The sequence below is a fragment of the Ranitomeya variabilis genome, chromosome 5, assembly GCF_051348905.1.
Source record: "Ranitomeya variabilis isolate aRanVar5 chromosome 5, aRanVar5.hap1, whole genome shotgun sequence".
NCBI classification, from domain to species: domain Eukaryota; kingdom Metazoa; phylum Chordata; class Amphibia; order Anura; family Dendrobatidae; genus Ranitomeya; species Ranitomeya variabilis.
Genome location: NC_135236.1, coordinates 392,744,793 through 392,816,881, shown reverse-complemented (window position 1 = coordinate 392,816,881; position 72,089 = coordinate 392,744,793). Strand labels below are relative to the sequence as shown.

General features: G+C 44.1%; 1 protein-coding gene across 2 annotated transcripts; it reads right to left on the bottom strand.

The window, feature by feature from the left end:
• Positions 1 to 38,787: 38,787 nt before the first annotated feature.
• SMIM30 (small integral membrane protein 30) lies at positions 38,788 to 46,538 on the bottom strand. Of its 2 annotated transcripts, XM_077261066.1 has the most exons (3): positions 46,381 to 46,466; positions 46,231 to 46,285; positions 38,788 to 39,141 (listed from the first exon to the last, which is right to left on the bottom strand). In XM_077261066.1, exon 3 carries the CDS (start codon positions 39,114 to 39,116, stop codon positions 38,931 to 38,933), a length of 186 nt encoding a protein of 61 aa, XP_077117181.1. In that variant the 5' UTR covers positions 39,117 to 39,141; positions 46,231 to 46,285; positions 46,381 to 46,466; the 3' UTR covers positions 38,788 to 38,930. The 2 variants fall into 2 exon arrangements, with proteins under 2 accessions (XP_077117181.1, XP_077117180.1); XM_077261065.1 differs by lacking the exon at positions 46,231 to 46,285 and having other exon boundaries at positions 46,381 to 46,538.
• Between the last annotated feature and the right edge of the window lie 25,551 nt (positions 46,539 to 72,089).

Sequence of the window (72,089 nt, the reverse complement as noted above, 5' to 3'; positions counted from 1 at the left end):
GTGGCACTGAAATACGTGGCACTGAAATACGTGGCACTGAAATACGTGATACGTGGCACTTAAATACGTGGCACTGAAACACGTGGCACTGAAATACGTGGCACTGAAATACGTGGCACTGAAATACGTGGCACTGAAATACGTGGCACTGAAATACGTGATACGTGGCACTTAAATACGTGGCACTGAAACACGTGGCACTGAAATACGTGGCACTGAAATACGTGGCACTGAAATACGTGGCACTTAAATAAGTGGCACTGAAATATGTGATATGTGGCACTTAAATACGTGGCACTGAAATACGTGGCACTGAAATACGTGGCACTGAAATACGTGGCACTGAAATACGTGGCACTGAAATATGTGATACGTGGCACTTAAATACGTGGCACTGAAACACGTGGCACTGAAATACGTGATACGTGGCACTGAAATACGTGGCACTGAAATACGTGGCACTGAAATACGTGCAACTGAAATACGTGGTACTAAAATATGTGGCACTGAAATACGTGATACGTGGCACTGAAATACGTGGCACTGAAACATGTGGCACTGAAATACGTGATACGTGGCACTGAAATACATGGCACTGAAATACGTGGCACTGAAATACGTGGCACTGAAATACGTGGCACTGAAATACGTGGCACTGAAATACGTGGCACTATGACTGTCAGAAAATGTTCATTAAACGGTTAGGGGTGAGGTTAGGGGTAGAGTTAGGGTTAGGGTTTGGATCCCTTTATCACCTTGATGGTGGTGGGTGGCTTTTCAGTGTGTTTTCTGTTTTTTTCGATAAAAATGCATGCGTTTTTAACGCAAACAAACGCATGTGCTTAAAAACGCAAGAAAATACTGCAGGTTGTATTTCTGAAAATGAACGCATGCAGAAAAAAACCGCATGCGTTTGAAAACGCGACCAAACGCGTACAAAAAAACCGCATGCGTTTTCAATGTTAAATATAGGGAAGAAACGCATGCGTTTTTTTGTGCAAAAAACGCTGCAGACAAAAACGCAAGTGTGAAACCAGCGACGCTTTTTATAGCAAAAAAGTTTTTGCGTCTCCACATTTTGAGACCTATAATTTTTCCACATTTGCTCCACAGAGTCATGTGAGGTCTTGTTTTTTGCGGGACGAGTTGATGTTTTTATTGGTAACATTTTCGGACACGTGACCGTTTTTGATCGCTTTTTATTCCGATTTTTGTGAGGCAGAATGACCAAAAACCTGCTATTCATGAATTTCTTTTGGGAGAGGCGTTTATACCGTTCCGGGTTTGGTAAAATTGATAAAGCAGTTTTATTCGTCGGGTCAGTATGATTACAGCGATATCTCATTTATATCATTTTTTTTATGTTTTGGCGCTTTTATATGATAAAAACTATTTTATAGAAAAAATAATTATTTTGGTATCGCTTTATTCTCAGGACTATAACTTTTTTATTTTTTTGCTGATGATGCTGTATGGCGGCTTGTTTTTTGCGGGACAAGATGACATTTTCAGCGGTACCATGGATATTTATATCAGTCTTTTTGATCGCGTGTTATTCCACTTTTTGTTCGGCGGTATGGTAATAAAGCGTTGTTTTTTGCCTCGTTTTTTTTTTTTTTTTCTTACGGTGTTTACTGAAGGGGTTAACTAGTGTGGCAGTTTTATAGGTTGGGTCGTTACGGACGTGGCGATACTAAATATGTGTACTTTTATTGTTTTTTTTTTTTAAATTTAGATAAAGAAATGTATTTATGGGAATAATATTTTTTTTTTTTTCATTATTTTGGAATATTTTTTTTTATTTTTTTTTACACATTTGGAAATTTTTTTTTTAACTTTTTTACTTTGCCCCAGGGGGGGACAATACAGATCGGTGATCTGCCAGTTTGCATAGCACTCTGACAGATCACCGATCTGCGAGAAGTACAGGCTGCTTCACAGTGCCTGCTCTGAGCAGGCGTCTGTGAAGCCACCTCCCTCCCTGCAGGACCCGGATCCGCGGCCATCTTGGATCCGGGTCTGGAGCAGGCAGGGAGGGAGGTAAGACCCTCGCAGCAATGCGATCACATCGCGTTGCTGCGGGGGGCTCAGGGAAGCCCGCAGGGAGCCCTCTCCCTGCGCGATGCTTCCCTGCATCGCCGGCACATCGCGATCATGTTTGATCGCGGTGTGCCGGGGGTTAATGTGCCGGGGGCGGTCCGTGACCGCTCCTGGCACATAGTGCCGGATGTCAGCTGCGATATGCAGCCGACACCCGGCCGCGATCGGCCGCGCTCCCCCCGTGAGCGCGGCCGATCGGCTATGACGTACTATCCCGTCGGCGGTCATACGGGCCCACCCCACCTCGACGGGATAGTACGTCGGATGTCAGGAAGGGGTTAAATTTAAAAAATTTATTTATTTCCATTTTCCCATTAGGGTTAGGATTGGGGCTAAAGTTAGGGTTAGGGTTGGGGCTAAAGTTAGGGTTTGGATTATACTTACGGTTGGGATTAGGGTTATGGTTGGGATTAGGGTTGGGATTAGGAGTGTGTTGGGGTTAGGGGTGTGGTTGGGATTAGGGTTAGGGGCATGTTCGGGTTAGGGGTGTGGTTAGGGTTGGTTTTAGGGTTAGGGGTGTGTTTGGGTTAGGGTTTCAGTTAGAATTGAGGGGTTTCCATTGTTTAGGCACATCAGGGGATCTCCAAACGCGACATGGCGTCCGATCTCAATTTCAGCCAATTCTGCATTGAAAAAGTAAAACAGTGCTCCTTCCCTTCCGAGCTCTCCCATGCGCTAAAACAGGGGTTTACCCCAACATATTGGGTATCAGCGTACTCAGGACAAATTGGAAAACAACTTTTGCGGTCCAATTTCTCTGGTTACCCTGGGAAAAATAAAAATTTTGGAGGGGCTAAAAAATCTTTTTTGTGGGAAAAAATGATTTTTAATTTTCACGGCTCTGCGTTATAAACTGTAGTGAAACACTTGGGGATTCAAAGTTCTCACAACACATCTAGATAAGTTACTTGGGGGTCTAGTTTCCAACATGGGGTCACTTGTGGGGGGTTTCTACTGTTTAGGTACATCAGGGGCTCTGCAAATGCAATGTGACGCCTGCAGACCATTCCACCTAAGTCTGCATTCCATATGGCGCTCCTTCCCTTCCGAGCTCTGCCATGCACCCAAACAGTGGTTTACCCCCACATATGGGGTACCAGCGTACACAGGACAAATCACACAACTTTTGGGGTCCAATTTCTCCTGTTGCCCTTGGTAAAATAAAACAAATTGGAGCTAAATTAAATTTTTTGTGAAAAAAAGTTACATTTTCATTTTTTTAAACATTCCAAAAATTCCTCTGAAATACCTGAAGGGTTAATAAGCTTCTTGAATGTGGTGTTGAGCACCTTGAGGGGTGCAGTTTTTAGAATGGTGTCACACTTGGGTATTTTCTATCATATAGACCCCTCAAAGTGACTTCAAATGTGATGTAGTCCCTAAAAAAAAAAATGGTGTTGTAAAAATGAGAAATTGCTGGTCAACTTTTAACCCTTATAAATCCCTAACAAAAAAACATTTTGGTTCTAAAATTGTGCTGATGTGAAGTAGACTTGTGGGAAATGTTACTTATTAAGTATTTTGTGTGACATATCTCTGTGATTTAAGGGCATAAAAAGTCAAATATGGAAAATTGCAAAATTTTCGCCAAATTTCCGTTTTTTTCACAAATAAACGCAGGTAATATCAAATAAATGTTACCACTAACATGAAGTACAATATGTCACGAGAAAACAATGTCAGAATCACTGGGATCCGTTGAAGCATTCCAGAGTTATAACCTCATAAAGGGACAGTGGTCAGAATTGTAAAAATTGGCCCGGTCATTAACGTGCAAACCACCCTTGGGGTAAAGGGGTTAATTAATCCAAACTTTATATGTAGTGGAGGAAGAAAGATTTTTGTTGGAGAAACTAAAGGATTATGCTGAATATTGTCTCTACCTGGAGCATAGATGTTTCTCTGTCCCCAATCACGACGAACATAATGCTCTACTGTATTTCTACTGTTCCATAAACACAAGAAGCCACATTTTGTGAAACCTCCTTGCATTCCCATTAGCAGATGAATCACTTTCAAATTTCCACAGCTATTCCATTGATGATGCTTACAGGTGCATCTCACAAAATTAGATCATCAAAAAGTTAATTTATTTCAGTTCTTCAAAACAAAAAGTTAAACCCATATTATATAGAGTTATTACAAACAGTGTGATCTATTTCAAGTATTTATTTCTTGTTAATGTTGATGATTATGGCTTACAGCCGATGAAAACCCAAAAGTCATTATCTCAGAAAATTAGAATACTTTATAACACCAGCTTGAGAAGATGATTTTAAAATTTGAAATGTTGGCCTACTGAAATGTATATTCAGTAAATGCACTCAATACTTGGTCGTGGATCCTTTTGCATCAATGTGATGTGGCATAAAGGCGATCAGCCTGTGGCACTGCTGAGGTGTTATGGAAGCCCAGGTTGCTTTGATAGCAGCATTCAGCTCATCTGCATTGCCGGGTCTGGTGTCTCTCATCTTCCTCTTTACAATACCCCACAGATGCTCTATGGGGTTAAGGTCAGGCGAGTTTGCTGGCCAATCAAGCACAGTGATACTGTTGTTTGTAAACCAAGTATTGGTACTTTTGGCAGTGTGGACAGGTACCATGTCCTGCTGGAGAATTAAATTTCCACCTCCAAAAAGCTTGTCGGCAGAGGGAAGCATGAAGTGTTCTAAAGTTTCCTGGTAGACGGCTGTGCTGACTTTGGTCTTGATAAAACACAGTGTATCTATACCAGCAGATGGCATGGCTCCCCAAACCATTACTGATTGTGGATACTTTACACTAGAACTCAAGCAGCTTGGATTGCCTGTATCTCCATTCTTCCATTACACTCTGGGACTTCGATTTCCAAGGCCTAGTGTGAAGTATCCACAATCAATTATGGATTCAGAAGTCATGTTATCTGCTGGTGTAGGTCCACTGTGTTAAATCAAGACAAAAGTCAGCACAGCCGTCTACCAGGAAATTTTAGAGCACTTCATGCTTCTCTCTGCCAACAAGCTTATTGGAGATGGAAATTTAATTCTCCAGCAGGAATTGGCACCTGTCCACGCTACCAAAAGTACCAATACCTGGTTTAAAAACAACAGTATCACTGTGCTTAATTGGCCAGAAAACTTGTCTGACCTTACCCCATTGGGAATCTATGGGGTATTGTCAAAAGGAAGATGCAGACTAGCTGAAGGCTGATATCAAAGCAACGTGGGCTTCCATAACACCTCAGCAGTGCCACCGGCTGATCAACTCCATGCCACGTCGCATTGATGCAGTAATTATTGACAAAGGAGTCCCGACCAAGTATTGATTGCATTTACTGAATATACATTTCAGTAGGCCAACATTTCAAATTTTAAAATCATTTTCTCAAGCTGGTGTTATAAAGTATTCTAATTTTCTGAGATAATGACTTTTGGGTTTTCATTGGCTGTAAGCCATAATCATTATTATTATTATTTATTGTTATAGCGCCATTTATTCCATGGCGCTTTACATGTGAGGAGGGGTATACATAATAAAAACAAGTACAATAATCTTAAACAATACAAGTCATAACTGGCACAGGAGGAGAGAGGACCCTGCCCGCGAAGGCTCACAATCTACAAGGGATAGGTGAGAATACAGTAGGTGAGGATAGAGCTGGTCATGCAGCGGTTTTGTTGATCGGTGGTTACTGCAGGTTGTAGGCTTGTCGGAAGAGGTGGGTCTTCAGGCTCTTTTTGAAGGTTTCGATGGTAGGTGAGAGTCTGATGTGTTGTGGTAGAGGGTTCCAGAGTAGGGGTGATACGCGAGAGAAATCTTGTATACGATTGTGGGAAGAGGAGATAAGAGGGGAGTAGAGAAGGAGATCTTGTGAGGATCAGAGGTTGCGTGTAGGTAAGTACTGGGAGACGAGGTCACAGATGTATGGAGGAGACAGGTTGTGGATGGCTTTGTATGTCATGGTTAGGGTTTTGTACTGGAGTCTCTGGGCAATGGGGAGCCAGTGAAGGGATTAACAGAGGGAAGAGGCTGGGGAATAGCGGGGGGACAGGTGGATTAGTCGGGCAGCAGTGTTTAGAATAGATTTAGAATAGATTGGAGGGGTGCGAGAGTGTTAGAGGGGAGGCCACAGAGCAGGAGGTTGCAGTAGTCAAGGCGAGAGATGACGGCATGGACTAGGGTTTTTGCAGATTCTTGGTTGAGGAATGTACGGATTCGTGAAATATTTTTGAGTTGAAGTCGGCAGGAAGTGGAAAGGGCTTGGATATGTGGTTTGAAGGAGAGATCAGAGTCAAGGATTACCCCGAGGCAGTGAGCTTGTGGGACTGGGGAGAGTGGGCAGCCATGCACTGTAATGGATAGGTTCGTTGGGGGGGTCGCGTGAGATGGGGGAAAGATGATGAATTCTGTTTGTTCATGTTAAGTTTCAGAAATCTAGCGGAGAAGAAGGATGAAATAGTGGACAGACATTGAGGGATTCTGGTTAGTAGGGAGGTGATATCTGGTCCAGAGGTGTAGATCTGTGTTCATCGGCATAGAGGTGATACTGGAAGCCATGAGATTCTATGAGCTGTCCCAGGCCAAAGGTGTAAATGGAGAAGAGCAGGGGCCCAAGGACTGAACCTTGTGGGACTCCGACAGATAGGGGGCGAGGTGAGGAGGTGGTGTGAGAGTGGGAGACGCTGAATGTCCAGTCTGTTAGGTATGATGAGATCCAGGATAGGGCCAAGTCTGTGATGCCAAGGGATGAGAGGGTCTGTAATAATAGGGAATGGTCCACTGTGTCAAAGGCAGCCGACAGGTCGAGGAGGAGGAGGACAGAGTAGTGTCGCTTGCTCTTGGCGGTTTAGAGGTCATTGGTGACCTTAGTTAGGGCAGTTTCCGTGGAGTAGTGTGACCGGAAGCCAGATTGTAAGCAGTTAAAGAGGGAGCAAGAAGAGAGATGGGAGGACAGTTCAAGGTAGACGTGTTGTTCCAGTAGTTTGGAGGCATAGGGGAGAAGTGACATAGGGCGATAGCTAAATACAGAGGATGGGTCAAGAGAGGGCTTTTTGAGGATAGGTGTGATTGAGGCATGTTTAAAGCTTGAGGGGAAAACACCAGTTGTTAGTGATAGGTTGAATGGGTTAGGGTTGGGATGAAGACTTTGGTGAGGTTTGGGATGAAGTGGGATGGGAGCGGGTCAAGTGCACAGGTGGTGAGATGTGATCTTGAGAGTAGAGTGGAGAGTTGATCTTCTGTAATGGTGGAGAAGTTGGAATTGAAGGTGGAGGGCTGGGAAGTCGGGAGGAAGGGCTCTGGGGGTTGTTGACCAAAACTGTCTCTGATGTTATCAATCTTCTGCTTGAAAAATGAGGCAAAGTCTTCAGTTGAGATAAGTGGGGAGGGACGAGTGTTGTGGATTCTGTTTGTGGGCTCCCTCTGGTGGTTACTGCTGGTACTGGGTGACTTTGGTGGGTTGCGGCCTTTGGTTTCCACCTGTCCATCAGAGGCTGGGTGTTTCCTATTTTACCTGGCCTTTCTGTCATTCCCTTGCCGGCTATCAATGTATTCAGATGTGCTCTGTTTGGTTCCTGCCTACCTGCTCCCAGATCTTTCAGGATAAGCTAAGTGCTGATTTTCAGTTGTTTGGTTTTTTCGTCCAGCTTGCTTATTATGTCTCTATGCTAGCTGGTAGCTCTAGTGGACTGAGGTTCTCCCCATGTGCCATGAGTTGGCACATGGGTTCTTGTAATCTCAGGATGGTTTTTTGATTAGGGTTTTTTGCTGACCGCTCAGACCCCTTTTGTATCGTTCTGCTTTCTAGTTTACAGTGGGCCTCAATTTGCTGAACCTATATATATCATCTCTATGTGTGTGCCTTCCTCTCATTTCACCGTCAATACATGTGGGGGGCAACTATACCTTTTGGGGTTCATTCCTCTGGAGGCAAGTGAGGTCTTATTTTCTCTGCAGTACTAGTTAGCTCTTAGGCTGGTGCGTGGCGTCTAGAACCAACGTAGGCACGCTCCCTGGCTATCTCTAGTTGCGTTTGTCAGGCGTAGGGCAGCGGGCAGCCCAGGTTCCATCACCCTAGAGCTCGTCCGATATTTTGTATTACTTTGCTTGTCCCTTGCTATCCCTAGCCATTGGGATTCATGACAGTATAGCCGGCCCACAAAGTGTTAATTGTTTGGGCTGAAGCAGGAGAAAAAGAAGTGTTTAAGGGAAATTTTTTTTTTTTTTTTTTTTCCTTCAGAGTTTTGCTGCCTAGCCCTTAATTGCTGTCTAGCTGCTTCTTACCTCCTCTTAACCCTTGAATGGCTCTGATATTAGCTGTTTAACATGGATGTCCAGAGTTTGGCTTCCAGCCTGAGTAATCTCGCGGCAAAAGTTCAAAACATACAGGATTTTGTTGTTCACACTCCCATGTCTGAACCTAGAATTCCTATTCCAGAGTTCTTTTCTGGAGATAGATCTACCTTCCTGAATTTCAGGAACAATTGTAAATTGTTTCTTTCTTTAAAATCTCGCTCCTCTGGAGACCCTGCTCAACAGGTCAAGATTGTAATATCTTTCCTGCGGGGCGACCCTCAGAATTGGGCATTTGCATTGGCACCAGGGGATCCTGCATTGCTCAATGTGGATGCGTTTTTTCTGGCATTGGGATTGCTCTATGAGGAACCCAACCTGGAGATTCAGGCTGAAAAGGCTTTATTAGCCCTCTCTCAGGGGCATGATGAAGCGGAAATATATTGTCAAAAATTTCGGAAATGGTCGGTGCTTACTCAGTGGAATGAGTGCGCCCTGGCTGCTAACTTCAGAAATGGTCTTTCCGAGGCCATTAAGGATATTATGGTGGGGTTCCCTACGCCTACAGGTCTGAATGAGTCGATGGCTATGGCCATTCAGATTGATCGGCGTTTACGGGAGCGCAAACCCGTGCACCACTTGGCGGTGTCTTCTGAACAGGCACCTGAGACTATGCAATGTGATAGAATTCAGTCCAGAAGTGAACGGCAAAATTATAGGCGGAAAAATGGATTGTGTTTTTATTGTGGTGATTCAGCTCATGTTATATCAGCATGCTCTAAACGCACAAAAAGGGTTGATAAATCTTTTGCCATTGGTACTCTGCAGCCTAAGTTCATTTTGTCTGTGACTCTGATTTTTTCACTGTCTTCCATTTCCGTCGATGCCTATGTGGATTCAGGCGCTGCCCTGAGTCTTATGGATTGGTCATTTGCTAAATGCTGCGGTTTTAGTCTGGAGCCTCTGGAAGTTCCTATCCCTCTGAAGGGAATTGACTCTACACCATTGGCTATGAATAAGCCGCAGTATTGGACACAAGTGACCATGCGCATGACTCCCGTTCATCAGGAGGTGATTCGCTTCCTTGTACTGTATAATTTACATGATGTACTAGTGCTTGGTCTGCCATGGTTACAAACTCATAATCCTGTCCTGGACTGGAAAACAATGTCTGTGTTAAGCTGGGGATGTCAGGGGGTTCATGATTATGCACCTCCGATTTCAATCGCTTCATCTACTCCTTCTGAGATCCCTGCGTTTTTGTCTGACTATAGGGATGTTTTTGAGGAGCCTAAGCTCAATTCGCTCCCTCCTCATAGAGATTGTGACTGTGCTATAGAATTGATTCCTGGCAGTAAGTTCCCTAAGGGTCGTTTATTTAATCTGTCACTGCCAGAGCATACTGCTATGCGGAATTATATTAAGGAGTCCTTGGAAAAGGGACATATTCGTCCATCTTCGTCCCCTCTGGGAGCAGGTTTTTTTTTCATGACAAAAAAAGATGGTTCCCTGAGGCCTTGTATAGATTATCGCCTTCTGAATAAGATTACAGTCAAATATCAGTATCCACTGCCATTATTGACTGATTTGTTTGCTCGCATTAAGGGGGCTAGGTGGTTCACTAAGATAGATCTTCGCGGTGCGTATAATCTGGTGCGGATAAAACAGGGTGACGAGTGGAAAACCGCATTTAATACGCCTGAGGGCCATTTTGAGTATTTGGTAATGCCTTTTGGACTCTCCAATGCTCCGTCAGTCTTTCAGTCCTTTATGCACAATATTTTCTGTGAATATCTGGATAAGTTTATGATTGTGTATTTGGATGATATTTTGGTGTTTTCTGATGACTGGGAGTCTCATGTTTTACAGGTCACGAAGGTGTTTCAGGTTCTGCGGGCCAATTCTCTGTTTGTGAAGGGCTCAAAGTGTCTCTTCGGAGTCCAGAAGATTTCTTTTTTGGGGTACATTTTTTCTCCTTCTACTATTGAGATGGATCCCGTCAAGGTTCAGGCGATTTGTGACTGGACACAACCTACATCTGTTAAGAGCCTTCAGAAGTTCTTGGGGTTTGCTAATTTTTATCGTCGGTTCATTGCTAATTTTTCCAGTATTGTTAAACCTTTGACTGATTTGACTAAAAAGGGTGCTGATGTTGCTGATTGGTCTCCTGCGGCCGTGGAGGCCTTTCAGGAACTTAAGCGCCGGTTTTCTTCTGCTCCTGTGTTGTGTCAACCAGATGTTTCACTTCCTTTTCAGGTTGAGGTTGATGCTTCCGAGATTGGAGCGGGGGCGGTTTTGTCACAGAGAAGTTCTAATGGCTCGGTGATGAAGCCATGTGCATTCTTCTCTAGAAAATTGTCGCCCGCCGAGTGCAATTATGATGTGGGTAATCGGGAGCTTTTGGCCATGAAGTGGGCATTTGAGGAGTGGCGTCATTGGCTTGAGGGTGCTAAACATCGTGTGGTGGTCCTGACTGATCACAAGAATCTCATTTACCTTGAGTCTGCCAGGCGTTTGAATCCTAGACAGGCTCGTTGGTCGTTGTTTTTTTCTCGTTTCAATTTCGTGGTTTCATACCTGCCAGGTTCAAAGAATGTGAAGGCAGATGCTCTTTCCAGGAGTTTTGTGCCTGACTCTCCTGGAGACTCTGGGCCTACTGGTATCCTTAGGGATGGGGTAATATTGTCCGCCGTATCCCCAGACTTGCGACGTGCATTGCAGGAGTTTCAGGTGGATAAACCGGATCGTTGTCCACCAGAAAGACTGTTTGTTCCAGATGATTGGACCAGTAGAGTCATCTCCGAGGTCCATTCTTCTGTGTTGGCTGGTCATCCTGGAATATTTGGTACTAGAGACTTGGTGGCCAGGTCTTTTTGGTGGCCTTCCTTGTCTAGGGATGTGCGTACCTTTGTGCAGTCTTGTGAAGTGTGTGCTCGAGCTAAGCCTTGCTGTTCTCGGGCCAGTGGGTTGTTGTTATCCTTGCCCATCCCGAAGAGGCCTTGGACGCACATTTCCATGGATTTTATTTCTGATCTCCCGGTTTCACAGAAAATGTCCGTTATCTGGGTGGTGTGTGACCGCTTTTCTAAGATGGTTCATTTGGTGCCCTTGCCTAAGTTGCCTTCCTCCTCTGAGTTGGTCCCTTTATTTTTTCAGAACGTGGTTCGTTTGCATGGGATTCCGGAGAATATCGTTTCTGACAGGGGATCCCAGTTTGTGTCTAGATTTTGGCGGACGTTTTGTGCCAAGATGGGCATTGATTTGTCTTTCTCGTCTGCATTCCATCCTCAGACGAATGGCCAGACGGAGCGAACTAATCAGACCTTGGAAACTTATTTGAGGTGTTTTGTTTCTGCTGATCAAGATGACTGGGTTGCTTTTTTGCCGCTGGCCGAATTTGCTCTTAATAATCTGGCTAGTTCTGCCACGTTGGTCTCTCCTTTTTTTTGTAATTCGGGGTTTCATCCTCGTTTTTCCTCTGGTCAGGTGGAGTCTTCGGATTGTCCTGGAGTGGACGTGGTGGTGGACAGGCTACATCAGATTTGGAATCAGGTGGTGGACAATTTGAAGTTATCTCAGGAGAAGACTCAGCAGTTTGCTAATCGCCGTCGCCGCGTGGGTCCCCGACTTCTTGTTGGGGATTTGGTGTGGTTGTCTTCTCGTTTTGTCCCTATGAAGGTCTCTTCTCCTAAGTTCAAGCCTCGGTTCATCGGTCCTTATAGGATCTCGGAGATTCTTAACCCTGTATCTTTTCGTTTGGATCTCCCAGCATCGTTTGCTATTCATAATGTGTTCCATCGGTCGTTGTTGCGGAGGTATGAGGTGCCCGTTGTTCCTTCGGTTGAGCCTCCTGCTCCGGTGCTGGTGGAGGGAGAATTGGAGTATGTTGTTGAGAAGATCTTGGATTCTCGTGTTTCCAGACGCAAACTCCAGTATTTGGTTAAGTGGAAGGGTTATGGTCAGGAGAATAATTCCTGGGTGGTCGCCTCCGATGTTCATGCGACTGATTTGGTCCGCGCCTTCCATAGAGCTCACCCTGATCACCCTGGGGGTTCTCGTGAGGGTTCGGTGACCCCTCCTCAAGGGGGGGGTACTGTTGTGGATTCTGTTTGTGGGCTCCCTCTGGTGGTTACTGCTGGTACTGGGTGACTTTGGTGGGTTGCGGCCTTTGGTTTCCACCTGTCCATCAGAGGCTGGGTGTTTCCTATTTTACCTGGCCTTTCTGTCATTCCCTTGCCGGCTATCAATGTATTCAGATGTGCTCTGTTTGGTTCCTGCCTACCTGCTCCCAGATCTTTCAGGATAAGCTAAGTGCTGATTTTCAGTTGTTTGGTTTTTTCGTCCAGCTTGCTTATTATGTCTCTATGCTAGCTGGTAGCTCTAGTGGACTGAGGTTCTCCCCATGTGCCATGAGTTGGCACATGGGTTCTTGTAATCTCAGGATGGTTTTTTGATTAGGGTTTTTTGCTGACCGCTCAGACCCCTTTTGTATCGTTCTGCTTTCTAGTTTACAGCGGGCCTCAATTTGCTGAACCTATATATATCATCTCTATGTGTGTGCCTTCCTCTCATTTCACCGTCAATACATGTGGGGGGCAACTATACCTTTTGGGGTTCATTCCTCTGGAGGCAAGTGAGGTCTTATTTTCTCTGCAGTACTAGTTAGCTCTTAGGCTGGTGCGTGGCGTCTAGAACCAACGTAGGCACGCTCCCTGGCTATCTCTAGTTGCGTTTGTCAGGCGTAGGGCAGCGGTCAGCCCAGGTTCCATCACCCTAGAGCTCGTCCGATATTTTGTATTACTTTGCTTGTCCCTTGCTATCCCTAGCCATTGGGATTCATGACAGACGAGGTGCTGGGGGACGGAGGAGAGAATTGAAGGTGTTGAATAACTGTTTAGGGTTGTGAGACAGGGAGGATATGAGAGATGAGAAGTAGGTTTGTTTAGCTGTGGCGAGTGTGGTCTTGAAAGTAGTGAGGGACTGTTTGAATGTGATGAAGTGCTCATTGGAGTGGGATCTTTTCCATCTGCGCTCAGCAGCCCTGGAAGCTCGCCTCAGTTCTTTGGTCAGGCTGGTGTGCCAGGGCTGTCTGTTGATTTTGCGAGCTTTGGTATGTGTAAGTGGGGCAGCAGATTCCAAAGCTACAGCTATTGTGGTGTTATATAGAGCGGCAGCGTCATCCGCATTGTGTAAAGAACTTATGTCTGTGAGAGGGAGGAGGGATTCAGAGAATGAATGTAGGTCAAGATGTTTAAGATTTCTGCGAGGGTGTGAAAGTTTGTGGGGTGGGGATTGTAGACATGGAGTGGAGAGGGAAGAGAATGTGAGAAGGTTGTGGTCAGAGAGAGGAAGAGGTGAGTTAGAGAGGTTAGATAGGGAGCACAGGCGGGTACAGATGAGGTCCAGTGTGTGACCATCTTTGTGAGTGGCTGCAGAAGACCATTGAGTGAGGCCGAAGGAGGAAGTGAGAGATAGAAGTTTAGTGGCAGCTGAGAGGGAAGTGTCAATGGGGATGTTGAAGTCGCCCATGATGATAGTGGGGATGTCCGCGGAAAGGAAATTAAGTAGCCAGGTGGTGAAGTGGTCAAAGAAGGTGGTGGCTGGCCCTGGGGGGCGGTAAATGACAGCCAGTTGGAGGTGCACAGAGTGCACCTCAAAGGAAGGGAGGGTAACAGAGGGTGAAAGTGGGATTGGGGTGAAGGAGCAGGTGTCTGACAGGAGAAAACCAACTCCTCCGCCATGTTTGCTGCTGCAGCGGGGGGTGTGAGAAAGGTGGAAGCCACCGTAAGAGAGTGCAGCAGGGGAGGCTGTGTCGGAAGGGGTGAGCCAGGTTTCGGTGATGGCGAGGAAGGAAAGTTTGGTAGTAACAAAGAGATCATGGATGTAGGAAAGCTTGTTGCAGACAGAGCTCCTGTTAGTGGGACTGGGGAAGTGGGGGCTGGGCGAATGGGTATATGGTTAGAGAGGTTACGGAAATTTGTGATAGAGCGTGGATGGGAGGTAGAAATGACTGTGGGAATGTGGTGAGGAGGACCAGGATTTGGAGAGATATCACCAGCAGTGAGAAGGAGCAGAGAAAGTGTTAGCAGGTGGGAGCAGGAGAGGGCATTAGGGGGCTGTCTGTACTTGGAGACAGAGGATTGTATGTTGAGGAACAGTTCAGAGGTAGAGGTGAGATGGATGGGGAGGATTGAAGCAGAGATAAACAGTTCCTTACTTGGTGTAGGGATTAGGGGAGGTAGCATAAAGTGAAGGATTATAGGGGTGAGAGTGAAAATAAACAGAAACATTGTTTACAGTGACTGGCCAGTTACCTTCAGTTCCCTTCAGGTTCAATTCAGGTTTTAATTCTCCTGTTATCTTCACACTTTTAGAACACACTTCTAGAAATCACACTGCAGGCTAAAGTCACGCAGACTTTAGCTATGCAATATATGTTCAACTAAGTGCATTCAGGTGTGAAGCAGAGAGGAGTGGTCTCTCTCATCTTGGTCAGAGAATTAAGGGTGGACCAGATGCATACAATCAAGCCTGAGTAAACAAGGTCATAAATAACACAGGGTAAGCTGGGGTGAGCTGAAATGCATACCATGAGAATGCTAGGAGCAGAGGGAAATCTGTGTGCAAAGCTGGGTGATGTAATATGTGCACTTCATAGACAGACAGCAGGAGAGCAGGAGAGCTGGGTGGATGAACATACCATGAGAATGCTAGGAGCAGAGGGAAATCTGTGTGCAAAGCTGGGTGATGTAATATGTGCACTTCATAGACAGACAGCAGGAGAGCAGGGTGGATGAACATACCTGTCGGAAGAATAGAGATGCTTGTTATAGTGCGATGGTGGCAGGTAGCAAGGCACAGTCTGTATGCATCTTTCAGGTTTTAATTCTGTTATCTTCACACTTTTAGAACACACTTCTAGAAATCACACTGCAGACAATCATCAACATTAACAGAAATAAACACTTGGAATACATCACTCTGTTTGTAATGACTCTATATAATATACGAGTTTCACTTTTCGTATTGAAGAACTGAAATAAATTAACTTTTTGATGATAATCTAATATTGTGAGATGCACCTGTATACTGTATAGCATCCAAATTAACTGACAGATTTTCATATCTTTCCTTTAGATGACAAGTGAGCAATAGGGATTGATGATTTCATATTTCCATTGTGAAGCAACACTGCTTTAAATTTCTCTGGGATGAGTCAATAAACAATCACCAATCTGCAACAAAATACTCTTGATTCATTTCTTCAAAGAGGCCATTCAGATTGTTACAGGAAACCATTGGTCCATCAACTGTGAAAAATGGGTATTCGACCTACCGGTAATTCGGTTTCCAGGAGTCCATCCTGACAGCACTCTGGAGGAAGTCCTTCCTCCTCCTTGCAGGGACAGGAAAAACAACACGAGAGGTTAAAAGGTCCCACTCCACCCCCTTTCCTTCAGTGTTTTGACAAGTACCACACCATGGATTGATACAATTTGAATTCTTTATTAACCAAAACATATTACAGCATATGAAATAGTATACATAGGGGGGGAAGTATTGGTGCTGTCAGGATGGACTCCTGGAAAACGAATTACTGGTAGGTCTAATACCCATTTTCCAGGGCGTCCCCCTGACAGCACTCTGGAGAATACCAAAGAAACCTCCTTTAGGGTGGGACAACTGCCTGGAGAACCTTTCTCCCAAATGATGTTTGCTGGGCTGCTAACACGTCTAGTTTATAATGTTTGCAAAATGTGTTCACCCTGGCCCAAGTTGCGGCTTTACAAATTTGTTCTAATGACTCCCCTGCTCGTTCAGCCTGGGCTTTAATTCCTACTGGACAATCTACCCCTTCTGATGAGTAGGCTTTAGCAATTACTGTTGTGATCCACTAGCTATAGAGGTTTTGGAAGCTTTTTTACCCCTATTTTTCCCCCAAAATAGGATGAATAGATTGGGATCTTTTCTCCAGGTACTAGTAGCTTCTAGATAGTCTAGCACTGCTTGTCTGACATCAAGAGAATGTAAAGATTGCTCTTTTGCATTAGAGGGGTTTTCGCAAAAGGAGGGTAAAATTATTTCCTGGTTTCTGTTTTGTACTGAAGCTATTTTAGGGATAAATGATGGATCTAATTTTAAGATTATATGGTCGTCACGAATCTGAAGGTATGGATCCCTAATAGACAGGGCTTGAATTTCTCTCACTCTTTTGGCCGTTGTAATCGCTACCAAAAAGTCTGTTTTCCATGTACGAACCACAATAGGCATGTCTTCCTCAAGGGTAAAAGGGTTCTTACATAGAGCCCTGAGAACTAGATTTAAGTCCCAAGTGGGAGTCAACTGTCTAAAAGTGGGACGCAATCTCTGGATGGCTTTTACAAACCTAACTATCCACGGGTGCGAGGCCAAAGGATAATCTAGGAAAGTGTTGAGGGCTGATATCTGTACCTTAAGGGTACTAGGTCTAAGTCCCATATTGAAACCGGATTGGAGAAAATCCAGAACTCTGGGAACATCCGGGGTCTCCGGCATCACGGCCGACCTGCCACCCTCCATACAGAATATCTTCCAGATTTTGTAGTAAATGGCTGAAGTTACTGGTTTCCGACTAGCCTGAATGGTTGAAATGACTTCATCGGATAAACCTCTGGCTTTCAACATGTCCCTCTCAGGATCCATGCTGAAAGGTGTAATCGTTCCGGGTTTTGATGTAAAACAGGATCTTGATAAATGATGTCCTTCCATAGAGGAAGTTTGATTGGGTTCTCTGTTGTCATGGATCCCAGCAACGGAAACCAGCTTCTTTTTGGCCAGAATGGTACGATCATCAGAACTGTTGCCTGGTCTTCCTGAATTTTCCTGAGAACCATCGGAATGAGTGCTAGTGGAGGAAACGCATAAGAGAGTGGTTCGTCCCATGTTTGACCTGAGGCGTCGACTGCTTCCGGCATGTCCCCAGGGTTTAAGGAATAGAATCTGGCCACCTTCAAATTTTTTCTTGTGGCAAATAAATCTATTTTGGGAGTCCCCCAACGGTGACATAATAGTTGGAAGATCTCTTGATTTAGTTCCCATTCTGTTGGACAGACTTTCTTCCTGCTCAGGTAATCGGCCAGGACATTCTGAGATCCTTCTAAGTGCACTGCTGTAATTGACAGAACTGTGTTCTCTGCCCAAACAAATATATTTGTGCTAATTCTTGAAGCGGTTTGTGTCTGGGACCTCCCTGGTGTTTTATGAAGAATACAGCTGTCATGTTGTCTGTTAGTATCTTTACATGCTTGTTCTTTAGGCGAGAATGATTTCTTCTTAGGGCCTCCCAAACTGCGTAAAGCTCTCTGTAGTTTGATGATTTGTGGCTGATGTCTTCGGGCCACCTGCCCTGGATGAAAGTTCCTTCTAGATGCGCTCCCCATCCCCACTGACTGGCGTCTGTGGTGATCACCACACAAGGGGTCAAAGTCCATGGAACACCTATTCTTAGGTTGTTGCATTGTGTCCACCACCGCAATGATCTCTTTACTGTCGTTGATAGTTGAATTATCCTGTCCAGAGACGACTGACGATGATCCCGTACCGAGAGAACCTGACTTTGTAATAATCTTGAGTGAGCTTGGGCCCATCTTACACAAGTGATACAAGCCGTCATTTTTCCCAAGATCTTCATGGCTGATCTTATAGTAACCTGATGCCTCAGGAATTCTATGATCAGCTTTCTCATTGACTCCTGCTTTTCTCTTGGCAGAAAGGATTGTCTTGAGGTAGCATCCAGAAGAACTCCCAGGAATACCTTCCGAGACTCGGGCTTTAGGTGTGACTTCTTTCGATTTACGACCCAACCCAGGTGTTCCAACACTGATATAACTCAATCTCTGTGTAGGAGTAAAGCGTCTTTTGCCCTGGCTACCAGGAGAAAATCGTCCAAATAAGGAATTATTGTAATTCCTTAGTTTCTTAAGTATGCCACTACCTCTGCTACCAGCTTCGTAAATATTCTTGGCGCTGAGGCAAGGCCGAACGGGAGGCACTGAAACTGGAGGTGGCAGGTTTGGTCCGGAAATCTTACCGAAAACCTCAGAAGTTCCTGAGAAGTTGAATGGATTGGAACCTGATAATACGCACTCTTCAGGTCGAGAGTACACATTACAGAATTTTTGTCTATAAGGTGGATGGTTGATCTTATTGATTCCATTCGCAACCTCTTGTATTTGATGCACACATTTAATGGTTTTAGGTTTATTATCGTGCGTGTGTCTCCTGACGGTTTTGGGATTGAGAATAGGGAAGAGTAGTGACCTCTGCCTATTTCTGCTGTGGGAACCCGTACTATGACCTGAGAGCTGAACAGTTTCTGAAGGTCTGCTAACATTGGAGAATTGTTTGCCACCATTGTCGGTGAGATACACCTCTGTGGTGTGTGAGATATAAGTTCTATCTTGTAACCCTTGGATATTATATTGAGGACATATGCGTTCTTTGTGATCCGCCTCCAGTTGTTCAGAAAGAGACTGAGCCTGCCACCTATACCTATGGCGTCATTGTCTCCTAGATCTAGAACTTGACCCAAAAAGGGAATTTCTTCCCCTTCTGCTCTGAGCATAGGATCCTCTATATGCCCCTCTGCTGGATCTCCACTGTTCTCTATAGTCAGGTTGTTTGCCTCTATAGGTACCTCGAGGTGGGGGTCTTTTCCGAAAGGGCTGAAATTTCTTAGTTTTATCCTCAGGAAAACCTTTTTTATTATCCAACGCAAACTCTAAAATGTCATCTAATGCCTGTCCAAATACCCTTGAACCTGAAAAGGGAATGGCACATAACTTATTTTTAGAGGCATTATCTCCTGACCAAGATTTAAGCCATATCGCCCTACGGGTTGCATTAGATAAGGAACTATTTCTGGCTGCAAATCTTACTGATTCCGCTGACATATCAGCCATGAAGGCTGTGGCAGATTTTATGATGGGTAGGGAAGAAATTATATCAGCCCGCGGGGTCTTATTAACCAAATGTTCCTCTAACTGTCCCATCCATAAATACATGGACCTGGCCACAGACGTGGCAGCTATGTTAGCCTTTATCAGAGCTGCCGATGCTTCCCAAGCTCTACGCAAGAGAATATCTGCCTTGCGGTCCATGGCATCTCTGAGGCTTGACGAATCCTCAGAGGGAATAGTTGTTTTCTTTGTAACCTTGGCCACAGGCACGTCGACTTTCGGGATCTCCTCCCATGTTTTGATATCCTCTGGGTCAAAACGATAGACAGCCTTTAAATTCTCGGGACATCACCAGTCTACGTTCAGCATCCTTCCATTCTTGCAGTATCATAAGTCTGATGTGTTTGCTCACTGGGAAGAGAGATAATCTTTATAATAATAATCTTTATTTTTATATAGCGCTAACATATTCCGCAGCGCTTTACAGTTATCTTTGCTGTCCCCCGATGGGGCTCACAATCTAAATTCCCTATTAGTATGTCTTTGTAATGTGGGAGGAAACCGGAGTACCCGGAGGAAAGCCACGCAAACACGGAGAGAACATACAAACTCTTTGCAGATGTTGTCCTGGGTGGGATTAGAACCCAGGACTCCAGCGCTGCAAGGCTGCAGTGCTAACCGCTGCGCCACCGTGCTGCACCGTGCTGAGGTGTTTGAGATATAAGACCCCCAAACATCAAATCCTGCCTGGACTTTGGACGCGGGTCTTCCTTTATCTGCATCGTATTTCTTATTGCTTGAACTAATTCTTCTGTGTCTTCCACCGAAAAGGAGATTTTTGTTTACTTACCGTAAAATCTTTTTCTCCGAGCCACTCATTGAGGGACACAGGACCATGGGTGTTATGCTGCTGCCACTAGGAGGACACTAAGTAGACAGAAAGATTAACTCCTCCTCTGCAGTATACACCCCTTCACTGGATACAATTTCAACCAGTTCGGTAATAAAGCAGTAGGAGCATGAACAAAGACAACTATGTCAAAACCAAAGAAGTAACAACAAGCCAAAACAGGCTAACAGGGTGGGTGCTGTGTCCCCCAATGAGTGGCTCGGAGAAAAAGATTTTACGGTAAGTAAACAAAAATCTCCTTTTCTCTTACGCCTCATTGGGGGACACAGGACCATGGGACGTACAAAAGCAGTCCCTGGGTGGGGAACAATATGCTAATACCCCATGTACCACTGGCTTACGGCTTAAGGAACTGCCGCTTGCAGAATGCGCCTGCCAAGGGCGGCGTCTGCAGAAGAGATAGAATGAATGTGGTAATGCTTGGTAAAAGTGTGCAAACTTGACCACGTCGCAGCCTTGCAGACCTGCTGTGCTGACGCCTGGTGCCGAATGGCCCACGAGGTGCCTACCGACCGAGTAGAATGAGCCTTGATCCCAGCTGGGATAGGAACACCTTTGACACGATAGGATTCCTGAATGGCTGACCGAATCCATTTTGCCAGAGTGGCTTTTGAAGCAGGAGAACCCTTCCTGGGCCCCTCTGGAAGTACGAACAGGACGTCTGACGTGCGGAAGGGAGCCGTCCTTGAGACGTACCGACGAAGAGCCCTCACCACATCAAGGGTGTGTAGAGCCTTTTCGATGCGATGGACCGGTGCCGGGCAGAACGAAGGCAGAACAATTTCCTCATTGAGGTGGAAAGAGGAGACGACCTTGGGCAAAAAGGTGGGAGAGGTCCTCAATACCGCCTTGTCCGGATGAAAAATTAGAAAGGGAGGACGGCAGGAGAGCGCAGCCAACTCCGAGACCCGTCTGATGGACGTGACGGCTACTAGGAAGACTACCTTCCAAGAAAGGAAGGTCAAGGAAACGTCCTGTAGCGGTTCGAAGGGAGTCTCCTGAAGAGCTCCGAGAACTAAGTTGAGATCCCACGGATCCAAGGGTGACCTGTAGGGAGGCGCCACACGGGAAACTCCCTGGAAGAAAGTTTTCACCGGCAACCTATTGGCAATCTTCCGCTGGAAAAAAACTGACAATGCCGAAACCTGACCCTTTAGGGAGCTAAGGGCAAGTCCCGACTCTAGTCCGGACTGAAGAAACTCCAGTATGGAAGGAATAGAAAATACTAGAGGAGATCGTCCCTGTGCATCGCACCATGAGAAAAAAATTTGCCAGGTACGGTGGTAACTACGCATGGAAACAGGTTTCCTAGCTCTGATCATGGTGGAGGACACCCTGGGAGAGAAACCCGCTTGGCCTAGAATCCAGGACTCAACGGCCAGGCCGTCAAAGACAGGGCCCTTGAGTTCTGGTGGTAAATCGGGCCTTGTGAAAGAAGATCCGCGTGATCTGGAAGACGCCAGGGGACGTCGGCTACCAGCTGAACCAGTTCGGCGTACCACGCCCGACGCGGCCAGTCCGGCGCGACGAGAATCACTGGTACCCCCTCTGCCCTGATCTTTTTGATGTCCCTCGGTAGTAGGGGAAGAGGAGGAAAAATGTACGGGAGGCGGAATTGGCGCCAAGGCAGGACCAGGGCGTATTGAGAGAACAATAAATTATTACAACAACCGCTGTGTTTATTTCATTAAAATACTTTTAAATCATGTGTGTGTGTGTTTTTTAACCCTTTCAAACAATTGGATTAATAATGGATAGGTGTCATAATTGACGCCTCTCCATTATTAATCTGGCTTAATGTCACCTTACAATAGCAAGGTGGCATTAACCCTTCATTACCCCATGTCCCACCGCTACAGGGAGTGGGAAGAGAGTGGCCAAGTGCCAGAATAGGCGCATCTTCCAGATGTGCCTTTTCTGGGGTGGCTGGGGGCAGATGTTTGTAGCCACGGGGGGCCAATAACCATGGACCTTCTCCTGGCTATTAATATCTGCCCTCAGTCACTGGCTTTACCATTCTGGCGGAGAAAATTGCGCGGGAGCTCACGCCAATTTTTTCCGCCATTTAACCCTTTATTTCAGCAGCTACAGCGCTGAAATTTTGCACATACACACTACTAACATTAGTAGTGTGGAATATGCAAAAAAAAAGGGGATGTGAGATCGTTTACTGTATGAAAACCATGTCTCATATCCTGTCGGGTTTGTGCAGGAGAAATGAGAAGCCGGCAATTGAATTACCGGCTTTTCACAGAGATCGCGCTGAATGAAATCTAAATACAGAATATATATATATGTGTCTCAATGACATATATATATATATACATACTGTATATACGTTTTCCCGAACATTTGAGCACATAAATCCATTAGATGTCAGTTTTGCAAGCCTGCGAGAAAATCTCGCAGTACGGATGCCATACGGATTACATACGGAGGATGCCATGCGCAAAATATGCTGACACACCCTGCCTACGGATCAATATTTTGGGGACATTTCTCCGTATTAGGGCCGTAGTACGGACGTATAATACGTGGCGTATTGTCTTACGCCAAGTGTGAGGCCGGCCTTAGAGATACAGGATGTGCAAAGATCTTTTTTATATGCTTCTGGCAGTTTTACATGACATATGGCCTTGCCTGACTTTTTTGTCGTTGGGAGTGGTGTCTGCGGGACCTCCTTATCCTAAGCATAAGAATAGGTACTGCTTAGTGTCTAGGAATATGTGAGTAGGTGCATCTGCGCTATGCGCACTTACCCCCGCCTCCTCACTCCTGAGTTCCATATCGTCTGTTAAAAAAACAGCCATCAGGCCTGGGTAAATGTGACATCCCCTGACAAGAGGATATAGCAGCACCGCTGCACTCACCCTTTGTCTCCGGCATTGTAGAACCTCTGCTCCAGCCCCTGCGCCCCCTCGTGACTCTGGACTGAGTTACCACAAATCCCTGTGGTCGGAAGTCTGCACGACCTAATTCAAATTTGGCGCCCGCCGCTCCTCCTGTGGAACGCTGGACGACTATGCGCTGCTAACGCACGGATCAGCGCTCAATTATTATGGCTATTTCTGTGCTCCACACCATGGAACGCCTGCTAGGTCGCCACCGTCCCCGGAAATTACGTCTGCTGATGTCACCGGAAATGATGCTACGGCCATTCTAATCACTTACTTCCGCGTTCCACGCAGTGGAACACACGCTGGTTGGCTGCCTCCGGAGGTTCTGCTGACCTCTCCATGCTCATTGAGCATGTGGGTTCCCGTCCCTGCTCCTTCCTGGCGCCGGCGCCTCTTCTCCCACATGGCACCTGAGCAGAGAGCCATGCAGGGACAGGAAAAACACTGAAGGAGGGACCTTTTAACCTCTCCTGTTGTTTTTCCTGTCCCTGCAAGGAGGAGGAAGGACGTCCTCCAGAGTGCTGTCAGGGGGACGTCCTGGAAAATTGTGTTAAAGTGTTACTTCTGTTTCGGCAATAACACTCTTTGACACCATCATGACGAAGGTTCTTCTGTTTCAACCTAGATGCAAGAAGTTCAGCTTTATCTTTTGACAATGAAAGGTCTCTGATGAGATCATTTCATTCATGTTGAGTAAAGCGTTTAGGACCTTCGATGACGTCGCGGCTTGTGATTGGTCGCGTGACCGCTCATGTGACCGCTCACGCGACCAATCACAAGCCGCGAAGTCATCGCAGGTCCTAAACTCCTCATTCTTTGGAACGGAGGCTGCCGGTTACATCGGTAAGGTCCAGGGGCCGCCGGAGGGGTGAGTATATCCATATTTTTTATTTTAATTCTTTATTTTTTACATGAATATGGATCCCAGGGCCTGAAGGAGAGTCTCCTCTCCTCCAGACCCTGGGAACCATACACTGGGAACTTCCGATTCTGATTTCCGATACCACAAAAATATCGGAACTCGGTATCGGAATTCCGATACAGCAAATATCGTCCGATACCCGATACTTGCGGTATCGGAATGCTCAACACTAGTCATCACTATGATTTTTGGGTTCTCTCCAAATTATGGGAACAGCAAATTGCATAGCCACTTTCCTCATATTCAACCAGTCACGAAGACCATAAGCTGACCATGTCACTTAAGGGGCCCAACTTTTGTCTTGATCACCAAGTGGACACTTAAAGTACATCTGGTACATCTTTTTAATATCATAAGTGATTGAACATACTTGGCCTATTGGTGTAAAAGAACCACACACATAGCAAAATCTGTTTGGATGATTGTTACACTGTTGGGGCATTTTCCTCCTTTAAATCTGATCACACAGGGTAAGTTCAGTTCAATGGTGGAGAGAAACTAAAAACAAATGCGATGAGCCGACCGACTATATGTAGATATTTTCCCAGAGATGACAGAGGCAGCTTGTATTTAGAACTGATTTTACTGGAGGCACTCTGGTAGATAACTATATACACTCACCGGCCACTTTATTAGGTACACCATGCTAGTAACGGGTTGGACCCCCTTTTGCCTTCAGAACTGCCTCAATTCTTCGTGGCATAGATTCAACAAGGTGCTGGAAGCATTCCTCAGAGATTTTGGTCCATATTGACATGATGGCATCACACAGTTGCCGCAGATTTGTCGGCTGCACATCCCAAAGATGCTCCATACAAGGCAGGATGGATCCATGCTTTCATGTTGTTTACGCCAAATTCTGACCCTACCATCCGAATGTCGCAGCAGAAATCGAGACTCATCAGACCAAGCAACGTTTTTCCAATCTTCTACTGTCCAATTTCGATGAGCTTGTACAAATTGTAGCCTCAGTTTCCTGTTCTTAGCTGAAAGGAGTGGTACCCGGTGTGGTCTTCTGCTGCTGTAGCCCATCTGCCTCAAAGTTCGACGCACTGTGCATTCAGAGATGCTCTTAGGCCTACCTTGGTTGTAACGGGTGGCGATTTGAGTCACTGTTGCCTTTCTATCAGCTCGAACCAGTCTGCCCATTCTCCTCTGACCTCTGGCATCAACAAGGCATTTCCACCCACTGAACTGCCGCTCACTGGATTTTTTTTCTTTTTCGGACCATTCTCTGTAAACCCTAGAGATGGTTGTGCGTGAAAATCCCAGTAGATCAGCAGTTTCTGAAATACTCAGACCAGCCCTTCTGGCACCAACAACCATGCCACGTTCAAAGGCACTCAAATCACCTTTCTTCCCCATACTGATGCTCGGTTTGAACTGCAGGAGATTGTCTTGACCATGTCTACATGCCTAAATGCACTGAGTTGCCGCCATGTGATTGGCTGATTAGAAATTAAGTGTTAACAAGAAGTTGGACAGGTGTACCTAATAAAGTGGCCGGTGAGTGTACAGTTGTGAGGTAAACGGGTCAGCCTATTCCCTACAGGTGAACATTTGCAGACAAGCAGTTTCTCAGTGCGATATTGGCCGCTTTCAGGTTCTTTCTCTGTGGAGACCCTCACTCAGTTACACCTCAGTGGCTGAGCTGTTTTCTTCCCGGTGAGGCAACTTGCCCTACCTGAAATGCAGTGAAAATCCTGTCACAATGGCGGCTGTCCGCTGCCTTCCAGTATCTCCATGTGGCAGGGCTCAGATCACTGTAGAGACCTGTCTCCTGTAAGAGTCTCACATACCAGTCCTTGCCGCCATCACCATCCTTTTCTGACTAACTCAAATCTTACCGCCTCATAACAGCTCCTCACCATAACATGTGACTTTCCAAGAAGCAGTCATTGGTTGACTGCACAGTCAATACTCCTTTCCATAAAAAACTCACTAAAACCTTTACTGATGTCCCTGTACGAAAATTCACAATTAAGACAGGTAAACAAATGGGAATAACATAGGAAAAACTATACATTGAAAATGCAGAAATAAAGTAATAACAAAAATACTTCTATCTCTGAAACTTTATGTGATAGGGCAAAACTAAGCATATTTTTGGAATAAGCACTAGTGATGAGCGAGTACACTCATTGCTCGAGATTTCCCGAGCATGCTCGGGGGGGGGGGGTCTCCGAGTATTTGTAAGTGCTCGGAGATTTAGTTTTTGTTGACGCAGCTGCATGATTTACAGCTGCTAGCCAGCGGGAATCCCCACTTGTAATCAAGCTGGCTAACAGATGTAAATCATTCATCTGCGGCGATGAAAACTAAATCTCCGAGCACTAAAAAAATACTCTGAGGACACCCGAGCGTGCTCGGGAAATCTCGAGTAACGAGTATACTCGCTCATCAATAATCAGCACATCAAACTCCATAAAACAGACATATTACGTTTGTCGATTTTTTTTGTGTTGACCAGTGTAATGGTTTCTTTTTATTCCTGGACATTTTATTGCCAGATTGTATACATTTTCTACAGGATTTTAGTAGTATTTTCCTAAACATGCCCCTATTATGTTCAGTATCTCCAGTTACCATAACATGGTCTCAGTCTACGCAATTAAGCTCATCCCTTAATTTGTTGAAGTCAGCTTTCCTAAAGTTCCAGGTTTTTGCATTTCCTCTTTTGAATGTATGATTGAAAATTACATTGAAACTTACCATATTATGGTTACTGCATCCCAAATGCTCCTTGACCTCTAGATCTGAAATTATAACGGGTGTATTTGACATAATCAGTTCCAGTAGATTATCTCCCCTGGTTGGTTCACCTACCAGCTGAGAGAAGTAATTGTCTTGAATTGCGGAAAAGAACTTACAGCTTTTAGCACAACCAGAATATTCTATGTCCCATTGAATGTCTAGATAGCTAAAATCTCCCATAATAAAAAGGACCCTATTATTATTTCATCCTCTACCTCCTCTACCTGTTCAGCTATATTAGGAGGCTTGTAGCAACTCCAATTAGCAGCTTTCCATTATTGCAATCCCCATGTACATTAACCTATATAATGACTCTACATTGTCACAGCTACCCCCAAAGTCATCATTGGGCACAGGTCTTAAATTGGATTTAACGTTTGTCACCCAGTCATGGCTTTCGTCAAGCCAGATTTCTGTAGTGCCCACCACATCGTATTCTGTAGCATAAGAGACTGCAATTCATTCATTTTGTTTGAAAGACTTCTTGCATTTGCCAGCAGACATTTAATGCCATTAGTACATTTATCACTCCTCAACTTTATGTTCCTTGCTTATCCCAGCCCCCCTAAATACTCATTAACCCCCACTGTTTCACTCTGTCTACTCTATCCCTTTTTAAACATATCTACCCTCTATCCCCACAAATCCTAGTTTAAAGGGAATCTGTCACCTGAATTTGGCGGGACCAGTTTTGGGTCATATGGGCGGGGTTTTCGGGTGTTTGATTCACCCTTTCCTTACCCGCTGGCTGCATGCTGGCTGCAATATTGGATTGAAGTTCATTCTCTGTCCTCCGGAGTACACGCCTGCGCAAGGCAATGTTGCAAGCTGCACACTTAGATCTATTATCTGGGCTTCCAAACATGTGACTCACTGACATCGAGAAGAGATTTACTCACCCTCAAACGGCTGTTCAAAACATGCATATATCTCACAAGATGTACACCTGGTAGCATTGTCAATGGAACACATACTTCATGGAAATAAACAATACAGATAAAAGCAGAAAACACTAAACAATGCTCTTGTGTTTAACTAGAAGTGTTTAACTATGCGCTTACCTGCACCCTGCACTTAAAATGCAGCACTCGCTCTGCCCAACAGTCTCGCTTAGCGTATATAGCATTTGTAGCCTTCCAAACAGCAAGCACAGAGGCATGGGAGTCCACTTCTGAAGCCACACCAGTGCGAACAGGTGGTCAGCTGGATAGCAGATAATACTTCTAGCATGCTTGCTAGCACGTCCCAGTCTTCTACACGGTTCAGGCTCACCACCCAAGACTCTGGATCACTTATTCCTCACCCTGATCCTCCTGTCATGTCAAGTTCCACGAAACCAGTGATCCTACACTAGGATACTTTGAGAAGCTCTTTACATTATCATTTCTTGATTGTGACCTCTTAGGGTACACATTTCAAGAGGGACAGAAGGACATGCTCTTTGGTGGAAAAAGTTTAGAGCAACCACGGTCACAAGATGATGGTGGGGAACAACAAATTTTGTCTAAGCAGATAGATGATGAGACATAGTTGCTGATGTCAGTTTATTGTTAAGTCACCAGGTGCGGCAGCGGAAGATGAGATGGTGGATGAAGTCACTGACCCAACTGTGGATCAGTGTGAGGATTAAGTGATCCAGACTCTGGAGTGATGAGTCTGTACCATGTGGAAGACTGGGTGGAGCTGGCAAGCATGCTGGAAGCAGGGATTTTGGCCTACTCCTACATACAGCCCTTTTCCAGATCTTTCAGTTATTGGAGCTGTCACTGGACAACAATGAGTTTTAGCTCAAAGATTTTCTATTGTGTTCAGGGCTGGAGACTGGCTAGGCCACTCCATGACTTTGAAATGCTTGTTATGGAGCCACTCCTTAGTTGCCCTGGCGGTGTTTCGTGTCATTGTCATGCTGGAAGATCCAGCCAAGATCTATCTTCGATGCTCTTACTTAATGAGGTTGTTGGCCAAAATCTGACAATACATTACCTCATTCATCTTTCTTTCAATATGGTGCAGTCATCCTATTCCCATTGCAGAAAAGCACCCCCAAACCATATTTCTCAAAGCATGCTTTACGATTGGGAGTGTGTTCTTGGGGTTGTACTCATCCTTCTTCACCCTCTGTTTACTTGATACAAGAAAGAGTTCTATTTTGGTCTCATCTGACCACATGACCTTCTCCCATGCCTCATTTGGATCATCCAGATTGTCATTGAAGTTCCCTAAACAGGCCTGTATATGTACTGGCATGAGCAAGAGGACCTTGCGTGCACAGCAGCATTATAATCCATGATGGTGTAGTCTGTAACTATCAGGAATGTTTGAGACTGGTGGTCCCAGCACTTTTCCAGACATTGACCTGGTCCTAATGTTTAGCTCTGGGCTGATTCCGGACCTTTCTCAGAATCGTCCTTACACCACAAGGCGAGTTCGTGCAGAGGCCCAGTCATCTTGTGTTACTTCCATTTTCTAATAATTGTGCCAACAGTTATTGCCTTCTGACCAAGCTGTTTACCTATTTTCCTGTAGCCCATCCCAGTCTTGTGCAGGTCTACAATTTTGTCCCTACACAGCTCTTTGGTCTTGAACATGGTGGAGATGATGGAGTTTGATTGTGTGGACAGGTGTCTTTTATAGAGGTAACACATTCGAACAGGTGCAATTAACACAGGTAATGAGTGCAGAGCAGGTGGTCTTGGTGACAGAGCCAATTTGGTACTTAATGACAGCCAATTTTTACAATTCTGAACACTCACTTTATGAGGTTATTGCTCTGGAATGCTTCAACATATCCCACTGATTATAAGACTTTTTGTGACATATTGTACTTCATGTTAGTGGTAAAATTTCTTCAACATAACTGGCATTTATGAAAAAAACTGAAATTTGGCAATTCGCCAATTCACTGTGGAAACGGACCACAACCACCTCAGCTGCTTACACACCATCCCTGGAAAGAATAGGAGATTGCTACGCTGGAGAATTGTGCTCCAGCAGTACCACTTTGGCATTCAACACAAGAAGGGCTCTAACCACGGTAACAATGATGGGTTATCTCAACAAAGGAAGGATGTGGACGGGCATGCAGGGCAACACCGGAAAGTGCTGCCTCCCTAGCGCCCTCTAAAAGGGGAGGTGTGAGGAATATGGGGGGTTTACTTGCAATCCTCCTTCAGCATGTGTAGCTGTCACAGGACACCTAGCTCAGCAGGTGGTCCAGCCACACCACCTAGTATTCAAGTCATACATCATGACCTCTTGTGGAGCTCACTCTGCATAACTCCTTTTTCCAGTCAGAGGGGAATTTTATAAGGAGATAAGGAAATATATAATTTAACCTTGGGTTGCTCTTATCTTGATCCACAAATTCTCGGCTGTAACCTTACATGTTAAAGTGCCTGATATAATCTAATTAATGGACCTGGGTTATATCTAATGAGGAACTGGTGTCAGTCCTACCACGCTGGCAGCGCTCTGTTTCACTGGTGCTAGTGAAAGTGGCCTCTTTGCTTGTAAGGAATGTAAGTGTGGTGCAACATCAGCGAATGCGTGGGCCACATCCTCTCACTCCCTGTGCCTCCCTGGGCCCATGTGGACAGGGGGTGTCTGTGTAAAGCTGTGCCAAGCTGACATTACGTGTCCCCAAGGAGTGCAAAATGTCACATTGGTGCAAGTGAGAAGACCTTACCACGTGATGCCTCTGATGATGTAATAGTGCTGTTTAGTGGGGTGGCGAGGTGCGGGTTCATCACAATCATCTTGGCTATTTCACACATAAATTTGACTTGCAACTATTTAGCATATGGCTAGTTATGCAGATTCTTGACATGTCACTGCATTGTTACTGTTTTGCTCCGGGCCGTTTAAAATCTTAGTTACTTACCAGTAACGGGATTTTCGGGAGCCCATGACAGCACCACCAGAAAGAGGGGATCTGCCCATCAAGGACAGGAAGCCTACTAAATAAAAGTTCATCAGTTGGGTAACAGATAGTGTTGAGCGATACCGTCCGATACTTGAAAGTATCGGTATCGGATAGTATCGGCCGATACCCGAAAAGTATCGGATATCACCGATACCGATACCTGATACCAATACAAGTCAATGGGACACCAAGTATCGGAAGGTATCCTGTATGGTTCCCAGGGTCTGAAGGAGAGGAAACTCTCCTTCAGGCCCTGGGATCCATATTAATGTGTAAAATAAAGAATTAAAATAAAAAATATTGATATACTCACCTCTCCGGAGGCCCCTGCACCTCACCGCTGTTAACCGGCAGCCTTCTTTGCTTAAAATGAGCGCGTTTAGGGCCTTCCATGACGTCACGGCTTCTGATTGGTCGCGTGCCGCTCATGTGACCGCAAGGCGACCAATCACAAGCCGTGACGTCATTCTCAGGTCCTAAATTCCTAGAATTAGGAATTTAGGACCTGAGAATGACGTCACGGCTTGTGATTGGTCGCGTGGCGGTCACATGAGCGGCACGCGACCAATCAGAAGCCGTGACGTCATGGAAGGTGCTGAACGCGCTCATTTTAAGCAAAGCAGGCTGCCGGTTACTACCAGGGCGCGTCAGAGGGTGAGTATATCCCTATTTTTTATTTTAATTCTTTATTTTTTACATGGGTATGGATCCCAGGGCCTGAAGGAGAGTTTCCTCTCCTTCAGACCCTGGGAACCATACACTGGGATCTCGGATCTCGGTATCGGAATTCCGATACCGCAAGTATCGGCCGATACCCGATACTTGCGGTATCGGAATGCTCAACACTAGTTACAGAGCATGAGACGACCTCCAGACAGTTATATGTACAAACCATCACCAACCAAACATCACAACTTCTAATTACACAACCAAACAAAGTAGTGCACACCAACAGTGATATAGGGAGAGATAGGAGTGCTGTCATGGGCTCTGGAAGAACCCATTACATGTAAGGCTAGGTTCACATTGCGTTAGGGTAATCCGTTTTAGCGGATTGCGCTAACGCAATGTTTCTCTAGGGTCCATGTTCGCCGTCCCCGCTAGCGCAGAGCAGCGTCCGAGGTCCGTCACAAAAGAATGGCACATCGCTAGCGCGTGCCGAAAATGGCATGCGCTAGCGATGCGCTACAGGCAAAAATAACATTGCGGTCAATGGGTGCGCTAACGGACCCGTTGCACGGCGTTAATTGCGACATTTTCGCCGTGCAACGCAGTCCGTTAGCGTTAACCCATTAACGCAATGTGAACCTAGCCTAAGTAACTAGCATTTTCCACTTCTCCCATGACAGCACCACCTGAGAAATGTATATAGAATCAATCACCTTAGGAAGGGATCACCATTTGTAAAACCTTTCTCCCAAAGGATAGATCAGCAGGCGGTGACAGATCAAGCCTATAGTGTTTATAGAAGGTGGAAGGAGAGGACCGTGTTGCTTCCTTACATACCTGGTTTATAGACACCTCCCCCTACTCTGTCCAAGAGGTCGCGACTGCCCGAGTAGAATGAGCTTTTAAGTTCTCTGGAACTGACACATTACTAGAGTACTAGGATAACCTAATGGCCTCACTAATCCATCTAGCTAGGGTACCCCTTGTCACCTTGAGGCCTGTCCTAGATCTCTGGAAGGAAACAAACAAGGCCTCACTCTTGCGCCACCATTTTGTCACTGACAAGTAATCTACCGGAACTCACCTAACCTCTAGCGTGTGAAGCTACTCTTCTTCAGCATTCTTAGGACCATTAAAAAGGAGGGGAGAATAATATCCAGCTTTCTCTGAAATTTTGTGGCCACTTTTGGAAGATCGTCTTAAAGACCAGACCCAGTCTATCTTACTCTTAAAAATCAGTGTAAACAGATGGTTTACCGTCAGGGCTTATATGTCTGAAAGGGTGTGTACGTACTGACCCTAAGGGTCAAAATTAATGTCAATAACACTACTGTTTTTAAAAAGGCGAGAATCTTGACTGGCAACCCTTGTAATGGTTCAAAAGGGAGTTAAGGTAATGCTTCTAGAACCAAATTCAAATTCCAGGAGATATTCTTGGGCTAGGGATTAGTATGGATCTATCACAGGCTCTGATAAATCTAATAATCCATCTATAAGGTTATAGTTGTACAAGGCTCCTAGGGCTGCACTTTGAGGGTATGTGCACACGTTGCGGATTCTGCTGCGGATTTTTCCGCAGCGGATTTGGAAAATCTGCAGTGCAAAACCACTGCGGTTTTTCCCTGCGGATTTTCACGCGGTTTCTTCTGCGGATTCCTCTGCGGGTTTTCAACTGCACTTTCCTATTGGTGCTGGTTGAAAACCGCTGCGGAATCCGCACAAAGAAGTGACATGCTACTTCTTTTAATCCGCAGCATTTCCGCGCGGAATTTGCCGCAGCATGTGCACTGCGGTTTTTGTTTTCCATAGGTTAACATTGTACTGTACACCGCATGGAAAACTGCTGCGGATCCGCAGCGTCAAATCCGCTGCGGATCCGCAGCAAAAACTGCAACGTGTGAACATAGCCTAAGGCTATGTGCACGCGTTGCGGATTTAGCTGCGGATCCGCAGCGGATTTGACGCTGGTTTTCCATGCGGTGTACAGTACAATGTTAACCAATGGAAAACAAAAACCGCAGTGCACATGCTGCGGAAAATTCCGCGCGGAAACGCTGCGGAAAAAAAGAAGTAGCATGTCACTTCTTTCTGCGGATTCCGCAGCGGTTTTCAACCTGCACCAATAGGAAAGTGCAGTTGAAAACCCGCAGAGGAATCCGCAGAAGAAACCGCGTGAAAATCCGCAGTGAAAACCGCAGTGGTTTTGCACTGCGGATTTTCCAAATCCGCTGCGGAAAAATCCGCAGCAAAATCCACAACGTGTGCACATACCCTCAGAGTTCTATAGTGGGTAGGCCTAGTTCCATACCCTTCTTTTAATATGGCATGGTATTTCATTACCCAAACTTTCCCCCAAAGTAGACAAGAACCTTGCCCAGGTTCTACCATATATTTTAGTTGTCACTAATTTTCTGCTTTTAAGCTAAATAGATACCAAATTTGGTGAAAAGCCTCTCCGAGTCAATAATGCCCTCTCAAATTCAAGGCTGTCAAGTGAAGGCCTGTCTCTTTTAGATGGAAAACTGTACCCCGACTGAGTAGATCCGGGATTTCTGGCAGGAGACATGGATATGATATGGACATCATTCTTATCAATGAAAACCAGGGGCTCTTGGGCCAGAACAGGGCTAATCAGCAGAGAACAAAAGCAGCAAACAGTCCAGTTTATATAAATATGCAAAAATCTTTATTGATCGTAAAACCAGGAAAAAACATGACAGAGGGAAACGATCCCCATGCAACCATCAGCATGCACCAAAAGGACAGGGGGCAGGTGACTACGTGATGTAAATAACCACTTACTAACCAACATAGATATCTCAGAAAGAAGTAGGGAAATGCGCCGGACTACTTGATATAACTACACATAATGGACCTAAAGCCCAAGAGGGTAACTAAGAAGCCTGACACATAAATAGTATATTATGTACATACCGGTTAGTGTTAAGATATATCAAAATGGACTGGCACCCCCTATACGATCTCCCCAGATGGGAGCGGGAAAACTAGATTTATTACCATCTTCAGCAGCCAATCTGATCAGATACGCCGGTCACTGGAGAAAGCATGGCCTATTTTAAAGGTGGACCCGATTATTGGGATATTCCTCCCCACCCGACCCGTAATGACATTCAGGCGTGCTAGGAATCTCCGGGATTGTTTGGTACAAAGCCATTATGTGAGCCAACATCCCCCAACTTTCCTGGAGAGATCCACTCCCAGGTCTGGATGCTATCCGTGTGGCCGCTGTGTCGCCTGCCCCAATGTGGATATCTGTGACACATTTACTGATTCAAGGGGTACCAGGACATATTCCTTTAGATCACATATCACGTGTGTTACACGATATGTGATTATGCTACCTGCCCATGCGGACTGATCTACGTGGGATTAACCACTCGTCAAATGAAGGTCCGCATTAGGGAGCATGTCCTGGGGATACAGGCGGCCTGTGGCCACGCGGATGTATCTAAGCTTGACACATTACCTAGACATTTCAAGGAGTTCCACGGCTGTAATGCATCATTGCTAAGGGTTAGGGGTATTGATACCCTAAGAATAAACATCAGGGGGGGGTCAACTCTCTAAAAGGCTGGGTAGACTGGAGACACAATGGATTTGGCGCCTCCGGACTATCCATCCGGAGGGTTTAAATGAAAATATTTCATTCGCCCCATTTTTGTAGTTCACTGGTTGTTTGTGCTGTATCTCTTTGTATATACTTCCGCATGCATTTGTTTTTAATCTGATTTTAATGGGTGTAATTTTATTTTCAGTATTGATGTTTGTGGCACATAAAGGACGACTATGTGGCTATCCCTCTGGAAATATGTCTACTATCTATACGGATCCTATATACATCTTTGAAATGTGGAACTAACAAGCAGTTCGTGACCAGGTTGGTCGAAGAAATCCATTTGGACTATACTTGTACTCATTCCCATATGTATATACATCTACAAAGTTAGATTACTATGGACTTCGGCCATTTCTGTACCCGTTATTGTTGAACTGTGTTTCTATATTAAGAAATGATCATTTTCATCTAGGGATAATTTCCTCAAATGTTGGGATGAGCTTAGCCATACATTAACGGATATATTGTATATACTGTTTACCGTATGTTTTCTGATTTTTGTCCTTTCTTTTCTTTTTCTTATTATTTTTATTGTTTTTTTAATTATATTACGCGCTGTTATATGGCTAGTTAATGGGCTATTGATTTGTTCCTTCTTTTTACCTTATTAAGTCCTTGTATTCTGCTGACCAGTTGTTTGTCCCCATTAGTTGCGCTGTAGTCTTTACTGCGCATGTCGGACTACATAAACATGGCTGCCGTTATTATTGTAGTTGTAGCCCTCTTTTATATGGCGGCGCAGGTTTCATCTGCGCATGCCAGACTACAACAATATGGCCGCATAGTGTATTTTGTTATGGCCTTCAATAAGATGGCAGAATGGCGCGATGTGCGCAAGCGCATAGACTATATGCCTGCATTAGATTCCGGAACTGCTTCCTCTGCCCTCGGCACCATCATTTCGGGAGCACATGGGGCCCCATGTGTTTTCTGTTGTGTGGCGTTCAGGTGCACTGGGAGCGGATTTAGGAGGTAGTCCGATGTTATTGGTTAGTCCATTAATTATTGTGTGCCCCTTCCCTTATATATATATTAAACCCAGCACTATACCGCTGTACCCCTTGAGAAAGGCATCTGCCGAAACGCAACTCGGGGTGGACGGGGGTGAGGTGCCAGTCCATTTTGATATATCTTCACACTAACCGGTATGTACATAATATACTATTTATGTGTCAGGCTTCTTAGTTACCCTCTTGGGCTTTAGGTCCATTATGTGTAGTTATATCAAGTAGTCCGGCGCATTTCCCTACTTCTTTGTGAGATATCTATGTTGGTTAGTAAGTGGTTATTTACATCACGTAGTCACCTGCCCCCTGTCCTTTTGGTGCATGCTGATGGTTGCATGGGGATCGTTTCCCTCTGTCATGTTTTTTCCTGGTTTTACTATCAATAAAGATTTTTGCATATTTATATAAACTGGACTGTTTGCTGCTTTTGTTCTCTGCTGATTTGCTCTATTGTCGCAGTTGGTCCACTATGGTCCTATTTCTTTGGTCCCAGTGCGGATATATATGAGTATACCCTATCTGGGTAAATAATTATTATGGTGGTGACCTCTTATTTTTCCACAATTGTGTTCTTTCTAACTTCATTTGCTGTGTTATGCACAGGTAGCATGGAATTCAATATGGACTACAGAGCTAAGGAACGTTCTTGGCTTGATCAGATGGACCAGGTTTTTAATGATAGCGGGATGGATGCACGGCAACCGGTGGACTCTAAATGGAACGATAAATTACAATCCATCAAGGTTATGATTTTGAAGCGGTCGCGACTGTGGTGGAACAGAATGTTTTTGGAAAAATACATTGGGAATAAGATGATTGGTTTTACTATCAATAAAGATTTTTGCATATTTATATAAACTGGACTGTTTGATGCTTTTGTTCTCTGCTGATTTGCCCTATTGTCGCAGTTGGTCCACTATGGTCCTATTTCTTTGGTCCCAGTGCGGATATATATGAGTATACCCTATCTGGGTAAATAATTATTATGGTGGTGACCTCTTATTTTTCCACAATTGTGTTCTTTCCGCCAGAACAGGGCTACTAGAATAATTCTCGTCTGTTCCTCCCTGACCTTCCTCAATACTGCTGGAACCAACATCAATGGAGAAATAGCATAGGCCAGGTCGAAGTCCCAGGGAATCTGCAAAGAATCTACTGCTAGGGGTTTCTCATTTGGATATAGAGCGCAGAATCCCCCTCACCTTCCTGTTTTGTTTTGCAAACAGGTCTATACTTGTCTGAACAACAGATCTACAATCTGTTGGATTATTGTCTGGTTTAACACCCATTCTCCTTGTCTTAGCTGGTTCTGACTCTGGAACCTGCTCTGCTGTTTTCCTTTCCCTTTATATGCAATGCTGTTAGCAACAAAAGATATTGTTCTGCAATCTGAAAAATGTATTTCACTGCCACCATAAAAGAGCAAGATCTCGTGCCTGCAGGGCTAAGGCTACGTTCACATTTGCGTTGTGCGCCGCAGCGTCGGCGCCGCAACGCACAACACAAACAAAAACACAGCAAAACGCATGCACAACGCTGCGTTTTGCGCCGCATGCGTCCTTTTTTTTCATTGATTTTGGACGCAGCAAAAATGCAACTTGCTGCGTCCTCTGCGCCCGGACGCGGGCGCCGCAGGGACACGTGCGGCGCAAAGCGCAAGTGCGACGCATGTCCATGCGCCCCCATGTTAAATATAGGGGCGCATGACGCATGCGGCGACGCTGCGGCGCCGACCGCAAATGTGAACGTAGCCTAACTGCTACCTGCCAGAACTTGGAAGATGTTAGTTTGAAGGTCTGCAGGGGAACAGTTCTGAATTCTAGTCTCAAGCCTGCCTCCACTATCTAAAGGATCCAGGCACTGGATGAAATTCTTTCCCAGGCAGGAAGGACGTGGGGAAGCCTGCCTCCTACCTGGGGAAACCAGTCACTGGGAAGATTTTCTTTTCTTGGCTCTGAGGAAGGGCCTCCAAACACGAAACCTTTATTTTTATCCCCTGCCGTGCCAAAGATATTATCCAGAGCTTGTCCAAAGAGAAATTGCCCATCACATGGGATTCAGCACAGCTTGGTCTTAGATTGAACATCTCCTGGCCAGCTTTTGAACCATAGTGCTCTACAGGCGGCACTAGACAAGTCTGCTTTAAATTTGATCCCCTAGTTGCTGCAATCAAATCATTGATCTGGCCACTCAAGTTGAAGAAACCGTTGATTTTAACACCCCTGCCAAGTATGCCCAGGTTTGCTTTAAATATACATTCCCTTTCTTAAAGGGGGTCCTTTTGAGCACCCAAATCCTCAAAGTGCAAAGTAGACTTCCTGGATGATTTGGCCAAAGCTACATCTATTTTAGAGGTTTTATTCTACATGTCCGATTCACCTACATCAAATTGTATCTTCTTTTTTTAGAAAACGAGGGCAACGGACCTTTTTTCTCTATTTTTTTCCAGTTCCCTATTAATGAACATCTGGATATTCACATTAATGGGAACAGTGTCCATTTCTGTTCAAATCCACCAAGCACGATATCTTGGACTGATCTGGGGGTTTTAGCTTCCAAAATACCTATAGTGGCCCTCTATGATCAACAGACAGTAGTAGTGTACCAAGAGAAAACCTTCCCAACTGCTCAGAAAAAAGGGAAGGGAGGACACTGTGTTCATTAATCATAATCATTTAATTCATTAAAGCACGTTATGGTAAATTCTACACATGCTAATACCTTTCAGGGTTTAATTTAATAACGTAGAGAAGAGACCAATACACCGTAAAATACTTTATTTTGTAACGCATTTAATCTTCATATCAGAAAGAGATATGACTATTTGCGTTGGCAACTCATTTACAAAAAAAAAAAAAAAAAAGCTTCCAAACAATAGTTGTATAAACTCAATATACAAAAATTCTTAGTAGTGCCGTTCTCGATTTCTAGCATAGTACCCCAAACAAGCACATAATCCAATGGCCACAATAATCACTCCAAGCAGCATTGCTATTGCATCTCCTTCATCCATTGCTTCCACACCAGGAAGCAGGAAAATCAGGGATATCAGCACACATGAAAAGTTCCAGGTTGGTCCAGAGAAAGCCATTTAGTCCTGAATAAGAAGGTGGTTTCTGTAGAAAAAGAATTGGAAAATAAGGTTATTTTATTGTAAACAGAACTAACAGATACATATGGCTACATTTTATCACCTAGGTAGATTAAATATTACATACTTTGCTTACCTTACATACTCGAGTATAAGCCGACCAGAGTATAAGCTGACCCCCCTAATTTTGCCACAATAAGCCTAGGGTGGAAAATGCAGCAGCTACGGGTAAATTTCAAAAATAAAAATAGATACCAATAAAAGTAAAATTAATTGAGACATCAGTAGGTTAAGTGTTTTTGAATATCCATATTGAATCAGGAGTCCCATAAGATGCTCCATACAAAATACACCCCATACAATGCTCCATACAGTTCATGATGGGCCCCATATAATGCTCCATACAAAGTGCACCCCATATAATGCTCCATATAGTTTATGATGGGCCCCATATAATGCTGCACAAAGGTTGATTATGGCCCGATAAGATGCTCCATAGAAAACATTTGCCCCATATGCTGCTGCGATTTAAAGAAAAAAAATAAAAAAAAATTACATACTCACCTCTTGTCCTGAGCAGGTGGGGACACCGGCCCTTGCGATATTCACCTGTCCCTGTTCCACCTCCGCGCCGTCTTCCGGCTCTCTGCAGTGACTTTTCAGGCAGAGGGCGGTGCGCACACTAAATACGTCATCAACCCTCTGACCTGAACGTCATAGCCAGAGGACGTGGAAGACAGAGCGGCGCGCAGCGGTGGAACGGGGACAGGTGAATATCGCAATACTCACACTCCCCCGTCACACTCACCCTCCTGGCACGGTCTGCACATCCCTGCTTCTCTGATGTGATGGTCTCTCCGGCGCTGGCAGCTTGTTATTGTGTTCAGAGGTCACCGGTACCGCTCATTAAAGTAATGAATATGCTCTCCACCCCTATGGGAGTGGAGTCGCTTCCATATTCATTACTTTAATGAGTGATACCACATGATCGCTGAACACATGAAGAGCTGTAGGCGCCCAGAGACCATCAGAGAAGCAGGGACCGCGCCGGGAGCAGGTGAGTATGATGAGACGGACCGGGGGGGGTTTGGCAGACAGACCGGTGGGGGTGACTCAAGTACAAGCCGAGAGGGGCACTTTCAGCCAAAAAAAACAAAAAACAAAAGGGGTTGAAAATCTCGATATATAAAGGTGTGTGTGTGTGTGTGTGTGTGTGTGTGTGTGTGTGTGTGTGTGTGTGTGTGTGTGTGTGTGTGTGTGTGTGTGCGTGCGTGCGTGCGTGCGTGCGTGCGTGCGTGCGTGTCGCAGCTACAGCCACAAAGTTTTGCACAGTCACACGTCTGAACCCCGAGAGCGTCATAGGCTATGTTGTGAGCCGGAATTTTAACCCCACGCGTTCCAATTCACCAAAAATTTTGTCCCTATCTACATAATGGGGAAAAAGTGAAAGGAAAAGTGTTGAAGGCAAATTGACAGCTGCCAGATGTGAACAAGGGGGACTTAAAGAGTGAGAGCGATGGCGCCAAAGAGTATATACCGTACAGTTGCTAAGGTGGGGCCCCGACCTGGGATACTCACCACACACGGGGAAATGAACACACACACAAAATGCGCCACACACACACTACCACGTGCTTGAACACATATATCACCCTCAGCACGCATTTCACCACACATACACCAACCTCGCCACATAAAAGTCGAAACACAAAAGTCACCGCTCAAAACTCGCCACGCGCAAAACTCGCCACATGCAAAACTCGCTACACGTGCAAAACTCACCTCATGGAAAACTCGCCACACGCAAAACTTGCACACACGGAAAAATTGCCACATGCACAAAAGTTGCTACATGCAAAAGTTGCCTCACACAAAACTTGCACATACTCAAAACGCACCACACATAAAACTCACCACGCGCAAAACTCACCATGCGCAAAACTTGCTGCACACATCTTGCTACACTAACCTGTCACATGCAACTCGACACACAAAAAGTTGCTACACGCATGTCGCCACACAAAACTCATCTCACAAAAGTTGCTACATGCATGTCGCCACATGCAACTCAACACACAACTTGACACATGAAACTCGCCCTAAAACACACACAAGTCTGGTATTATCCTTCAAAAATAAAAATCTGATTAATAAGCTGACAAACTACAAGAGCAACAAATGTACCATATAGGAATCCAGCAGCTGTCAGTCACATGACCTGTCTATTATGTGTATGTGTGAGCTAATATATACTGCCAGGGGGGAGGGCTTCCTGTTGGCTGGGGATTTATCAGGCTGTCAATTTAACTTACAAATACTGAGGTAAAAATACTGACCAAATAACGTGTGAACAAGGTCTAATACAGGAGCAGATGACACACAGGTATATACTATATACAGGAGCAGATGACACACAGGTATATACTATATACAGGAGGAGATGACACACAGGTATATACTATATACAGGAGGAGATGACACACAGGTATACTATATAAAAGAGGAGATGACACAGGTATATACAATATACAGGAGGAGATGACATACAGCAGGTATATGCTATTTACAGGGGAGATGACATACAGGTATATACTATATACAGGAGATGACATACAGGTGTATACTATATATAAGGGAGATGACAAACATGTATATACTGAGGGGAAAATGAGAGGTGAAAATGAAAAGGTGTGAGTGCAAAATGAGAGAAGTGAGGGAAAATAGTGGAGTGATCGGAAAATGACAGATGTGAGGTCGAAATGACAAGTGTTAGGGGGAAATGAGAGGAGTGAGGGGGAAAATTCGAGGTGCAAGGGAGAAAATGAGAGATGTGAGGGGGAAAAATGAGAGGCGTGATGGGAAAATAAGAGAAGTGAGATGCTATAACTAACCACAGATATTTACTATGCCCAGGCAACGCCGGGCTCTTCAGCTAATATATATATATATATTTTTTTTTACAATATTTGAGGCCATGGATCCATTATATGTCCATTTTGCAAGCCGGAGAGCTAATCTCGCCATACAGATGACACATGGATATTTTTTGGAGAAAAATCTGCATCCTCGCATTGCATACAGGTGACATACAGATCACTGTTCAGGAACATTTCTGCGTATCTTAGCTGTAAAAAAAACGGACCGTATTCATACGTTAGGTGTGACGCCGGCCTAAATGAAAAACTTATTGACGTAAATTTTTGTTACTAAGCCTCCTGCACACGGTGAGTATTTGGTCAGTTTTTTAATCTAAATATTTGTAAACAAAAACCAGGAGAGGACCAATCAGAGGAAAAGTATAATAAAAACACGTCACCACTTTTGTATTTATCACCCACTCCTGGTTTTGGCTTACCAATACTGAGGTAAAAAAGTCACCAAATACTCAGTATGTAATCGTGGTGTCATAGAAAAAAAATAAGAAAAAAAATACTGATCGCAATCACTGAGATGTGTAGAAACAGTGCAAGTTATTGGCACATAACGCAACTTGTCAGATTTGAAAAACGGCACATGGTCACAAAAGCCTTAAAGCGAACCTGTGAGCAGGATTGTGCATAGTAACCTACAGTGTCAAATTGAAGTCGTTATACTAATTAAATCAGTCTTGTGATTGTTGTTTAATCTGTATCTGTAGATTTCAGTTAGGCCAGGGTCACATGCGTGTGCAATGCGAGAAACTCGCACGAGTCTCTCGCATCAATACCTGGCACAGCCGCTGGCACTCAGAACCAGAGCGTGCGGCTGCATTTATTTCTATGCAGCTGAACGCTCCAGTCCCGAGTGCCGGCGGCAGTGCCGGGTATTGATTCGAGAGACTCGTGTCAGTTTCTCGCATTGCACACGCAAGTGTGACCCCCAGCCTTAATGATATGCTCATGCTCCGGGGCAGCCGGGGGGGGGGCTTCATGTGGTGCTCTGCTTATATATTCATCTGTATGGGCTTATGACAGGTCACTGATCCTTCAATAACCTGCCCCCTAGTTTAATAATACATATAATAGTGCAGAAGCTACTGCGCAGGCGCCACCCCATTTTGCTGGATGTAATTTTTATTTATTTATTTTTTTTATAAGCCCTCAATAGTATATGTATTGTCTAAAATAGGATGCAGGTCAGTGAAGCATCAGTGACCTGTCAGAAGCCATACTGATGAATAGCACCACATGAAGACCGCCCCGGAGCACGAGCATTTCATTAACTCAAAACTGAAAATAAAGGTTAAACAACCACAAGACGGATTTCATCAACTAAGGTATCATTTTAATCAGTTTTATGGCGCCAACCTGACACTGTCTGTGGCACAGTCTTGCTGACAGGTTGGCTTTAAGGGTATGTGCACACGTTGCGGATTTCCTGCGTTTTTTGCGGTGCAGAAACGCTGCAGATCCACAAGTGATTTACAGTACAATGTAAATCAGTGGTAAAAAAAAATAAATAAATGCTGTGCTAATGGTGCAGAAAATTCCGTGTGGAAATGCTGCAGATTAAAAGAAGTAGCAGGTCACTTTTTTGCGGATCCGCAGCGTTTTTGTACCCATTCCATTATAGAAATCCGCAGGGGTAAAAAACGCAGTAAATGCGCAAAAAATCTGCAGTAAATCCGCAGCAAGTCCGCACAAAAAAAGCGCATCAAATCCGCACCTCCATTTTCTGCCAAGAGATGCAGAATCCACACCAAAAATTCCTAAGCCTAATCCGCAACGTGTGCACATGGCCTAAAGCAGCTTCATCATTAAAGGGTGGCCATTTCCACTTCTGTGCATGACCCCATATAGGCTCATCTGACTTCTCTCAATTCACTTCTATTAAGAGCTGAACATGTCTAAAGAGCACATTACTGCAAGTATACAACTTACACCAGGGGAATCGTGACAAATCGTGCACCTCTCTGCCATAGTCAGAAAGACTTATGAACAACCCCTTTAAGATATCAGATAGTAGCTACCGCATGGCTACTGTCATGAGGACACTAAACAGGAAAGACGATAAAGAGTAATTTGGATGTTTATGTAAAAAAATATTTTTACATCTACTCCAACCGCTATACATATAGGCATATCATAAGTCACCTCCCTTTGATGCGGGCTCCAATGCTGCACCTTTCCGGCACATGACAGCTGATCTGATCAGCTGTCATGTGTCCCTAACCACCGCTGGTGAAATTGCAATCCACCCTTGGTTGTTAACATGTTAAATGCCGCTGTCAATCTCCGAGAGCCCCATTTAACTTACACAAACACGATGAGAATTGTTAGCTCAGCTCATCGGCAGTCATATGATTGTAGGGCACCGATGGGTTGGCATGACAAGCTGGGGTCTGCAGGAGACCCCTGTGGTTATCATTACCAATCTGCCATGAGTGCCACCCTGTGGCCGGCACTCATAGCAGATGATGATTTTTGCTACACATAGCATGGCTGCAGCCGAGCTATGTGTAGCGCAAGCGATCAGATGCGTGCAGCTTCTAGTCTCCTAAGGGAACTGTTGAAGTAAGTAACAGGCTACAAAAAAAGTTAAGAATTAAAAAAAAAAAAAAAAATTATATATATATATATATATATACATACATACATTCATTCAAATGACACCCCCTTTTTCCCCATTTCGAATAATTAAAAAAAAATTACACGTGTCGTCACGTTCAAAATTGCCTGATCAAAAAATAATTAATCTGATCGGTAAGTGGCGTAACGAAAATAAAATTAAAATGTCAGCATTACTGTCTTTTTTGTAGCCACAACATTGCAATAAAAGGACTATTCAAACAACATATCTACCCCAAAATGGTATCAATAAAAATGTCACCTCAGTGCGCCAAAAAATAAGATTACAAAAAGTGGCACCATCATTCCCCTCCCCCCTTCAACCACATAAATTAAAAAGAACCTATACATGTTTGGTATCTGCAAGCTTGTAAGGCCCTGGAAAATCATAATGGCAGGTCAGTTTTAGCACTTTTATTTGCAATTTCACCACACTGGCAATTTTCTTCCCCATTTTCCAGTACACGATATGGTAAAATCAATAGTTTTGTTCAAAAGTACAACTTGTCCCACAAAAACAAGCCCTCACACAACCATACTGACAGAAAAATAATAATAAAAGAAAAAAAGTTATGGTTCTGGGAAGAAGGAGAGCAGTGAGGGTATGTGCACACGCTGCGGATTTTGCTGCGGATCCGCAGCGGATTTGACGCTGTGGATTTGCAGCAGTTTTCCCAAAGTTTACAGTACCATGTAAACCTATGGGAAAAAAAAACCGCTGTGCACATGCTGCGGAAAAATCTGCGCGGAAACGCAGCGGATTATTTTCCGCAGCATGTCAATTCTTTGTGCGGATTCCGCAGCGGTTTTCAACCTGCACCAATAGGAAAGTGCAGTTGAAAAACCGCAGAGGAATCCACAGAAGAAACCGCAAGAAAATCCGCAGAGAAAACCGCAGTGGTTTTGCACTGCGGATTTTCCAAATCCGCTGTGGAAAAATCCGCAGCAGAATCCGCAAGGTGTGCACATACCCTCAAAACAAAACAACAAAAAACACAAAACCCCGAGATGGTAAAGGGGTTAAAGTTAATCCTAAGGTGTCACTGTACACGATTAACAACTGCACCTGCCATTTCTGTGTAAGCATGGGCTAAGTGAGGAGACCCACCTGTGTCAGTGAGGAGACCCACCTGTGTCAGTGAGGAGACCCACCTGTGTCAGTGAGGAGACCACCTGTGTCAGTGAGGAGACCACCTGTGTCAGTGAGGAGACCCACCTGTGTCAGTGAGGAGACCCACCTGTGTCAGTGAGGAGACCCACCTGTGTCAGTGAGGAGACCCACCTGTGTCAGTGAGGAGACCCACCTGTGTCAGTGAGGAGACCCACCTGTGTCAGTGAGGAGACCCACCTGTGTCAGTGAGGAGACCCACCTGTGTCAGTGAGGAGACCCACCTGTGTCAGTGAGGAGACCCACCTGTGTCAGTGAGGAGACCCACCTGTGTCAGTGAGGAGACCCACCTGTGTCAGTGAGGAGACCCACCTGTGTCAGTGAGGAGACCCACCTGTGTCAGTGAGGAGACCCACCTGTGTCAGTGAGGAGACCCACCTGTGTCAGTGAGGAGACCCACCTGTGTCAGTGAGGCCAGCAGCTGCCCCCTCCCACGTGCTCCAGGAAGCCCGCAGCTACCAGAGATGCAGCCTGTTAGCACACTTGTGTCGGCCTGTCACACACACAAACACTGCCAGCTATGGCCCAGTATTCCAGCATGGGACATTACCTGGAGAATCTCTGCTCTAGGAAACTTATGGAGCCGCACAAACACCAGGCACGGCAGTTTCTTCCCTCATCACAGTCAGGAAGAGATTACAAAAGGAAGTGACTCCTACTACAAATCCCAGAATGCTTTGTGTGTGTGCTGTGATGCTGCAGAGAGACCTTCCCCTTGTCTGATGCATTGTTATGTATATTAATAGCACTGGCTGAGTCCCTGTCCTGGCACAGCAAGCAGTAATGTGCCTGCTAGTGATGGGTAGCTCCTGAATGAGCCGGCTCAAAGAGCCGGCTCTTTATAGTGAACCATATGAGTCGGCTCCTGGCAAGGAGCCATATAAATTTTAAACGGCTCCTTGCCAGTTCCACAGACAGTCACTGATCCTATTTAGCCACAACCCCAAAGCGGAGACTGACAATGCATCCTCCTGCCCGTTGCGGCCACCTGCTGCATGCATGCAGTACTCACAGCCTAGCCTCCCCCATTGCCCTCAAGCCTGCCTGCCCATTCACATTAAAGTTCACAAAAACAAACTGTACTCTATGTGACAGACTGTTGGAATTAGTGTATGTGTCAATTCTTAAAGTTGCTATCACATCTTGAGACCATCAATTCCGCCCAGTGTGAACATGGCCTAAAATGTGTCACTGTAAGGCTACGTGCAAAGTCGTATTCTGTTGCTGATTTGCAGGTTGATTTTGTGTTTGTTACTTTTTACAGCAAATAATATAAAATCTGGTTATTCTGGAAATTATACTCTTTTATGTCATAAATGGCCATGTGTGAAGATTTTTGCTAAAATGATGGATTAAAACATTCCAGAATTTGGCTGTAAATTAAAATGCAAAGGTAAAAAATGAAGAGCCATTTTGGGAGCCAAAAGAACCGGTTCTTTTTGGTGAGCCGATCCAAAAGAGTCGGCTCACCCAAAAATCGCATTTTACCCATCACTAGTGCCTGCAGTGTGGAGACGGCGCAGTAATCCGTGCTGTGTGACCCTCCCGCAGGGCCGGATTTAGGCAAAGTGGGGCCCTAGGCAAAAGTTTAAAATGGGGCCCCAAATACTAACATATTGCACATCACATAGAAACATTTTAGTTGTAGCTACATGCGCTGATTTCAGGCCACTAAACGAGTGTGATCAACAATATTAAAGTCATTCGCCACTTGTTTCGCAGCCTCTTTACACTGGCTGAGGAATAGTGATGGGGACAGAATGATTACTAGTAAATAAATCATCTTGGCAGCATATCTGCAGTTTTCACTTGGGCGATGTGCTGATGAGAACAATGATTTTTGTTCCGGCATATCCAATCCAATTACTTGATGCATATCCTGAATTTTGCACTCCCTCTAGTCCTCCATATAGTATAGTGCACCCCCATAGTCTTCCATATAGTATAATATACTCCCCCTAGTCCTCCACATAGTATAATACCGTAGTACATAACACAGGCCACGCAGTATATAACACAGCCCACATAGTATATAGCAGTGTGGGCACCATATCCCTGTTAAAAAAAAAAATAGTTATATACTCACCCTCCGGGGTCCACCGAAGCTGTCCCGATGTGCGCGATGCTGCTGCCAGCTTCCGTTCCCAGTGATGCATTGCGAAATTACCCAGATAAGTTAGCGGTCTCCCATCACTGGGAACGCAAGCTGGCAGCATCGCGCGCATCGGTGGATGTTGGAAGGTGAGAATACACAATTTTTTATTTTTTTAAATTATTTTTAAGATTATATCTTTTTACTATTGATGCTGCATAGGCAGCATCAATAGTAAAAAGTTAGTCCGGGATGGGGCGACACATTGGCACTGACTGGAGGGGAGTAGGGAGGGGCCAATTCGCGGCCGGACTAAGCTTGTCGCTGATTGGTCGCAGCCAGCCGGGCGCGACCAATCAGCGACGCGGGATTTCCATTACGGAAGTTACAGACAAACAGACGGAAGTACCCCTTAGGTCTCTTTCACACTTCAGTTTTTTGGCGTCAGTCTAAAACCGCCAGTTTCCTCAAATAACGGATCCGTCAATTTTTTTGGGCGGATCAGTTATTTTCCCATAGACTTGCATTGGCGACGGATTGTGACGGATGGTCGTCAGTTCCATCCGTCATGCGACGGATCCGTCGAAATTTGGCGGACGTTGTCTAGATATAGACGGACATTGAAACGTTTTTTGTCAACGCCGAAATGACGGTTCGCAGCGGATCCGTCGCGTCCGTCATTCCATAGAATGGCCACCTACGGGCGACGGATCCGTCGTGACCGTCATTTCGGCGGATCCATCACCCCAATCCGTTTTTTCAATTGCGCATGCTCCAAAAAGTAGATACTTTTCCCAGACAACCCCCAAGTAACGGATCCATCAAAAAAACGGATCCGTTGGAACCGTTTTCTCAACAATTGTGACGGATCCGTCGATCCGTCACTATGTCGGAAGTGACTGACGCCAAACAACTGAAGTGTGAAAGAAGCCTTAGACAATTATATATATAGATTACATAACCACGATATGTCTGGTATCTGCTCTACATATACTGTACAAACATACACACATATACCGTACATACATACACTGTACATACACACAGATACACATACAAATACAGTATATGCAAACACATACATATACCATACATACACACAGATACACATACATATACCGTCATACCGTTATACACATACCGTACATACACACATGCATATACCGTACATTCACACACATACTGTATATACAGATACACATAGATATACCGTACATACATATACCTTACATGCATACAGATACACATACACGTACTGTACATACACACACATACCGTACATACACACATAGTTATATACACATATCGTATACACATACAGTACATACATATACACAAATACACATACATACAGTATACCGTACATACATACATATACTGTACATACATATACCGTGCATACACACAGATACACACACATACTGTATACCGTACATACATACAGATACACATACCGTACATACACACATACAGTATATACACATATAGTATAAAACATACCGCACACACATATACGTACACATATACTGTACATGCACATAAACATACATACACACATATACTGTACATACATACACACAGCCATACAAATATACCATACATACACACATATACCGTACATATATACACAGATACACACACAGATAGAAACATACACATAGATACACACATAGACAGATGCACACATACATACATACACATACAAGCATACACATACACACATACCAATCTGTGATATCAGGTGATCAGAGGAGCCCTGGATGAGGTCACATAGTTCAGCTGGAGAGGGCTGCAGACCCCACTACTGTGGGGGATGGGGCACAGAGCAGGCAGGACTGATATCATCCCCCTAGTGCTGCCCTGTTGTCCCGTGCAGTGAGCTCCTCCCCCATCTCTTCACAGTGAGGAGACGCTGCAGCCTGTTGGGAACAGAGCAGTGGAGGGAGCAGAAGACACACTGTAAGTCCTGCTCTTCCTCCACTGCTGTCTCTATGTGCTGTGCAGCCGGGGCCCCTGACTGTAGGTGAGCACTCACCATTGGGACGCGCCATGCAGCAGGACAGACGGCAGCCAGTGAGCTCTCTCCTCAGTCTAGTGAGGAAAGCGTTCATTGGCCAGCGTCTCTCCCTGCATGACACGCCCCCTTTTTGATCTCCTGCACTTCGCGCCCCGCTCTCTCCCCGACACCGGTGTTCCATGATTACAGGAGGGAGTGAGAGGGGCCCGATCCTGCATGATACCGGGTCTGTCTGCAGGGAGCCCCCTCCACCTCTGGGCCCCAGAGCAGTGCCATCAGCAGAATGTCCACCACTGGCTGGGGGCCCCTAGGGCAGCGGGGGCCCCAGGCAGCTGCCTAGTCTGCCTGCCCCTAACGCCGGCCCTGCCCTCCCGCCATTGTTGTGGTGTGTGGAGCAAGGCTCTTCCCAGACAGCGCTCTTGGCCGTCAGTCAGGGTCACATTATTTATTATTATAGCGCCATTTATTCCATGACATGTGAGAAGAGGTATACAAAACAACATCTAGTATAACAACCTTGTAGAAAACGAGTTACGGCCTGGTACAGCAGGACAGAGGACCCTGACCGCGAGGGCTCACATGTTGTATATTGTCAATTAGGGAATTTGGAGAAACAAATATAATTTTCCATCCAGTTATGGAACGTGAATTAGTTGGAAAGATTTCCTGGGACGGTCATTAGGGCACCTGTAGAGGAGAAAGTGGCTGCGGATTAGGCCTCATTTGTTTTTCATGTACGAGAATATTGGGCAGATTATTCTCATCAGAGTGTGGTCCGAGTGTTATCCGATTTTTCTCGTACGTGGAGAATAATTTTTTTAAAAAAGTCTCCACACCTTCATTATTCTGACAGTGTGGGAAAATCAGATGTCATTAAAGTGCAGTTCGATTTTTTTTCACAAACCCATTAACGTGCGTTATTGATATTGTTCCGGCCCTCAGATGAAAATCAGACATTTCTCCAATATTTTCCACGGACCACTCGGTGCAAGCAAAAAATCAGACATTTGAATGAGGCCTAAGCTGTATATTTTACCCCTTTGCATAGCAAAGTTTGAAATCTGCAGCAGTAACCTGGGGATACCCTGCGATAGTGGTTACAACACAGGCCACACGGCCAAAAATCACTCTGAGGCCGGAGTCACACTACAGCGAAATACGGCCGAGCCTCACAGGTTAAAACCAAGCTCTGGCACCGGCACTCCGGAGCGGAGCGTGCAGCTCCATGTATTGCTGTACGGCCGCACGCTCCGCTCTGGAGTGCCGGTGCCAGAGCTTGGTTTTAACCTGTGAGACTCGGCCGTATCTCACTGTGTGTGATCCCGGCCTAAGGGTAAGTTAACACAGGGCATTTTTGTTGCGTTATTTTGCTGCTTTTTTATGCTAATTTTCAGCTGCTTTTTACAGTACCAGCAAAGCCTATGAGATTTCAGAAATCTCATGCACACACATTGTTTTTTGTGTGATCAGTATTTTGTGCTTTGCTGCGATTTTTGGACATAGAGCATGTCACTTCTTTCAGTGTTTTTCCAGTGTTTTTTCAGCGTTTTTCACCCATTGACTTGAATGGGTGTTGAAAAAACGCAGCAAAAACGCAGCTATCATTATTTCATGGACAAAGAGTTGTTTCACACTTTTTTGTTAAGTATATAATTCCACATGTGCTAATTCATAGTTTTGATGCCTTCAGTGTGAATGTACAATTTTCAAAATCTTTAACCCTTTAAAGCCCCGAGGGTGGTTTGCACGTTAATGACCGGGCCGATTTTTACAATTCTGACCACTGTCCCTTTATGAGGTTATAACTCTGGAACGCTTCAACGGATCTTGCCGATTCTGACATTGTTTTCTTGTGACATATTGTACTTCATGATAGTGGTAAAATTTCTTCGATATAACTTGCGTTTATTTGTAAAAAAAATGGAAATTTGGCGAAAATTTTGAAAATTTCGCAATTTTCCAACTTTGAATTTTTATGCCCTTAAATCACAGAGATATGTCACACAAAATACTTAATAAGTAACATTTAACACATGTCTACTTTACATCAGCACAATTTTGGAACCAACATTTTTTTTTGTTAGGGAGTTTTAAGGGTTAAAAGTTGATCAGCAATTTCTCATTTTTACAACACCATTTTTTTTAGGGACCACATCTCATTTGAAGTCATTTTGAGGGGTCTATATGATAGAAAATACCCAAGTGTGACACCATTCTAAAAACTGCACCCCTCAAGGTGCTAAAAACCACATTCAAGAAGTTTATTAACCCTTCAGATGTTTCACAGGAATTTTTGGAATGTTTAAATAAAAATGAACATTTAACTTTTTTTCACACAAAATTTATTTCAGCTCCAATTTGTTTTATTTTACCAAGGGTAACAGGAGAAAATGGACCCCAAAAGTTGTTGTACAATTTGTCCTGAGTACGCTGATACCCTATATATGGGGGTAAACCACTGTTTGGGCGCATGGCAGAGCTCGGAAGGGAAGGAGCGCCATTTGACTTTTCAATGCAAAATTGACTGGACTTGAGATGGGACGCCATGTTGCGTTTGGAGAGCCCCTGATGTGTCTAAACATTGAAACCCCCCACAAGTGACACCATTTTGGAAAATAGACCCCTTAAGGAACTTATCTAGATGTGTGGTGAGCGCTTTGGCCCAACAAGTGCTTCACAGAAGTTTATAATGCAGAGCCGTAAAAATAAAAAATCATATTTTTTCACAAAAATGATTTTTCGCCCCCAATTTTTTATTTTCCCAAGGGTAAGAGAAGAAATTTGACCCCAAAAGTTGTTGTGCAATTTATCCTGAGTACGCTGATACCCGATATGTGGGGGTAAACAACTGTTTGGGCGCATGGCAGAGCTCGGAAGGGAAGGAGCGCCATTTGACTTTTCAATGCAAAATTGACTGGAATTGAGATGGGACACCATGTCGCGTTTGGAGAGCCAATTATGTGCCTAAACATTAAAACCCCCCACAAGTGACACCATTTTGGAAAGTAGACCCCCTAAGGAACTTATCTAGATGTGTTTTGAGAGCTTTGAACCCCCAAGTGTTTCACTACAATTTATAACGCAGAGCCGTGAAAATAATTTTTTTTTTTCACAAAATAGATTTTTTAGCCCCCAGTTTTGTATTTTCACAAGGGTAACAGGATAAATTGGACCCCGAAAGTTGTTGTCCAATTTGTCCTGAGTACGCTGATACCCCATATGTGGGGGGGAACCACCGTTTGGGCGCATGGCAGAGCTCGGAAGGGAAGGAGCGCCATTTGGAATGCAGACTTAGATGGATTGGTCTGCAGGCGTCATGTTGCATTTGCAGAGCCCCTGATGCACCTAAACAGTAGAAACCCCCCACAATTGACACCATTTTGGAAACTAGACCCCCCAAGGAACTTATCTAGATGTGTTGTGAGAACTTTGAACCCCCAAGTGTTTCACTACAGTTTATAACGCAGAGCCGTGAAAATAAAAAATATTTTTCTTTTCCCCCACAAGTTATTTATTAGCCCCCAGTTTTGTATTTTCCCAAGAGTAACAGGAGAAACTGGACCCCAAAATTTGTTGTCCAATTTGTCCTGAGTATGCTGATAACCCATATGTGGGGGAACCACCGTTTGGGTGCATGGCAGAGCTCGGAAGGGAAGTAGAGCCATTTGGAATGCAGACTTAGATGGATTGGTCTGCAGGCGTCGCGCTGCATTTGCAGAGCCTCTGATGCACCTAAACAGTAGAAATCCCCCACAAGTGACCCCATATTGGAAACTAGACCCCCCAAGGAAGTTATCTAGATGTGTTGTGAGAACTTTGAACCCCCAAGTGTTTCACTACAGTTTATAACGCAGAGCCGTGAAAATAAAAAATATTTTTTTTTCCACAAAAATTATTTTTTAGCCCCCAGTTTTGTATTTTCCCAAGGGTAACAGGAGAAATTGGACCCCAAAAAGTTGTTGTCCAATTTGTCCTGAGTACTCTGATACCCCATATGTGGGGGGGAATCACTGTTTGGGCGCATGGCAGAGCTCGGAAGGGAAGGAGCGCCATTTGGAATGCAGACTTTGATGGATTGGTCTGCAGGTGTCACGTTGCATTTGCAGAGCCAATGATGTACCCAAACAGTAGAAACCCCCATAAGTGACCCCATATTGGAAACTAGACCTCCCAAGGAGCTTATCTAGATGTGTTGTGAGAACTTTGAACCCCCAAGTGTTTCACTACAGTTTATAACGCAGAGCCGTGAAAATAAAAAATCTTTTTTTCCCACAAAAATGATTTTTAGCCCCACAAATTTTTATTTTCCCAAGGGTAACAAGAGAACTTGGACCCCAAAAGTTGTTTTCCAATTTGCCCCAAGTACGCTGATACCCCAGATGTTGGGGTAAACCCCTGTTTGGGCGCATGGGAGAGCTCGGAAGGGAAGGAGCACTGTTTCACTTTTTCAACGCAGAATTGGCTGGAATTGAGATCGGACGCCATGTCGCGTTTGGAGAGCCCCTGATGTGCCTAAACAGTGGAAACTCCCCAATTCTAACTGAAACCCTAATCCAAACACACTCCTAACCCTAATCCCAACAGTAACCCTAACGACACCCTTAACCCTGACACACCCCTAACTCTAATCCCAACCCTAATCCCAACCGTAAATGTAATCCAAACCCTGACCCTAACTTTAGCCCCAACCCTAACCCTAACTTTATCCCCAACCCTAACTTTAGCCCCAACCCTAACCCTAACTTTAGCCCTAACCCTAACTTTAGCCCCAGCCCTAGCCCTAACTTTAGCTCCAATCCTAGCCCTAACCCTAACCCTAGCCCTAACCCTAGCCCTAACCCTAACCCTAGCCCTAACCCTAGCCCTAGCCATAACCCTAGCCCTAACCATAACCCTAGCCCTAATCCTAATGGGAAAATGGAAATAAATACATTTTTTTTATTTTATTATTTTTCCATAACTAGTGAGGTGATGAAGGGGGGTTTGATTTACTTTTATAGCATTTTTTTATAGCGGATTTTTATGATTGGCAGCTGTCACACACTAAAAGACGCTTTTTATAGCAAAAAAGTTTTTGCGTCTCCACATTTTGAGACCTATAATTTTTCCATATTTTGGTGCACAGAGTCATTTGAGGTCTTGTTTTTTGCGGGACGAGTTGACGTTTTTATTGGTAACATTTTCGGGCACATGACATTTTTTGATCGCTTTTTATTCCGATTTTTGTGAGGCAGAATGACCAAAAACCAGCAATTCATGAATTTCTTTTGGGGAGGGGGGCGGGGGCGTTTATACCGTTCCGCATTTGGTAAAATGGATAAAGCAGTTTTATTCTTCGGGTCAGTACGATTACAGCGATACCTCATTCATATTATTTTTTCATGTTTTGGCGCTTTTATACGATAAAAACTATTTTATAGAAAAAATAATTATTTTGGCATCGCTTTATTCTGAAAACTATAACTTTTTTATTTTTTTGCTGATGATGCTGTATGGTGGCTTGTTTTTTGTGGGACAAGATGTCGTTTTCAGTGGTACCATGGTTATTTATATCTGTCTTTTTGATCGTGTGTTATTCCACTTTTTGTTTGGCGGTATGATAATAAAGCGTTGTTTTCTGCCTCGTTTTTTTTACGGTGTTCACTGAAGGGGTTAACTAGTGGGACAGTTTTATAGGTTGGGCCGTTACGGACGCGGCGATACTAAATATGTGTACTTTCATTGTTTTGTTTTTTTTTATTTAGTTAAAGAAATGTAGTTATGGGAATAATATATATATATATATATATATATCTTTATTTAGGTTTTTTTTTTTTTTTGCACATGTGGAAAATTTTTTTTAAACTTTTCTACTTTGTCCCAGGGGAGGACATCACAGATCGCTGATCTGACAGTTTGCACAGCACTCTGTCAGATCGGCGATCTGACTTACAGCGCTCCTGGCTTACCACCTCCCTACAGGACCCAGATGCAGCCCCGCGGCCATTTTGGATCCGGGGACTGCAGGGAGAGGAGGTAAGAGACGCTCGGAGCAATGCGATCACATCGCGTTGCTCCGAGGGTCTCAGGGAAGTCCGCAGGGAGCCCCCTCCCTGCACGATGCTTCCCTATACCGCCGGAACACTGCGATCATGTTTGATCGCAGTGTCCCGGGGGTTAATGTGCCGGGGGGCGGTCCGTGACGCCCGATCGGCCGCGCTCCCCCCGTGAGCGCGGCCGATCGCATATGATGTACTATCCCGTCGGTGGGAATTAAGGCCCACCCCACCTCGACGGGATAGTACGTCATATGGGATTAAGGGGTTAAATTTGAAGGTGTGTCCAAACTTTTGGTCTGTACTGTATATATACAGAGAAAGGCTCAGTGTGAGCCGAAACGTCGCACAGAGATGTGGGGTTGAATAAACTACACGCTTTTTCACCCTGAAAAGGACTTGGAGTGCTGCCTTCTTTTTCTATTTTATTTATATATATATATATATATATATATATATATATATATATATATATAAAAACTTTTTGTTTCTCCAGCGATCAGTCCAATGGTAGAGTAAAATATGCCTTTTATTTATCCATTAAAAAGTTCCAGATTTCTTCAGTTACAATATTGCATACATTTAATCCCTTATGGACGACATGTTTCAACACCACGTGTCTTCCTCCAGGTCCAAATGAGTACTGAATCAAAACCGCAAATGTAGTATAGGGAAGGAGAAAAAAAATAAATAAAAAGGGCCCATATGGGTTACTGGGTGTCACAAGTGTGTATAGAGAATTCCAATAGATTTGATTTAACCCAGTCGGTTAGATTCCTAACATCTAATACGGATCTACCATTGGACTGATCGCTGGAGAAACAAAAAGTATTTTCTTTAGATGTGTGGATTTGTCCCAATCCGTTTTCTGTGCGAACTGTAACCACAGGTTGGATGTATTCCGGTCTCTTCAAAGCGGTAAGCTGGCTTTGCCAAAAACTCTTTTATATATATAATATGCACGGACATTTACTTGAATACCTATAGTGCCCTATTGGCACCTTCTTTTGCCTTACTCCCCTGATGAGTCTCCGCTATTGGATATGAAACGCGTTGGGAGAATTTTGAACATGTCTTCTTATTGGTGATGCCCATAGTTAGGGATCACTTGGGGCCTGTCCTTGTGAGGACAGGAGTCATAATGGGGCATGACAGGGAAGGAAAGAAATAACCCTACCCCTAACCCCCTATCCCCATATTTGGACTACCAACTCTCAGCAAAGGAGACTGAGAAGAATATTATTGTGACTACTCGTCCGTAATCATTGGTGAGACCGAACCATTTTTTACTTTTGAGCACTGATTCACATGAGCACGTTTGATTTTTTGGTTGTGTGTTATTTTGGTTGCTTGTCCAGGTTTTAATCTTATTAATAAAAGCTACATTTTAATATTGGGATATCCTCCAAGCTATTTTCATTGATAACCCTGAGGGTGTTTAAATAGTGTTCATTACACTATATCTGAAAGAAACTCACATACAACCCTTCCACCAATTTTTGTACACAACTTCATAATTTACTCACACAGGTCAAAGACAATGGTATTATCTCTAGAGAACTATTTTCAACATTGCTTGTTTCAGAACCTACAATCCCCACTCTATATCTATTGCTGAAGATACATAAGGACAAAGAGACACCACCAGGTAGACCTATTCTCTCCGGTACAGGCAACTACTTTGAGAATGTGAATAAATTTATAGATGTCAAACTTCAACCCTTGGTGGAGTGCCTTCCCTCTCACACAATAGATGCAAAATTTCTGAAGATTGACAGATTACATATTGGGGACAATACACTGCTTGTCATGTGATGTCGAATCCCTGTATGCTCACATATGCCATGTTGACTGTATACAGGCTACTAAATTTTTCTTGACATCTTCCAACACTTCCACATCTATATCATCCTTTATCATTCAACTGTTGAAATTTACCCAATCCCACAACTTTTATACTTTCAATGGGTCATTCTACCTGCAGCTCCAAGGAACAGCGAAGGGTGCAGCCTTTGCACCATCCTATGCCAATCTGTTCTTGGGGCTAAGGGAGAGGGACCTTTTCCTATCAGATTGGCTGTCATTGATGGATTACATGCATCCTCTTTTGGGATCGGTACATCGATGACATCTTCTTGATCTGGCAGGGCACCTCTGAGTCACTGGCATCCTTCATCTCTACTCAATAAAAACATCATTAACATCCATCTGACTTAAAATGCTGATCAGATTTCCATTGACTTTCTTGATGTCAAAATCAAACGTGGCATACCCTACAGACGGATATATTTTGCAAACCTACTTCCATTAATTCGCTTTTACATGCCTCATCTGCACATCCATCCTTTATGATCAATTGGGTCCCAACAGGTCAATTTTTATGGCTCTGGAGAATTTGTTCTTCTGATAAAGACTTTGAAATACAGGCCCAGGACCTTAGGTCTAGATTTCATGATCGTGGTTACAGCCACCGTATGGTTAAGAGAGTCTTTCATAGAGCTAAACATTCCTCACGCAATCAACTTCTCTACTCTGTCAGGGAACCCGATACCAATAATCAAGTCCAATGTTTTACTAAATTCAGTGTCCAAGTTGATGACATGAGACAATGCCTTGCAAAATCCTGGCCTATTCTTATGGCCGATCCTATTATGTCCAAATATTTGCCTGACAAACCTCAGATTAGATTTTGTTGTGCCAGTAATCTATGTGACCATCTTGTGAAAAGCCACTACTCAGCAGCCTCTGTAGCTACCTTTCTGGATGATTTATCCAAGCCTGTTACTGGCTGTTTTCCTTGTGTTGGATGTGTAGCATGTCCAAATGTGGAACATATCAACACTTTCACTAACTCTAGTGGCTCACGGACATATAGTATATGATCAAACATCATATTACATGCACATCTAAGACAGTAATCTACTTTGCGACGTGTCCATGCCTAAGATATATGTAGGCCTTACCAAAAGACAATTGAAAGTACGTATCCATGAACATGTTCTCGGTATTTTGGCAGCGAAAAACGAGAACAACATCACTGCCCTGAAAACAATTCCAAGGCGCTTCAAACTCATCATAATTATGATTTTTCTCAGTTCAAGGTTCGGGGCATTGATAAAATAACAGCCAAAATCAGGGGTAGCAACATTAGTGAAAACTTGCACAATGTGAGACTAAATGGATTTGGACCTTGAATACTGTGTACCCCTCTGGCCTTAATGAAAATAATAGTTATATTCCCTTTCTCTGACCACTGTGTGTCGTTATTTTTGGTTTTTAATAAAATCTCTTATTTTACAATATATACTATCATTTATGGTGTGTAGTTAATGTTTTACCCAATATATATTTTTTTATCTCCCTATTTTCCCATCTCTGTTCATATTCTGCATTTACCTACCCCTTTCCTTCCATTTATTTACATGTCCATTTTTCCATTTCCACATCCCATTCCTTGTATGACATGTTATTTTTGCAACATTTTCCCCTTTTACTTCACCATTACATGTCACCCCCACTATTCCCTTCCACCTATATCACTATCCGACTTGGAGATGGCGGCATGCATGTGGGGCAGTGTTGCCTTGGATTTTCCTTGTTGGGCTGCGTCTTTATGCTTTCTGGTGCCGGGTCACATTCTCCTCCACGTGTTCCCATTGCCATGGGTGCATGATACGGTCTCCATGGTTGCCCCTCAGTGTCATATTCCCCATGCGTCACACCATGCCCCCTCCAACTCCGGTCTATACTTACCCTACTGCATTTTGTCCCTCCTTCATCCACGCTGTCATGCCTGATGTTGCCGGGTCATGTGTTCTCCCACTTGTCCCCGACACTTCCGGTGACGTGGCATGGTTGCTTTAAACTAATCCCTGAAGCTGCTCATTGTCTCTGACCTTTGCCATGCCCCCTTACAATGATTGGTACACACGCACACACCCATCCTCTGGGACTGTTTTGATTTGTTGACTACCATATTTAAACCGCATTCCTCCCTATGACACCACCTTTTTTTTTATAATGAATTACATATCTACCCCTTTCTTTTCCTTTGCACTCAGTATAGAGAAGGATAAGAATAGATAGGGATCATTAGGGAGCAGTGGAATCATGAAGGGTTCAGCATAGAGTAGATGTTGAACTCTTTATAGAGAGGGTGCTCAGTATTGACAATGATCAGCAAAGGGAGGATTCAGTATTGAGAGAGTTCAGCATGCAGGACTCAGTATTTAGAAGGGGCAGCATGGGGTGGGCTCGATATGGAAAAGAAGCATGTGGTGTGCTCAGTATGGAGAAAGCGAAGCGTGGGGTTGGTTCAGTATGGAGAAGGGACAACCACAGTGGCCAACATTGGGGGCTTATTATGAGGGAAGGCATCATGAGGGGCTCAGTATGGAGAAGGTGCAGTGTTCAGGTTTAGGGACTCAGTATAGATAAGGGGGAGCATGAGTTGAGCTCATTATGTTGAAGGGTCTGCATAGAGTGGGCTCAGTATGGAGAAGGAAAATCATTGTGAGGTTCAATATGGAGAAGAGACAGCATGGGGGTTTCGAATGGAAAAGGGAAACCAATTGTTGGACTAAATATAGAGAAGCAGCATGGGGTGGACTCAATATGGAGAGAGGGCAGCATGGAAGGAAGAAACAGCATAGGGGGCTCAATAGGGAGAAGGGGCAGCATCGGGTTGGTTCAGTGTGAATATAAAAACAATTAACACAGATAGGAGAAAAAACAATCAAAAAGCTAATAACTGTCTTTTTGTCATGTCACTTTCCTAGAAAAATGCAGAAAAAGTAATCAAATTGTCTTATACTGTATACCCCAAATATTTATAAGTAGAAATGTCAGATCAACAAGCAAAAAATAAGCGTAATGGATAGAACAATAAAAATGTTACAGTTCTCAAAAATGGCATCACAAACAAAAATTTTATTTTGTCAGAAAGAAAAAAAAATGTGAAAGTTTGATGTTGCTGTAATCGTACTAAGATAAAAACCAAAGATATGAACTGGGTTATAAACTAGTGTGCACGCAGTGTGTAAGCACACATTCACTCCGGCCACTGAACAATTTTTTTCTGTCTGTTTGCATCTTGTGCATATAAAGGAGTGTCCTGGTTTTCTTTTCAGCTGGGCATTATATTGATGTGGTCTCCATGGCTGTGTGTCCACTAGTTGGGCCCAGTCCTTCTCAGCTCTTATCCACATGAATGTCGCTTGACTAACGGTAAGGTTTTTAATATTAGAGTTAGGACTGTCCCAATTACAATCACCATGGAGTGGTGGGGTGGCTTACTATTGGCTTACTATTTTTTTTAATCAAAAAACATGTTAACTAAGTATTGTATATTATTTTTAATCGTACATAGGTAACTTTTACCATGCATACCATAAAAGTAAAAATAAAAAAACAATGACAGAATTGCATTTATTCACTGAAGGTTTACATTGCACCTTGGGCATGGGCACCATTTCAATTTCACCTCAGGATGAAAAAAGCTAGAAATGACTTTGTTTCAGACAGCTTTCCACGAAGAGTGGACCGGTCACTTTTTTTTAGCTGCTTCACTTTAATGGAAATCTGAAGCAGTTAAAAGAAGCTCAAAAGACTGAACATATGAACAGTAAGTCATTTTTACACTGCAGTTCATATGTTCATTATTTTTAGCATTTATTTAGCTCTTTTAAGGCGGGTTATGGAGCAGATCCATCTGAAAAAGACGTATGCTCATACCATTAGTCTGATTTACTAGTAGTGCCTAGGGCAACATGAACACCAAACACGTCCCTGCTAATTACCAGGCAGCATAATTTGACATTTAAACAAGTTTTGCTAAGAATAGTGTCCGTGAGCTAAAAAAAGACAATATTGTGTATGAATCTGTCAGATTACTCTCCCTGTGCAACCAATGAGGGGCAGAAAAGATAACAAAGCTTATGTTATACCGCTGATGTCAAGATTATAAAATGTTTCTCTTTTCAAGCCGTTAGAGCTGTTTGACTGGGAAACTGATCCTTATCTAATGAATGACTGAAAGGCGAATGTTTATTTACCTTAGATGATAAAAAATGATTGCTAGAAGTTTAATTTTGTTATGCTGGTATCTTACACTTCTATGGGCTCCGGAAAAAGAACAGGGTATACGATTGCCAGTTCCCTGAAATACATTTTCAAACAGTCAAAAAGAATGTGTTTGAAATACATTTGAAAAAAAGTCTAAAAGTACACAAAACGTTCAAGGGAACACTTGCCCATCGTAGTATAACCCCACGTCATTTAAACTTCAAGTATATCACTCTACCAAGTTACGAAACGTCTGCGATTGTGAATTACTTTCACCTGCTTTATTGCAAATGAAGTGACAACAGGTTCACTAGAGAGGCAACATTATGACTTCAAAACCTGGAATCATAATGCAGGGGTTAACCCCAAATAATTACAGTATCCTTTTCCTTCCTGATCTTCCCTAGTTTAGCTTTTTGCTAGTGTCCTTGTCACTACTGGTAGTATGAACTAGTATCTGCGGCCCATTCAGATTGCACAGGATTGCAAGCTCCTCCAGAATGACACAGGCTTTTGGGCTATCACAAGAAGGTTTGCTTTATCTCCAAACATAGTCCCAAGAGCATGAAGCAGATACCATTACCATTAGATATGGAGAGTCAGACAGAACAGCAGAAATGCTGAAACCCTGCAGCAGTCCTGCCTGATATTTACTCCTTTGTGCGAAGAAGAAAAAGAGGAGTCATGCCACAGACCTATAAAATTAACTCCAGTGTGCCACAGGTGTACATGTTTATGACCAAACTGTCCATGATGGTGGAATGAGCACTTAACATCCTTTAGTGGCAGCTAGCCTCACAGCCCAGTATCAAATATTTGAATTGGCATTCACATTAAAAAACACCAAAATTGGCAAGTCCACTACTAGTGCCCTATTCTTTTCAGAAATAAGAGCAGATTAACACTGGGGACATCTGAGAGAAATAAAAAAGTCTGGAGATGCCGTGGTGAAGGTTATGTTGATTGCACCAGCATCACCTGGCATGATCTGTTTGGTCGTGTGTTTCAGTGATGGTATGAGGAGGCATATTTTTTGAGAGTCACACAAACCTCAGTGCGAGCCAACAGTACCCTATCTGCTGTTTGGTACTGGAACTACTGTTACAGCTTACGCAGATACTTTGGGTTCCCTAGCTCAGCACAATTCCTGCTTCATGTCGTCAAAGTGTGAGGGCAGTTCCTCTATAGCAAAGACATTGATGTCATTACTTATGAGGGCACTACTTCTTTTAAAGGTAATTATAGGCATTAAATTATTTATTTTTAAAGGGCACAAGGTTGGTTATTTTTCATTTTTGGGTCATTAACTGCTGGAATGCCTAATGACAATCATAAGCAGGTGTCAGTTCCCACTGTAAGTCTGCGGTACATTGGAACGCAGTGAAGAGGCAGTGACCCACAAAGTTCCAACACAAAAGTCTCTTTAATGTGTTTTCTCATAGCATTAAATTTCAATTCACACAAATGCATATAACTTCAGTGTATATTATCAGTGTTCAATTCACACCAGTTCATAGCAATACATATCATATGACTTTAGATTTGCAGTCCCAAAACAGGCCAGAGTTCCCTTGTCCAGTTTCCCTGGGCGGCCGCACGCCATATTACAGTCTCCAAACACACAGCCTCATATGTTGCAGACACTACAGACGCCAGCCCCCTCTGACTAGTTCCTGTGGGTGTCCTGCATCACTGTATCACAGTCTCTTACAGTCTCTTTACTCACACAGCCTTACACAGCCCAGGATATCCTCCGAATAGCAGCCGGGCACCATATCCACCTGTTTGCAATTGTTACACATGCTAGTCCTCTTTCAGACACAGGACATCCACCTCCGTGCACAGGACTGCCCACATCCATCTCTTACGGGCACAGGACATCCACATCCACGTCCGGGCACAGGACTGTCCACATCTGACTCCTTCAGGCACAGGACATCCACCTCCGGGCACAGGACTGTCCACATCCGAGACCAGTACCATGGATGACTTGCATCACTGTATATGCTGCGGGTGCCAGGCTATTCCGCTGGCCTGTGCCTCATGCACTCAGCCAGCACTCTGCAGACCTCAGCTCTGCACACCAGTACACACCAGACTGACACTGATGTACACCTGACACCAGACACACCCATACCTCTTACTGCTGGGCTTTTAACACACACAAACCTGTGGCCTTCAGCCACATGGAAAACCTGGACCGGAAATCCGTGACTCCCATGCACACCTATGGACTTCATCCATCTGCATACACAACCTGGGGAGAGCACACAGCGACCCCTACCTGTGACATGAGTCACTGCCTCACACCACATTATGACTGATATACTCATCATAAACTTGAATCAGTAGCATAGCTACTGGGGGCCAGTGGGGGTCATCGCTCTGGGCCTGGTGCTGGTGCTCAGAGGGGGCCCATCCAGGGCTACGCTACTGTAACTGCATCGGCGAGCCCAGTCTGACATCACCGATGCCAAAACTGACAAAGATGGGAAAAGTGAACGATTCCATCAGAAAGAACGTCAGCAGTAAGTATCTGTAACTGTTCTGTGATCTTTTATATGTTCTGTAGGACTGGTATCTACCACTGACGATGTAGTGACCAGGAGAGCCATTACTAATGTATGTTATATATCATATGGTAAGTGTGTTCTCTATTCCTTACATGATTACACTTGCGACACCAGCTCCTTGTCTTGCCTTGGGAGGAGGTAATCTATTTAATTCTATACTGCCCTCTTTTGCCTTAGTTTGGCATTGCATATGTGTTAATTTCCTTACGTTTTTCTAACAATTATACTGTATGAAACTGATGTTTGTGCCATCTGAGTGTGGCTGGAAATTATTTTTAGAGGTGTTGCATGATGTATCAGGGCTCTCAGGTAAAAAGATTTATACTGCTCCCTTAACCACCAAGTCCTCATTGAAACTTCATTTCAATGCTTTAAATGCTGGCCCAGACCCTGATACTTCATGTATGGCCTATGGCTGACTTCTTCTGTGCCATTAAAAAAGGTTCTACTGTGGGTCAATTGATCAGTCAACTACCTTTGTTACTTTCCTTACCACCAGGTTAACCATTCCATTTGGGTTGCAAGGAGCCCCTGATATCTCCCGGAGGGCCATGGACCAAATCTAGGCCCCTCACAAAAAAATATGTTGCAGGTAACTTCATCGGCATTATGATATTCAGCCCGGATTGGGGAAGTCATCTGCTGAAGGTCCAAGCTGTGCTGGATGCGCTGAGGAAGGGGGGGGGGGGGGTTACCATGTACCCAAACAAATGTCCCATGGGGAACAAAAAGGGAAAATATTTGAGCTTCATTGTCAGAAGAGGCACAGTATAGCCGCAAGTGATTAAGGTGGAGGCAATCCAAAATTTGTCGTAACCTGTCTCCAAGAAACAGACTTGGGCATTTCTAGGAATGATGGGATACTATCAGCAGGCTATCCATAATTTTGCAATGCTAGCCGCACTCTTGACTGCACTTCTTAAGGTCATGAAGATGTCAGTGGCCAAATGGTCTATTGAAGCAGAGATGGCGTTCCAAGAGTTGAAACTCAGGGCTACAATACTTCAACTCTCATGTGGAACACAGGCCTGGGAAACTGCATGGTAACGTAGATGCCCTGAATAGACTTCCCTGTTTTGTGACTGAAGGTGTCAAAACCCCTGGCTTTGTGCAGATGGGAGGGATATGTGACAAAGTCACTGGCAAAGTACTAAAGGGGAGATATGTAGTGCTGAGATTGTTAGATTCAGTAAAATAAACCTAGGAAAAGTCATCCAGCACATTAAGTGGTGAGAGGCGTTAATCAACCATGTTTAGTGCTAGGATGATTGAACAGCTGTGGAGTAGGAGGATTCCAGAGGATAATTACCAAGCTTTCTTGAGCATTTTTGTGTGGCTGGGTCTGCAGGTGCAAGCTCTGGAGATGTGCTTTTGTGTTAAGGAAAGGTGGACTTATGTATATTGCAGGTCTCCTGGATTGAATATCCTTTGCTAAAGACATGGAAGCTGGAATCTAAGCCAGGTGGGCTAACCAACACTATTGTATGGACTTGTTACTTTATATTTTACCTTCTGCCGGACAAAGGCTGTATTTACGTTTTCTGGTGACGTGGTTTATGAGGATTGCAATAACCTGTGTTTACCTCTTTACGAAGCCAAGTTAGCCAATCTATCACATCTCGCAAATTTACAAATTAAATATGTGCTTTGTAGAAAAATACAACTTTTTGAAGACAGATATATATCTCTGCCACACAGTCATTTTTAGACTGATCACAAGAGTCTGGGAATAGCACACCACACTAATGAGGCACAGAGATTTAGACATGACATTGGAAAGGAGAAAGCAGGTTTGAACCCAATCTTTTTACTTATTACCGATATAATGCTTAGACATTATAGTGGTTCTTTTTTCCTTTTTCTCCTTTTTTCTTTTTTTTCTTTTACATGCTTTTATCTTTTACAGCATATGATTGTAAATAACAAATAAAATAATAGACTTACATGTTGATAGTAAATAGTTTATACTTGTGATTCATTTTTTCCCCCACTCCTTCTGTTTTGACGCTCTTTTTTGATATTTTTTGGACTTCAACTGCATGGATGTTGTGCTACCACTTTTACATGTGGTTGTCCTGAGGAAGGAGTCAGATTTGACTCTGAAATTCATTGACAAATTATCCACCTTCAATTAATTTGTTTTCTGATCTGTTCTTGAATCAGCAGGGCACTTCAAGTCTATTTGCTCTGGCTTTCTCTATTGTATACAAATTTGTGAATGTTGCGACGGCTGACAACTTTGGTATGATAGTGGTTGTGTCACACACAACCTTTGCAGGTGAGCAGATTTTAACAAACTTCTAACCCTAATACCCAGATGAGACCCTATTGCGCTTTATATCTTTTTACAGTTTAATCATTTCTGGAGTGGATAGTTATGTAGGAGACAAGGGTATTTTCCATCATCCAATAGTTCAATTTCTTTTTTGTTTTCCCAAACTGTAGCACTTTTTTGTTAAACTCTCAAATATTTCATGAAACATTTTGGGGTTCCATGATCAGTAGAAGAAATTGAGAGTCCTTTGACAACTGTGTCCTTTTTTGGGAATCAAGTTTGATTTTCAAGAAATGTTTTTCCATTTGCCAGATGATAAGCTATAACATCTGTTGCAACTGGTCGAGGCTTTCTATTCAGTCTGCAAGGTAACCTTATGGGTTCACTCACAGTAGAGTGTAACTCGGATGAGTGCAATGAGATAAAAAATCGGATTTCACTTGGACCAATGTTATTCAATGAGGCAGTGGAGATCTGCATATTTTTTCTCAGCTGGATTCAACATGAGAAAAAAATCGCATCATGCTGTAATTTCACTCCGAAGTCAGTACAATGTGACAAAAAAATTGCATACCATACGTACGGGCCATCAGTATTGCATCCTATTTTTCCAGATACCTTACAATACAGCATAGGAAACTGTAAATAGCTACTGAATTAAAAAAATGGATTGCCTATGGACAGAACACGGATGACAAGTGAGGAAAAATGGTCCCACTCTCCTGGATGAGAATAGGGATGATTTTTTTATATGCTAGTATGAGCATATCGTAAAGCAAATGCAGTCTTTCATGACTCTCTTGTCGGGTGCCGGGACCAGGGGCTCCTTCCCTGTCTCTAATGCTAAGGGCGAACTAGCTCGCCCTGTTCCGCAGATTACATATGATGGTGAAGACGCCAGGGTCATGTACCTTTCCTTAGCTCTTGAATTTGTCCTTAGCCCGTACCCTTTCCCCACCTAGCGAAGAGAGGAATAGTAGTGTACCGTAATACACCACCAAGATTAATAAGGTATTACAAACAGGGATTAAGGAAAGTACCAATCATACAAATATTCAGATGCAAAACACTATATCAAGGTATCAAATGCCTCCCTTGCCATACTGGACCACTACCACTTGGGAAAGTCTGTCCCTTTCCTGGTCATATCTGTCAGAAGTTTGGCCACTACCAAAAAGGTTTTGATGAACTTATGATAGTAGTTGGTGAAACCCAAAAACCTTTGTAATGCCTTCAAATCCTTAGGACAATCCCAATCCAGTACTGCATGGACTTTTTTTTCCAGATTCATGCAAAAACCGGTGGACGATAAAACATATCCTGGAAGAGGGATCTCCCGATCTGAGAACATACTGTATTTTTCAGATTATAAGACGCACTTTTATGATCCCCAAAATTAGGGGGAAAATGGGGGTGTGTCTTATAAACTGAACACTGTTCTTATCGATGCTGCGGTTCTTGCAGTGGTGGTGCGGCAGTCCTGCGGTGTTGGTATGGTGGCGAGCAGTGGCCCTGCGGTGGTGGTATGGTGGCGAGTGGTGGTCCTGCGGTGGTGGTACGGTGGTGAGTGGTGGTGGTACGGCAGTGAGCGCTGGCTCTGCTCTTCTTACGGGGTCTGGCTTCTTAGTCGGCACAGGAACAGATGGAGGAAAGCGAAGTTCTCCATCCACACCTGCCTCTATGCGATGTCTCCAGGAAAATGGCCACGGATGCGGCGCAGATGCAGATGGAGTTCTTGGCCCGGCGGCCTCGATGATGTCACCGCTGTTGAATGATTCTGCACTCACAGCAGCTCATTCACCAGTTGTTTTCAGCCTGGACGGTCGCATCTTGGCACCACCCAGGTTGAAAACTTTCTCCCCCAGACATGGATTACGGCGTGGGACAGAACGATGGACAGGTATGGTATATTGTTGCTTTCTTATTTTACTTTTATTACAGGAGATCGAGGGCTTTGGTGGAATTAGGCGAGGTCATAAGTATGGTTTAATGGAGATTATTAAAGGAGTTGGTGTCATTTTTTTAATTAATGACTTTATTCTGGCTTTGTCTTTATTTACAATGCAACTATAGGATTAGTAATGGATAGGTGACTTATAGATGCCTCTCCATTACTAAGCCGTGGGCTTGATGTCACCTGAAAATACAAAGGTGACATCAACCCCACAAATATGGACCACACTTGCCACTACTACAAGCCAAGTGGGAAGAGCCAGGCAAAGTGCCAGAAATGGTGCATCTAATAGATGCGCCTTTTCTGGGCAGCTGCTGGCTGCCATTTTTAGGCTGGGGGGACTAATATCCATGGCTCCTTACCAGCCTGAGAATACCAGCCCCCAGCTGTGATTTTTAGCAAGGCTGGTGGTCAAAAATGGGGAGGGACCCCATGCCATTTTTTTAAATTATTTATTTAAATAATTAAAAATAAGGCATGGGGACCCCTCTATTCTTGATACCCAACCTTGCTGAAGCTGACAGCTGAGGGTTGCAGCCCCCATCTGTAAGCTTTGCCTGTCTGGTTATAGAAAATACGGGGAATCCACGCCGGGTTTTTCATTCATTTAGTTATATCGCAGGCGGCGGGTGAGGAATACCCCCATCATCTGCTCCTGCTGTCACTCTTATTAGCGGCAGCAGGTGTAGGTTGATGGGAGTCATAGTCCAAAAAGCTCCCACATGCTGTCATTGTTATGACTTGAATGTAACTCTCATCTTTCTCTGCTCACGCCGATCGCTTACTGTAGCGCTTGTTCCTGTGCGCCAATGCATGTCACACGGATGACATCCATGTGTGTTCTCCGTGTGCACGTGTGTGACGTTTTGCCGCCCGTGCTGACAGTTAAATTGGACATGTCTACGTGTGGGGCACACATTGACATGTGCACAAACTCATTAATCTGAATGGGTCTATGTGTGTCAGTGTCTCCAGTACGTGTGAAAACTGTCACCACACATACAGGAGACATGGATGTGTGAATAGCGATTCTCCTCCTCCTGCAGGGATGGATAGTGATTGGTGGAGGGAACTGTTGCTGAGCTGCCTCCACCAATCACATATCTGTCTCTGCACACTATTTAATGTAAAGTATTTGCAACTACGGTACTCACAAGTCCGAGATCCTTTTAGGAAAGGTGACCAAACAACCCCCATCATCCTTCAGAATTCACTGTATCAATGGGTATATTCTGAAGGATGATGGAGGTTCTAGCCATATTTAGTGTAAATATACACTGTAATGTAGTGTCCAAAGTGTTTATTGCAAATGTGACTACCACCTCCCTCATCTTTCAGAATATATCGATGTATACAGTAAGTGGGTGTATTCCTGAGGATGAGGGGGGGTGGTAGTCACAATATACGGTACTGCAGGCACTGTACTGTAATTCACATATCCTCCATAACAGAGAGTCATCCACAGATAATATTTTTGTATTTTATAAAAGGTTTTTGCATACTATTTGTCTCAAAATATTTTTTTCTTATTTTCCTCTCTAAAATCTAGGTGAGTCTTATAATCAGGTGCGTCTTATAAAGCGAAAAATACCATTCATCTCTCTGGTTTGACAAATAAATTATTGTCTATATGTAAAGGGATTTACTATTTCTAGAGGTTTTTTTGTAGCTGGTTTTTATGTTTGGCAGCTCTCACACACTAAAAAACGCTTTTTATTGCAAAAAATATTTTTTGCGTTGCCACCAGCTATAATTTTTCCATATTTTGGTCCACAGAGTCATGTGATGTCTTGTTTTTTACGGGCCGAGTTGACGTTTTTATTGGTACCATTTTGGGCACATGACATTTTTTGATCGCTTTTTATTCCGATTTTTGTTAGGCAGAATGAACCAAAAACCAGCAATTTGTGAATTTCTTTTGTGTGTGTGTGGGGGGGTGTTTATACCATTCTGCGTTTGGTAAAATTGATAATGCAGTTTTATTCTTTATTCGCTGTGCCATTACGGCCTCCTAAATGTATTAAAAGTAAGACCACATTAAATGCAAATTGTACCTGATTGCTTGGTTATGCACGCCATTTTATCTGTCTTTATCGCGATTGACCTAGGCTGTTGTACACACTTGTAGCAGCCCTACCCTCCCCCATAGGCTCTACTTGATTTATGCATCTGTATCTGGGCCTGTTTCACCCTTCATCTATGGTTGCTGGTCTGGCAGTGTTGGAGGTCAGATCTGAAATGTCCGGACGTCTTTTACGGACCTGGCCAGCCTTTATCTGCGCTTGCCCTTTAGGCGCCATGGGAGTGTTTCAGAAATGCTTCAGGAACGTTTGCATTTAATATAGTCTTGCTTTTAATACATTTAGGAGGCCGCAATGGCACAGCGTATATAAAAAAACATAGAGTAGGAGACTGCCCCTATCTGAGAATGCTGTGACGTGGCGGGGTAGCTCAAATAATTGATCAATTGTTTGCTAAAAGTCTCAGTTTAAAGTACAGTTAGAAATTAATATGTGCACATGCACTTTATGTATTGCGTGCTGACCAAAGGCAGCGCTGGCTTCTTGCCTTTTTTCTTTCATGTGTATGGATACACCTAAATAAAATGGGAATGGTTGGTGATATCTTCCTGTTTGTGGCACATTAGTATATGGGAGGGGGAAAACTTTTCAAGATGGGTGGTGACCATGGCAGCCATTTTGAAGTCGGCCACTTTGGATCCAACTTTATTTTTTCCAATGGGAAGAATGGTCATGTGACACATCAAACTTATTGAGAATTTCACAAGAAAAACAGTGGTGTGCTTGGTTTTAATATAACTTTATTCTTTCATAAGTTATTTACAAGTTTCTCTTTGTTTACAGCCATTGATATGTCGCAGAGGTTAACATGTGACGAGCAGATAGAAATTGTGTTGCTGTCTGGTGAACGCAATACCCGGGTCATTGCAGCAGATTTCAATGCAAGACACCCTACACAAGAAAACTGTCACCATTCCCATGTTATTTAGGTGTATCCATATACTTGGCCCACCCAAAAATGTTTGCCTCATCACTGAACATAATGTTCTGTGTAAACTGAGGGACCTGTTCCGATTTTTGTTTTGCCCATTTTGCAAATTCAGCGTGCCGATCTGGCATCAGTCGAACATCCCTTTGGCAGCTGCTCACAAATGGCACCCTTACAAAATCCAGCTGCTGCTGCATCTCAACCAGGATGACCCAGATCGGCACGCTGAAAAAAGTTCCCC

Excerpts from the sequence above, each read along its gene's own strand:
- SMIM30 (XM_077261065.1), bottom strand. The coding sequence starts at position 39,116 with ATGGCTTTCTCTGGACCAACCTGGAACTTTTCATGTGTGCTGATATCC.